Genomic DNA, 72089 nt, shown 5'->3' with positions numbered 1-72089 from the left:
ATTATATCCTTTGGCCGGACTGTTGGACTATGAAGGTACAAGATTGAAGACTTCGTCCCGTGTCCGGATGGGACTCTACTTGGCGTGAAAGGCAAGCTAGGCAATACGGATATGTATATCTCCTCCTTTGTAACCGACCTTGTGTAACCCTAGCCACCTCCGGTGTCTATATAAACCAGAGGGTTTTAGTCCGTAGGACAACATACAATCATACCATAGGCTAGCTTCTAGGGTTTAGCCTCTCCGATCTCGTGGTAGATCAACTCTTGTACTACTCATATTATCAAGAATAATCAAGCAGGATGTAGGGTTTTACCTCCATCAAGAGGGCCCAAACCTGGGTAAAACATTGTGTCCCCTGCCTCCTGTTACCATCCGCCTTAGACGCACAGTTCGGGACCCCCTACCCGAGATCTGCCGGTTTTGACACCGACACCCACCGTATAGGAAGTATTAGACCCAGATACGGCGCACAATTATCGTGGCGCTCCAAAGTCAAATTCCGCGTTAATGTATTCACACTTAGAGTGTAAGTCTTCATTAGTTGAAGATATACGTTACTTCGTGTGTTTGCACATCTAAGTCATCAACATGCATAAGTGTTAGGATGTGTGCATGATCACAGGACATTTGAGGATTCCAAGATATTTAGCTCATACCGCAACTTGCAAAACCTTTTCTCATCCAAGGGCTTTTTGAAGATATCTGCCAGCTGCTCTTCATTGTTGATGTGAATGATATCAATATCTTCCTTCATGACATGATCTCTGAGAAAGTGATGACGGATCTGAATGTGTTTTGTCTTCGAGTGCTGGACTGGGTTGTTAGCGATCTTGATGGTGCTTTCATTGTCGCAGTAGAGTGGCACTTGCTTCAGATGAATGCCATAGTCTTTGAGTGTTTGCTTCATCCATAGAAGCTGAGCGCAGCAAGATCCAACAGCAATGTATTCAGATTCAGCAGTGGAGAGAGATACACAGTTCTGCTTCTTTGAAGACCAACATACAAGTGATCGTCCCAGAAAGTGACATGTGCCTGATGTAGACTTGCGATCCACCTTGTCACCAGCATAATCAGCATCCGAGAATCCAACTATATCAACTCTGAGCCCTTTGCATACCATAATCCTAGTGTTGGGGTGTGAGCCAAATATCGAAGAATTCGCTTCACAGCTAAGTGATGTGATTCCTTTGGTGCCGCTTGGAATCAGGCACACATGCAAACACTAAGCATGATATCTGGCCTAGATGCACATAAATAAAGCAAAGAACCAATCATGGAGCGGTATACCTTTTGATCGTACTCTTTACCATTGGCGTCAGAATCTAGATTACTCTTGGTAGGCATTGGCGTCGTGTAACCTTTGCAGTCTTGCATTCCAAACTTCTTCAGGCAATCCTTGAGGTATTTCTCTTGAGATACGAAGATGTCGTTGCGTTGCTATCGTATTTGAAGACCAAGGAAGAACTTCAGCTCACCCATCATGGACATCTGATATTGCTCTTGCATCATGTCTCCAAACTCATCACTGTATTTCTGATTAGTGCAGCCGAAGATAATGTCATCCACATATATTTGGCACACAAACAGTTCACCATCATATGTCTTTGTGAAGAGCGCGGGATCCAGGGAACCAGGTTTGAAGCCTTTGCTCTTCAGGAAGTCCTTGAGTGTGTCATACCAAGCACGAGGGGCTTGTTTGAGGCCATACAGTGCCTTGTTGAGCTTGTAAACCATGTCAGGATGTTTTGGATCTTTAAAGCCAGGTGGTTGTGCAACATACACTTCTTCTTTAATCTTGCCATTGAGAAAAGCACTCTTCACATCCATTTGATACAGAAGAATGTTATGATGATTTGCATAGGCTAGCAGTATGAATATAGCTTCAAGCCTAGCCACAGGAGCAAATGTTTCATCGAAGTCAATTCCTTCAACTTGAGTGTATCCTTGAGCAACGAGACGAGCCTTGTTTCTGACAACTTGACCATGCTCATCTTGCTTGTTGCGATATATCCATTTAGTGCCTATGATATTGTGTTTACGAGGATCAGGACGCTTGACCAGTTCCCATACATTATTTAGCTCAAACTGTTGAAGCTCTTCTTGCATAGCTTGAATCCATTTAGGTTCCATGAAGGCTTCATCAACTTTCTTGGGTTCAGATGTTGAGACGAATGCAAAGTGCCCACAGAAATTTGCTAGTTGTGTTGCCCTTGAACGAGTGAGTGGACCAGGTGCATTGATGCTATCGATTATCTTCTCAATCTGTACTTCGTTTGCAACACGAGGATGAACTGGACGAAGATTTTGCTCTTGCTGATCATTGTCATCGTTTGAAGGATTGTATTCAGGCTGAGCATTGTCTTCAGGTTGATCAGGTGCAGAGATGATAAGTTCCTCTTCAGGTTGTACTTCAGGCGCTATGATTTCTCCAGTTCCCATAAGCTTGATGGATTCACTAGGTGGAATTTCATCTAGCACATTTGGCAGGTGCTCTCTTTGCGAGCCGTTAGTCTCATCAAACCGCACATCCACAGTTTCAACCACTTTATAGTGAAAGAGGTTCAAGACTCTGTAGGAGTGCGAATCCTTTCTGTAACCAAGCATAAAACCTTCATGTGCTTTCGGTGCAAATTTTGAAGTGTGATGAGGATCCTTGATCCATCACCTGGCACCAAATACTCTAAAGTAACTGACATTTGGCTTCTTACCAGTGAGGAGTTCATAGGATGTTTTGTTCAGAAGCTTGTGAAGATAAACACGGTTGATGACATGGCATGCAGTATCAATGGCTTCTGGCCAGAACTTCCTTGGAGTCTTGTATTCATCAAGCATCGTCCGAGCCATCTCAATGAGTGTTCTGTTCTTGCATTCCATGATGCCATTCTGTTGCGGCGTGTACGGGGCTGAGAACTCATGAGTGATGCCCAATGTATCAAGATAAGTGTCGAGGCAGGTGTTCTTTAATTCAGTGTCGTTGTCACTTCGGATGTGCTTGATCTTGACACCATAGTTATTCATGGCTCGATTTGCGAAGCGTCTGAAGACATCCTGCACTTCAGTCTTGTAGAGAATTATATGCACCCATGTATATCTTGAATAATCATCAACAACGACGAAGCCATAGAGACAAGCAGTAGTAGTAAGAGTTGAGTAGTGAGTAGGACCAAAGAGGTCCATGTGTAGCAGTTCGAAAGGTTGAGTCGTTGTCATGATTGTCTTCGAGGGATGCTTGGCCCTCGTCATCTTTCCAGCTTTGCAGGCACTGCATAAGTGATCCTTCTTGAACTTGATGCCCTCGATGCCTATGACGTGCTTCTTTGCAAGAGTATGCAAGTTCCTCATGCCAGCATGCCCTAGCCTCCGATGCCAGAGCCAACATTCTGAAGCTTTTGTAAGAAGACATGCGGCGAGTTGTGGTCCTGCTGAGAAATCTACCATGTACAAATCATCTTTCCGACACCCTTCAAAGACTAGAGACTTGTCATGTTCAAATCACAAAGCATTGAGACAGACATTAAGTTGAAACCAAGGGATTCAACAAGCATCACTTTATCCATGTGCTGATCCTTTGAGATTGCAACTCTACCTAGACTCAATACCTTGCTTTTGCCAGTATCAGCAAATGTGATGTGACTTTTGTCAGATGGACATAAGGTTGAGTCCATGAGAAGACTTCGCTTGCCAGTCATGTGATTAATACATCCACTATCAATAATCCATTCTGAAGCAGCTGGTGTCATACCCTACAGTGCAGTTAGGGGGATAGGCTTCACGAAGAGAATTGTGAAGCATAAACATTTGACGAGCAAGTGGATTATGAAAGCTTAGATCGAGGTTAGGACTGATAGGGAAAGTAGCAAGCGACTCAGGAACAAAATACATAATAAGACCATTTGGGCATTTGATCTTGCGCCCTACAAGATGTTTAAGGTCCCTAGCAATAGCTTCAGACGCATTTGATTTTCGGCTGGAGACCCTTCCCTGCAAAAGAGAGTTAAGCTTTCTTAGCCACCCACATCTTCAAGGGTGGCTTCGAAGCAATGAGTCTAAGTGCAGCATCTGGGAACTTTGGCTTTGGAGCCCTAGCAAATAGTCTTGCAGGTGGACAATAGTACTCATAAGAATAAGCAGAGTAGTTATTGGTCTTATGAACATGGCGGTTTGATGAAACACGCTCATGTTCATAGGCCTGAGTATGGTTTCCCTGCAAAACATTTGCGTTAGTGCGACCCAGGTGAGTCCTCTGTCTGTATGAAGCCTTTGGACCATATGAAGCCTGTGGTCTGGGGTTTGTCTTCTTCACTTGTGGTGTCATGACGGCATTCACATGAAGATTCTCCAGACACTTCTTCGGCACCCAGACTTTCTTCATAGGTGGCCCATTCCTGCAGTTAGTACCAATATACCTGGCAAACACTTCACCATTCTGATTCTTAAACAGTTTATAGTTTGCATCAAAGGATTCATCAATGACAATGGGATTAGTACAAGTGAAGCCAGATAGGGTGGATGGATCCACTGAAGGTTCCTTTGCAGCAACCCATGTGGTTTTGTGGTACTACTGAGGTTTCCAGTAAGAGCCATCAGCATTCATTTTCCTTTCGAACCCAACACCCTCTTTCCTAGGGTTTCGGTTCAGGATCTTCCTTTTGAGGACATCACATAGTGTCTGATGCCCTTTGAGACTTTTGTACATCCCTGTTTCAAGCAATGTCTTCAACCTAGCATTTTCATCAGCAATAGAAGTGGTATCCTCAGCAGAGGGGTTAGTTACCACATCAACAGTTGAAGATATTGCAACAGTAGCAGCAATAGAACATCCAGCAACAAAAGTAGCATTGTCACGCTCAATGCATTTAAGACATGGTGGTTCAAATCCTTCCTGAGCGGAACTGATCTGTTTGGTGCGAAGTGACTCGTTTTCCTTCTGAAGATCTTCATGAGCCGCTCTCAATTTCTCAAGATCTTGCTTCCTTTGAAGATAATCATAGGAAAGCTTTTCATGAGTTGTTGAGAGCGTTTCATGACGACTTTCAAGTTCCTCATACTTAACATGAAGATTTTTAATGTTTTAAATTAAGGACTGAGATCGAGTCATTTCAGCGTCTAACAGGTCATCGCTTTTGTCTAACAATTTTTGAATATGTTCCATAGCTTTCGGTTGTTCAGTTGCAATTTTAGCAAGTGTTTTGTAGCTGGGTTTGGAACCACAATCAGAGTCATCTTCACTGGATGTTTGATAGTGAGTAGTGCGTGAGTTTACCTTGGCACCGCGTGCCATGAAGCAGTAGGTGGGAGCGGAGTTGTCCTTATCATTAGCATCGGCGTCGGTGACGAAGTCATTGTCTTCAGTGTTGAAGATGGACTTGGCAACGTAGGTTGTAGCCAGACTTGCAATGCCAGAATTGGCTCCTCCTCAGACTCCACCTCTGCCTCCTCAAAAGCAGACTCCTCCTCTGAATCTTTTTCCTTGCCAAGAAACGCACCAGCCTTGCCAGATGAGCTCTTCTTGTGTGATGGAGACTTTGAGGAAGACTTGGAAGAAGACTTTGAGTATTTCTTCTTCTTCTTGTCGTCAGAATCATATTCCTTGCTCTTCTTCTTGTTGTTGTTCTCATTGTCCCACTGTGGACACTCAGAGATGTAGTGACCAGGTTTCTTGCACTTGTGGCATGTTCTCTTCTTGTAGTCATGAGCAGAAGCTTCATCATTCCTTGAGCTGGATCGTGAGGACTTTCTGAAGCCTTTCTTCTTGGTGAATTTCTGGAACTTCTTCACAAGCATAACAAGCTCCTTTCCAATGTCTTCAGGATCATCAGAACTGCACTCAGATTCTTCTTCAGATGAGGAAACAGCTTTTGCCTTCAGAGCACGAGTTCGCCCATAGTTGGGACCGTAGATGTCTCTTTTCTCAGAAAGCTGAAACTCATGTGTGTTGAGCCTTTCAAGTATGTCAGACGGATCGAGGCTTTTGAAGTCAGGGCGTTCTTGAATCATCAAGGCTAGGGTGTCAAACGAGCTGTCAAGTGATCTCAGGAGTGTCTTGACAATTTCATGCTTGGTAATCTCAGTAGCGCCGAGAGCTTGAAGCTCATTTGTGATGTCAGTGAGTCGATCAAACGTGAGCTGAACATTCTTATTGTTGTTTCTCTTGAAGTGGTTGAAGAGGTTGCGAAGGACACTGATCCTTTGATCTCTCTAGGTTGAGACGCCCTCGTTGACCTTGGAGAGCCAGTCCCAGACTAGCTTAGATGTTTCCAGAGCACTCACACGGCCATACTGCCCTTTGGTCAGATGACCACAGATGATGTTCTTGGCAGTAGAGTCCAGTTGAACGAACTTCTTGACATCAGCAGCGGTGACACCTTCACCAGCCTTGGGGACGCCATTCTTGACGACATACCAGAGGTCGACATCAATGGCTTCAAGATCCATGCGCATCTTATTCTTCCAGTAGGGATATTCAGTTCCATCGAAGACGGGGAACACATCGAAGACTTTGATTATCCCTACAGTCGACATAGCTAAAACTCTAGGTGGTTAAACCGAATCACACAGAACAAGGGAGTGCCTTGCTCTGATACCAATTGAAAGTGCTAGTGATCAATTAGAGGGGGGTGAATAGGAGATTTTTATGAAAGTCTTCAAAACATGGAAGTTTCAAAGACAAACAATAGAAATAAACCTATTACCATACAGCGGACTACACTAGGCAAGCCATAGTCAAGTATTCAATGAAGTGAAAGCACAAAGACTAATAGAAACTAGGCAGTATGGATCAGGATGGAAGATAGTATGAAGCCAATCAGAACAAGCAGTCGCTCGGTGAAGACAGAAATAATGCAGACAGGGAATGACTTCACAAGGACCAACTGCAAATAAAGAGATGGGAAGGATAGAACCAGTAGCTCGTTGAAGACAATGATTTGTTGGACTAGTTCCAGTTGCTGTGACAACTGTACGTCTGGTTAGGGAGGCTGAGATTTAACTCAGAAGACCATGCCTTCACCTTATTCCCCTTGAGCTAAGGACACCTAGTCCTTGCCCAATCACTCTGGTAAGTCTTCAAGGTAGACTTCCAAACCTTCACAGACTTCGTTCACCGGCGATCCACAATGACTCTTGGATGCTCAGAACGAGACACCTAACCGGCTGGAGGATTCACAGTCCTCAAGTGTAATAAGTCTTCAGATCAGACAGACAAGAAGACTTAAGTGATGCCTAACACTCTTTGGCTCTGGGTGTTTAGGGCTTTGTCCTCACAAGGATTTCTCTCTCAAAGGCTTCGAGGTGGGTTGCTCTCAAACGACAAAAGTCGTGCACTAACTCTGAGCAGCCAACCAATTTATGGTGTAGGGGGTGGGCTATTTATAGCCACTAGGCAACCCGACCTGATTTGTCCGAAATGACCCTGGGTCACTAAGGAACTGACACGTGTTCCAATAGTCAGATTTTAAACACACACGGCAACTTTACTTGAGCTACAAGCAAAGCTGACTTATCCAGCTCTGGATAAGATTTGCTCTCATAGTCTTCGCTCGAAGACATAGGATTTTGGTTAAGCATCACTGCAGTCATTCTAACTGGTTCACTTGGACCCCACTTAACAGTACGGTGGTTCCTATGACTCAACAAATAAGAAAACGAAACAATGAAAAAACTAAGTCTTCGCGCTCCATAGTCTTCACACAATGTCTTCTCTTGTCATAATCTTCAATGTGAATACCTTCACATACCACCTTTGTCTTCAATGTCTTCATACATTTTTAGGGGTCATCTCCGGTAGGTAAATCGAATCAGTACGGGACTACTACCTGTGTTATCCTGCAATTCTCACAAACACATTAGTCCCTCAACCAGGTTTGTCGTCAATACTCCAAAACCAACTAGGGGTGGCACTAGATGCACTTACACCACCCACAGCCATTTTGCACGCAGTATAATGTGGAGCTCAGTAGCATGTGGCTGCACACGCAGACGAGGTCGCTATGGCTGCCATGCGTGCCGACCGCAAGATCTTGGAGGAGCACCTCGTCTTCGAGGCCACCGTCGACACCGCCACGCGGTTGTCTACTTTAAAATACAGTTCATGATGTTTTCTTGAGGCCGCCACCAGTGCCTTCTAGCGATTTGTCCTCCGTAATGTTAATATGCAATCTGATGTTCAGTTAATAGTTTGGTCCTCCAAAATGTAATGTTCAGTTAACACTTTGGTCCAACAATTGCTACATTTCATAGTATTGTTCTCAAGCATTCTTTGTTTTGTTAACTGTCTTATCTTCTAGTACATGTTTCTATTCTCCAATGTCGTGCTCAGTTAACTATTTTGGTTCATTTGGTCTGTTGTCCATTTAACTATTTGGTTTAGTTCTGCAATTTGATTTTCATTTGTTGTAAGTTCAATTTTGTATTGTTATGCATGTGACACCAATCGAATTTGGCTATACTCAATACATATTCTACTGATAGTATGGCAACTCTCAGTTAACCTGATTAAGATCTTCCTTATGTGTGTTGCAAGGAAACAATGGGAGACAATGCGATTTACCATCGAGGTTTGTTCAAGCATGGTCATTTGGCTAATAGCACATTATTGTGCAGTTGTAGGAATCAGCATAATATTTAGGTTTCTTACAATATGGTCTTGCACATGTAGGTCCTGCTGTCAGAGGCTTAGACCCACTGTTCGGCCCATTTTGCATATGGGGAAATGAGATGTCCACGAATATCAGTCAAGTCAAGAAACTCAGAAAGATTGTTAGGATGAAAAAAACTTGCGACAATTAACAGCAAGATCTTTGTTTACACAATGAAGAAGACATCGGTCAACTATAGGATGGTACTAACTCTTTTAGCTTGTTTTTACCCCTTGCGCCATTTCAAAATTTATAACAACGATTTATGCATATCTTTGTTTTTAGTACTTTTCAAAGCAGTTCACCGATGATTACCTCTCAAACCACCTGCATGGTCAAGAGGCGAGGAAGGTATTCATTCAACACCCATGGTACAATATTGAAGTCTTACTGAAGAGGACGAAGGTTGGGCGGGCAATTATCCGTAGCCACTGGCCTAAAGTTGCAAGGACATTCAACATCACTGAAGGCTCAACATTTGCCTTTCGCTTCGACAGTTTCCTAGATGAGATTCATCTGTCTATTTACCATGTATGATGCTACTTTCCAAAGGTTTTTGATGTTGCATGTGAAACTTGGTGCTGTTGTGTAATGGCGTAACTGAGTGCCGAAGCTATCTGGTGTAATTCGATTATGAAATCCTGGTTGCTGTTATACGGATATGAAATATCTGGTGTGTTTTATAAGAAATATCAATTTGATTAGTACATGGATTGTCGATAATAGGCTAATTACCCTGGTTATTGGGGTTTTCTATTGCAGACGGTTACTCAGACAGCACCGTGGGCGATGAATTCAAACAACCCACACGGTTTCTAGAAAGTAGGCATGTTCGATCAACAATAATCACACATGGCTTCCGGTAGCGAACTGTTTGCATTAGGCCACCTTGCACAAACGTTTGCACACAAAGAACTGTGTGTGATATACATACAAATGGAAATGATTTACGGGGATTCACCGTGTGGGATGTACATACCTACGAAAATGATTGGGTTTCGATGCCTCGCCCGATCGCACACGAGCTCATTTGGTGTCCCAGGAGGGCCTATCCCCCATGATTTCTGGGTCGTGTGGGAAGGATCCCCCTATATCCCACACTCACATGGAGACGGTTCCAAACGTCGTCGCGGAAAGGGGTTAAAACCCATTTGTATAGCACGTCACTATACCAGTGTTGATGGTGTTTGAATTCATGATCGCTGCAGTTAGGACTAAGTGAAGCCTAGATGGAGTATAAAAACAAAGGAATGGTAGGAAAAATTAAGACTATGTGTGATGCCCTCGATTCAATTGTACACTAATCATACACGCAAATGTGTATGATCAGGATCAAGGACTCATGGGAAGATATCACAACACAACTCTAGACACAAACTAACATAATACAAGCTTTATATTACAAGCCAGGGGCCTCGAGGGCTCGAATACATAAGATCGAATACACAAGAGTCAGCGGAAGCAACAATATCTGAGTACAGACATAAGTTACACAAGTTTTGCCTTAAGAAGGCTAGCACAAAAGCAACATTAATCGAAAAGGCAAGGCCTCCTGCCTAGGAGCCTCCTAAGTACTCCAAGTCGTCAACGGTCGTCACGTAGTAGTAGGCATCCTCCGGGTAGTAGTAGTCATCACTGGCATTGTCTGGCTCCGGGGATCCGTCATCTGGTCGCAACACTCGGGTATGGGGGAAAAAGAAGTAGCAAAGCAACCATGAGTACTCATCCAAAGTACTCGCAAGACTTACATCAGATCTAAACTAAGTATGCATCTGTATCAAAGAAATCAGTTGTATCTGTGGACTAAACTACAGAATGCCAGAAGAGAAGGGGGAAGCCTAGCCTGTCGAAGACTAGCATCTTCAAACATCTTGCAGCATATAGAAGAGTACATATCACCATAATGTAAAGTAGTAGTGTTATCAACCTCGGCTAGAGATCCTTTCTCGACTCCCAGCGAGAAAGCAATCCCAGAGCCATACTATCCATTTCTCATCACAATCAATTTCTCATCACAATCCATGCATTTCTCATCACAAGTATCTAGTTCTAGTTGTATCGATCGGGATACAACTCCAAGTGTCCGTTATCGTAGGACAGGCTATCGATAGATGTTTTCTTCCCTGCAGGGGTGCACCAACTTACCCACCATGCTCGATTTACTCCGGCCGGACATGCTTTCCTGGGTCACGCCCGGCCTCGGCCAAACAATATGCCGCAACCCGACCTAGGCTTAATAGAGAGGTCAGCACGCTGGACTAAACCTATGCCCCCATGGGTCATGGGCCATCTCCCCGGGAACTCCTACACATTGCGTGGGCGGCCGGTGAGCAGACCTAGCTACCTCCTTCAACAAGGCAGGAGCTTACGCAGTCCAACCCGATGCGCGCCGCTCAGTCGCTGACGTCTATTAAGCTTCGGCTGATGTATACGACGCAGAACGCCCATACAATGCCCACGTGATGGTTAGTGCTATCAGGCCAGAGGACCCTCGAATCAAATATCCAAATCATAGTGGATTAGGAGCACGTGGTAACGAGCAGAGACTCACGATCGATGTGACCCCGTCGCCCCGTCTCGAGTACTTGCGGCAAGGGCTAAGAATGCTAGGCCACGCCTCATAAGTATCTCACGGGCACCTTCCAGGTCAACCCGACTCCACATCACTCGCTATTAAGCTCACGCGGGTACCCCTCAGGACCGACACGTCTTTAGTAACATGGCTCAGTGCAAAGTCATAGTAACCATAGTAACTGTGTGTCTAACACCAAGGGTAAAAACCCGAGGAATCACCCCCGGTGAATTCCACTCTATGTACCCATCAAGGTGAACGTAAGAGGATCCACCCTTGAGGTTCACGCTTGAGGGGTTGCACGACAGAGCCGTATCGGAAGTGGTTAAGGAGGAAATCGCCCTCGATGACCACGACCAGATAGCTACACTGCAGAGGTCTCCTCAGGAGTGATGTAAGAGGTTCCACCCTCAGCACTCGATGGTAACTCTACAGAGTCGTACAACTAAGGGGGGTGATGTGCGGTGTCGGGGCCTGGACGTCGATCACGTTGATCGAGTCATAGAACATAAAGCGGAGCAACTGGGACAAGGTGGGGGTCACTGATGGATCACTAACCAACCTATACTAAGCAGTTTAGGATAAGCAGATAAGGTATGAAAGCAGGTAACAACAACAGACTATGCATCAGAGTAGGATCATACAGAAAGCAGTAGCAGTTCTAATGCAAGCATGAGAGGGAAAGAAATGGGCGATATCGGAATGCTCAAGGGGGGTTTTCTTGCCTGGTTGCTCAGACAAGAAGGAGGGGTCATCGGTGACGTTGTCGATCACAGCGGCATCATCGGTCTCGGGGTCTACCGGAGAGAAGAGGGGGAAGAAACAGTAAATACAGAGAAATCAATGCATCACAAGGCATAACATGACGACGAGCAGAGCTAGGGTTGCCCTAACGTAGTACTACACGTTGCAGACGGAGGGGATAAACATCCGAGGATGAATTCCCGGCGTTAGGCGGATTCTGGACCGAGGAAAAGAGGGGGGAAAGTTCCATGTTCAGCATGCCAGGGGCATGTGACAGATGAACTAACCGCGTATTCGGATTCGTTGGATTTATCTGAGCAACTTTCATGTAGAAAACATTTTCATCGGAGTTACAGATTATTTTCTATGAATTTCTAACGATTTTCTTATTTTCTAGATTTATTTTATTTACAGAAATGATATATGACGTCAGCATGATGTCACAATGACATCAGCAGGTAACAGATGGCTGACTAGGTCAAACCTGACATGTGGGTCCAGTGGGACACACATGTCATTGATAGCGGTTTAATTAGCTGAGTTAGTTTAATCTAATTAATCTAATTAGTGGAAGGGGCCTACTAGTCAGTGGGTATTTGGTGTTTTAATTAATTAATTAAATTAATTAACATATTTAGTTGTTTAAGAAAAAACATTTTAACAGGCGGGACCCACATGTCATTGACAAGGGCCAGCCCAGTCATCATAGTTGACTTAGTCAACTAGTCAACATGGGGGCCCCGGGCCCACTGGTCAGTGACCCAGTGGGGCGGGCCCCAGGTCAGCCACGTCAGCGGTCGGCAGCTGAACACCGGCGAGCACGAAAACGCAGTGGAGGGCACTCGGCCTCGTCGGGATTCGTCTACACGGGGTCGTTTCGCATGCGTGAGGGCGCGTTCGAACGGGAGTGGCGAGCCGCAGCTAACCACGGTGGTGGTCGGCCCCGAGGCGGCCGGAAACGGCATCGGCGGCCTTCGGGCGCTTGACGGCGATGGTGGTGCGGCGCGTTAGCGAGCGAACGGAGAGGCGGGGCAGAGCTTACGCGTTGCGGCGAGGCCAACGGTCGCGAGCCCTTGACCATTTGGTCACCAGAAGCATGCCGGCGGCGAGCGGAGGCGGCGACGTGTTCAGACGTTCATGGAAACGGTGCTAGGAGGAACGGGGAGGCGCGCTAGTGGTGGCATTGGACTCGCACGAGCTCCCGGAGCTCGATGCGAGGCTCAGCTGCGCGTTATAGTGGCGAAGGCCACGACGGCGAGCTCGTCGGCGGCGATGCGTGCGGGTGCTAGCGCAGCAGCGGCTATGGTGGAGGAAAAGCTCGGGCGAGAGAGGGGAAAGAAGTGCAGGCTTACAGTGAGCCTGTAGTTGTGCTTAAGCACGCTCGGGGGAGACCTCGCCGGAGCGAATCGCCAATGGAGTCCGCCGGGCCAAGGAGGAAGAAGACGGCGATGTGGGCACTCCGTTGCCACCCGGCTCCAGGCGCTTGACGTAGGCGGCGTAGACGACACCGACGGAACATATGGACAGGGAGGCATAGTGCGGGGAAGAGGATGGCCGTGGCTATGGCGCGGCCATGGCGTCGACGGCGCTCGGGTGAGGTGAGCGGCCGAGACAGAGAGGGGGAGAGAGGGGTGGACCTGGGAGGCGAGACAGGGGAGTGGAGGTAGGTGGGGAGGAGGTCGAGGCATCGAGGGGAGGCGTCGACCTTATCCTCCTTGTCGATGGCGAGGTGGTTCGGCGGCGACGCGCGGGCGCGCGCCCACGGTCGGTTGAACAGGGGGATGGGAGAGCGATAGGGGAGTGGGAGTGGGCCGGCCTAGGTCGGCCTAGTGGGCTGAGGCCCAAGGGGGGCGCGGTGGCCAGCTGGGCCAATTGGCCCAGTTGATGGGGGAGGGGCCTTTTCCTTTTTCTTTAACTTTAAAACAATTTCTTTTTAAGCTTTTCTGTTTTAGCTATTTTAGGCCACTTAGACATTTTGCAAAAAAAATGTTGGTTCACCACCAATATTGCCAAAGGATTATTTGCCACATGATGAACATTTTAGTTTTCATGTTCAAGCAATTTAGAATTTCACTTAGCATTTGAATTTGCATTCAAAGGGAAAATTGAAAGAAACATGAGACAATAATGATCAGAAACTTGTTTAGCAAAATTATGAACTTAACCCCAAGGGTTACTGTAGCATCATTACACCGGGGTGTTACAACTCTCCTCCTCTAAAAGAAATTCTCGTCGCGAGAATTAAGAGGTAGAAGGGAACAGGTCGGGGTATTCAGCACGGAGGTTATCCTCGCGTTCCCAAGTGGCTTCATCTTTAGAATGATTTGACCATTGCACCTTGAGGAACTTGGTAACCTTCTGGCGTGTTCGACGTTCAGCTTCTTCAAGAATGCAGATCGGATGCTCTTTGTATGTGAGATCATCTTGCACTTTAATCAGTTCCGGATCCACTTCACGTTCCGGATCCTTGAAGCATCGACGAAGTTGCAACACATGGAAGACGTCATGAACATGAGAGAACTGAGGTGGCAACTCCAGTTGATAAGCCACCAGTCCACGATGGGCGAGAATACGGAAGGGACCAATGTAGCGAGGGGCTAGCTTGCCCTTGACTCCAAATCGATGAGTGCCTCTCAAAGGAGTGACATGCAAATAAGCTTGTTCACCAGGTTGATAAGTTGAACCCCAGTGTTTCCTGTCATAGTTGCTCTTCTGGCGGGACTAGGCCGCCTTAAGATTATCCTGGACAATGCGAACCTGCTCTTCAGCTTGTTGAATAATGTCTGGACCAATGAGCGTTCGTTCCCCAGTTTCTGACCAATTCAGAGGGGTTCGGCACTTACGTCCATAAAGCACTTCAAAGGGTGCCATTTTCAAGCTGGCTTGATAACTGTTGTTATAAGAGAACTCCGCATAAGGGAGAGATTCTTCCCACTTCTTACCGAAAGAAATAACACAAGCTCGAAGCATGTCTTCAAGAATTTGATTGACTCGCTCGACTTGGCCTTGGGATTGGGGATGATAAGCAGTGCTCCAGGTAATATGAGTTCCCATTGCCTCCTGGAAACTATCCCAGAACTTTGAAGTGAATATACTTACGCGGTCTGAACTAATCTCCTTCAGAATGCCGTGGACTGACACAATTCTGGAGATATACAAGTTTGCTAATTGACTAGCAGTGATAGTCTCCTTGACTGGCAGAAAGTGAGCAACCTTCAAGAATTGGTCGATGACGACAAAGATAGCATCGTTACCTTTTTGAGAGTTGGGAAGGCCAGTGACGAAGTCCATTTGGATCTTATCCCACTTCCATTCAGGAATCGGTAGCGGTTGTAGAAGTCCAGCCGGTTTCTAATGTTCTGCTTTGACGCGACGACAAACGTCACATTCTTCAATATATCGAGCAATGTCTTGCTTCATATTAGACCACCAGTACTTCTGACGGATGTCTAGATACATCTTGGTACTTCCCGGATGAATAGAGAGAGGGGTGTCATGCGCTTCTTTCATCACCTTCTCTGTCATAAGCTCGAATCGGGGTACCACAATGCAATCTCTGAAGTATAAGGTTCCATCTTCACCAAGTGAAAAATCTCTGGATTTCTCTAAGGCAAGATCCTTTTTCATCAGATCAACATGAGCATCTTTTTCTTGAGCAGACTTAATTGCTTTGAGAAGAGTTGGTTCCAGGACAAGGTTGTTCAGAGAACCCTGTGGAACTAGTTGAAGGTTCAGCTTGCAAAGCTCTTCATAAAGGTGGGGTTGAGCTTTGTAGACCATGTGATTATTGCAATAAGACTTACGACTCAGGGCATCGGCCATTACATTAGCCTTACCAAGGGTATAGGATATACCGCAGTTGTAGTCAGCAATAGCTTCCATCCATCACTGCTGACGGAGGTTCAGATCTGGCTGAGTAAACAAATACTTCAGACTCTAATGATCAGTGAAGATATCGCAATGATTACCGAGAAGGTACTGTCGCCATACCTTCAGTGCATAGATAACCGCAGCAAACTCAAGGTCATGAACTGGGTAGTTCTCTTCATGAGGACGCACTTGACAAGCGGCATAAGCAATCACTCTGCGCTCTTGCATTAGGACACAACCTAATCCTTGACGTGAAGCACCGCAATAGATGACAAAGTCCTTGCGAGAATCAGGGGGAGCAAGCACTGGGGCAGATGTCAGCTTGTCTTTGAGTGCCTGGAAACTTTCCTAACATTTGTCTATCCAATCAAACTTAACGCCTTTGTGAAACAGATTGGTCAGTGGCTTGGCGATCTTGGAGAAGTTCTCGACAAAGCGGCGACAATAGCTGGCTAGACCGAGAAAGCTTCTGACTTGCTTGACAGTCTTCGGAGGGATCCAGTCAAGAATAGCCTGAACTCGCTCTAGGTTGACGGCAATACCATCCTTGGAGATGACATGACCAAGGTAGGTGACTTCGGGTAACCAAAATTCGCACTTGGAATACTTGGCATAAAGTTGATGTTCTCGAAGCTTCTCTAGAACAAGTCGAAGATGTTCAGCATGTTCTTCGAATATACCAGAATATCATCCAGATAGAATACGATGAACTTGTCGAGGTAATCCATGAATATGTAGTTCATCAGACGAGAGAATGTGGCTGGAGCATTGGTCAAGCCAAAAGACATGACGGTGTACTCGTAAGAACCATAACGAGTGATGAATGTGGTCTTTGGAATATCCTCTTCACGAACACGGATCTGGTGGTAACCCAACCTCAAGTCGAGTTTAGAGAATATTGATGAACTAGCCAGTTGATCATATAGATCATTGATCCGAGGAAGCGGATATTTGTTCTGAATTGTAGCTTGGTTGATAGGACGATAGTCTTGTACCAAACGATTCGTTCCATCCTTCTTCTTCACAAATAAAGAAGGTGCTCCCCAAGCTGAGGAACTTGGACGAATGAAACCACTGCGAAGAGATTTTTCGATTTCCTCCTTAAGTTCAAGGAGTTCGTGAGGTGGCATCTTGTAGGGTCGTTTGGCAATAGGAACGGTGCCTGGTTTCAAGTCGATGACGAACTCGACAGCCCGGGCAGGAGGTATTCCTGGAAGTTCTTCTGGAAAGACATCTAGGAAGTCGCGAACAACTGGAATCTTTTCAATTCCCTCAAGAGGTGTTGCGTTCAACGCATTCAAGACATAAAGTCATGCTTCAGCGTTTTGAAGAAGTTGAGCATGCTAGCTTACTATCTCCTCGGAAGGATGTAGGAGATGAACGACTTTGGTGGCACAAACGATAGAAGCAGTATGTGCTTTCAACCATTCCATTCCCAGAATGAGGTCAATGTTGGAAGACTCCAGAATAATGGGAGAAACATGAAATTCCAACCCTTCAATTTCCATGGGGACGTCGCGACCAATCATGGTAGTTCGACACTGACCCGCAGGGGTGCGTACCACTATCAGAGTGTTCATGGGCTCGCATCGAATGTCATGTGCATATGAAAATTTTCTGACATGAATGAATGCGATGCTCCCGAATCAAATAAAACAGATGCTAGTATTGAATTAACAAGGAGAGTACCCATCACAGTAGCAGGCTGGTCTTGAGCTTCATTCAAATCAACATGATTAGCCTGACCACGACCATATGGTCTGGCATTGTGGTTGCAGGGTTGATTGATACCACGAGCATTAGAAGGCAAAGCCAACTGATTCTGATTCTGAGGGTAGTTCCTGGAACGATGGCCCGGAAGGCCACACTTGAAGCACAGACCATCATTGGGATTGGGAGCAGAAGCTTGGGGTGGTACAACCCAAAGGGGCTGCCTCTGCGGAGGAGGAGGCAGACGAGGTGCGTCATAGGTCTGTCTTGGTGCAGGTGCAGCTGGACGATACATGTTGTGGGGAATCCATATCCGACGCTTCTGCACTGACGGGCCTGAAGATGAGCCAACGTCACGGCTGCGCCTAAGGGATCACTGGTGTTCCTGAAGACCAGTCTCAACCTGAATAGCCTTGTTCACCAAGGTGGCGAAGTCGGCAAAGTCATGAGCGAGCAGTGCTAGCTTAATATTAGGGTGAAGTCCATCACGGAACTTTTCTTGCCTACGAGCATCAGTTGCAATGTCTTCTTCAGCATAACGAGACAAGTCCAGAAATTCCCACTGATACGCATCTACAGTATTGTTGCCTTGGGTGAGGTTGCGGAAATCTCACTTCTTCCTGTCCATGATTCCCTGAGGAATGAAGTGGGCATGGAAGTCAGCTTGGAAATCCGGCCAAGTGATGACTGTTCCAGCAGGTAGGGTACGCGTGTGGTTGTCCCACCATTGAGCAGTGGGACCCTTCAGAAAGAAAGATGCAAAGGTGACATAGCTAGCAGGCGCCACACTAGCAGACTCCATTTCATATGTGATGTCGCGGAGCCAGTCATCAGCATCAAGGGGTTGAGTTGAGCTGCGGTAAATAGTTGGGTTGAGACGCATGAAGTCCTGCAGAGTTCCTGGGGTTGGCTGTTGATTCATGTTCGGACGAGGAAACTGAGCCATCATTCCTTCCATGAATTGACGATTCAGCTCAAACTGTTGCATCATTCCAGCAAAGAATTCGGGCGGTGGTGGATCGTTGGCACCACGGCCACGACCAGCGGGTCTAACCATCCTGCTAACAAGTAACAGGGGGTAGTTCAGCATTGAGCATTTGTAAAAACAAGGATCATTCATGATGAAACATGCATAATGAACTAGGTACGATGGATACCACTTCGTTGTCATCACGACAGTGCGTGTACTATCCAGAATACTATTCTAAGGAAAAACTATGGCTTATCCAGCTTTGGGGTGAATGTGGTCACGGGATCCTAATGTTAGAGTTAGTAAAACCATTTTAACCCGAATAGAAGAGAGATCAGAGTCCCAGAGTATAGACGAGGAATAAAAGATCCTAATACCACCCATATGGCGACGTGGGCCCGTAAGACACACAACCATGTTAGTAAAAGTTTTTGTAGTGACTAGACTCGACTTCGGCCAAGGAGTTGGAAAGGGGGCTACCTACAGGCAGTCGGCTCTGATACCAACTTGTGACGCCCTCGATTCAATCGTACACTAATCATACACGCAAATGTGTACGATCAAGATCAAGGACTCATGGGAAGATATCACAACACAACTCTAGACACAAACTAACATAATACAAGCTTTATATTACAAGCCAGGGGCCTCGAGGGCTCGAATACATAAGCTCGAATACACAAGAGTCAGCGGAAGCAACAATATCTGAGTACAGACATAAGTTACACAAGTTTTGCCTTAAGAAGGCTAGCACAAAGCAACATTGATCGAAAAGGCAAGGCCTCCTACCTGGGAGCCTCCTAAGTACTCCAAGTCGTTAGCGGTCATCACGTAGTAGTAGGCATCCTCCGGGTAGTAGTAGTCATCAGTGGCGTCGTCTGGCTCCGGGGATCCATCATCTGGTCGCAACAATCGGGTATGGGGGAAAAAGAAGTAGCAAAGCAACCGTGAGTACTCATCCAAAGTACTCGCAAGACTTACATCAGATCTAAACTAAGTATACATCTGTATCAAAGGAATGGGTTGTATCTGTGGACTAAACTGCAGAATGCCAGAAGAGAAGGGGGAAGCCTAGCCTATCGAAGACTAGCATCTTCAAACATCTTGCAGCATGTAGAAGAGTACAGATCACCATAATGTAAAGTAGTAGTGTTATCAACCTCAGCCAGAGATCCTTTCTCGACTCCCAGCGAGAAAGCAATCCCAGAGCCATACTATCCATTTCTCATCACAATCAATTTCTCATCACAATCCATTCATTTCTCATCACAAGTATCCAGTTCTAGTTGTATCGATCGGGATACAACTCCATGTGTCCATTACCATAGGACAGGCTATCGATAGATGTTTTCTTCCCTGCAGGGGTGCACCAACTTACCCTCCATGCTCGATTAACTCCGGCCGGACACACTTTCCTGGGTCATGTCCGGCCTCGGCCAAACAATACGCCGCAACCCGACCTAGGCTTAATAGAGAGGCCAGCACGCCGAACTAAACCTATGCCCCCAGGGATCATGGGCCATCTCCCTGAGAACTCTACATGTTGCGTGGGCGGCCGGTGAGCAGACCAAGCTACCTCCTTCAACAAGGCAGGAGCTTACGCAGTCCAACCCGGCGCGCGTCGCTCAGTCGCTAACGTCTATTAAGCTTCGGCTGATGTATACGACGCAGAACGCCCATACAATGCCCACGTGATGGTTAGTGCTATCAGGCCAGAGGCCCCTCGGATCAAATATCCAAATCGTAGTGGATTAGGAGCATGCGTTAACGAGCAGAGACTCACGATCGATGTGACCCCGTCACCCCGTCTCGAGTACTTGTGGCAAGGGCTAAGAATGCCCGGCCACGCCTCGTAAGTATCTCGCGGGCACCTTCCAGGTCAACCCGACTCCACATCACTCGCTATTAAGCTCGCGCGGGTACCCCTCAGGGCCGACCCGTCTTTAGTAACATGGCTCAGTGCAAAGTCATAGTAACCATAGTAATTGTGTGTCTAACACCAAGGGGAAAACCCGAGGAATCACCCCCGGTGAATTCCACTCGATGTTATCATCAAGGTGAACGTAAGAGGATCCACCCTCGAGGTTCACGCTTGAGGGGTTGCACGACAGAGCCGTAATCGGAAGTGGTTAAGGAGGAAATCACCCTCGATGACCATCGACCGATAGCTACACTACAGAGATCTCATCAGGAGTGATGTAAGAGGTTCCACCCTCGGCACTCGATGGTAACTCTACAGAGTCGTACAACTAGGGGGGTGATGTGCGGTGTCGGGGCCTGGACATCGATCACATTGATCGAGTCATCGAACATAAAGCAGGGCAACTGGGACAAGGTGGGGGTCACTGATGGATCACTAACCAACCTATACTAAGCAGTTTAGGATAAGCAGGTAAGGTATAAAAGCAGGTAACAACAACAGGCTATGCTTCAGAGTAGGATCATACAGAAAGCAGTAGCAGTTCTAATGCAAGCATGAGAGGTAAAGAAATGGGCGATATCGGAATGCTCAAGGGGGGGGGGTTGCTTGCCTGGTTGCTCAGACAAGAAGGAGGGGTCGTCGGTGACGTAGTCGATCACAGCGGCATCATCAGTCTCTGGGTCTACCAGAGAGAAGAGGGGGAAGAAACAGTAAATACAGAGCAATCAATGCATCACAAGGCATAACATGACGACGGGCAGAGCTAGGGTTGCCCTAACGTAGTACTACACATTGCAGACGGAGGGGATAAACATCCGACGATGAATTCCCGGCGTTAGGCGGATTCTGGACCAAGGAAAAGAGGGGGAAAGTTCCATGTTCAGCATGCCAGGGGCATGTGACAGATGAACTGACCGCGTATTCGGATTTGTTGGATTTTTCTGACCAACTTTCATGTAGAAAACATTTTCATCGGAGTTATGGATTATTTTCTATGAATTTCTAAAGATTTTCTTATTTTTTGGATTTATTTTATTTACAGAAAATGATATATGACGTCAGCATGATGTCACGGTGACATCAGCAGGTCAACAGACGGCTGACCAGGTCAAACCTGACCTGTGGGTCCAGTGGGACACACATGTCATTGACAGCGGTTTAATTAGCTGAGTTAGTTTAATCTAATTAGTGGAAGGGGCCTACTGGTCAGTGGGTAGTTAGTGTTTTAATTAATTAATTTAATTAATTAACAGATTTAGTTGTTTAAGAAAAACATTTTAACAGGCGGGACCCACATGTCATTGACAGGGGCCAGCCCAGTCATCATAGTTGACTTAGTCAACTAGTCAACATGGGGGCCCCGGGCCCACTGGTCAGTGACCCAGCGGGGCGGGCCCTAGGTCAGCCATGTCGGTGGCCGGCGGCTGAACGCCGGCGAGCACAAAAACGCGACGGAGGGCACTCGGCCTCGTCGGGATTCATCTATAGGGGGTCGTTTCGCGCGCGCGAGGGCGCATTCGAACGGGAGCGGTGAGCCGCAGCTAACCACGGTGGTGGCCGGCCACGAGGCGGCCGGAAACGGCATCGGCGTGGAGCACGGGCGGCGGTGGCCATCGGGCACTCGACGGTGATGGTGATGCGGCGCGTTAGCGAGCGAACGGAGAGACGGGGCAGAGCTTACACGTTGCGGCGAGGCCAACGATCGCGAGCCCTTGACCATTTGGTCACCAGAAGCGCGCCGGCGGCGAGTGGAGGCGGCGACGTGTTCAGGCGTTTGTGGAAACGGCGCTAGGGGGAACGGGAAGGCGCACTAGTGGTGGCGTTGGACTCGCACGAGCTCCCGGAGCTCGATGCGAGGCTCATCTGCGTGTTACAGTGGCGAAGGCCACGATGGCGAGCTCGTCGGCGGCGATGCGTGCGGGTGCTAGCGGAGCAGCGGCTATGGCAAAGGAAAAGCTCGGCAGAGAGAGGGTAAAGAAGTGCAGGCTTACAGTAAGCCTGTAGTTGTGCTTAAGCGCGCTCGGGGGAGAGCTCGCCGGAGCGAATCGCCGACGGAGTCCGCCGGGCCAAGGAGGAAGAAGACGGCGATGTGGGCGCTCTGTTGCTCCCCGGCTCCAGGCGCTTGGTGTAGGCGGCGTAGACGACGCCGACGGAACGTATGGACAGGGAGGCGCGGTGCGGGGAAGAGGGTGGTCGTGGCTATGGCGCGGCCATGGCATCGACGGCGCTGGGGTGAGGTGAGCGGCCAAGACAGAGAGGGGGAAGAGAGGGGTGGACCTGGGAGGCGAGACAAGGGAGTGGAGGTAGGTGGGGAGGAGTCGACCTTATCCTCCTCGTCGACGTCGAGGTGGTTCGGTGGCGACGCGCGGGCGCGCGCTCACGGTCGGTTGAACAGGGGGAGGGGAGAGCGACACGGGAGGGGGAGTGGGCCGGCCTAGGTTGGCCAGGTGGGCTGAGGCCCAAGGGGGGGCGCGGTGGCCAGCTGGGCCAATCGGCCAGGTTGAGGGGGGAGGGGCCTTTTCCTTTTTCTTTTACTTTAAAACAGTTTCTTTTTAAGCTTTTCTGTTTTAGCTATTTTAGGCCACTTAGACATTTTGCAAAAAAATGTTGGTTCACCACCAATATTGCCAAAGGATTATTTGCCACATGATGAACATTTTAGTTTTCATGTTCAAGAAATTTAGAATTTCACTTAGCATTTGAATTTGCATTCAAAGGGAAAATTGAAAGAAACATGAGACAATAATGATCAGAAACTTGTTTAGCAAAATTATGAACTTAACCCCAAGGGTTACTGTAGCATCATTACACCGGGGTGTTACACTATGTTCAAGTTATAACTCGAACATCCTACTCTCAAACCTTATCAATTGCGGCCCCCATCATGTCCTGGTTGTTTGCCCGGAATGATTTTCTATGCACGGACATGCCTTGGTCGTCTGTTGGAGAAAATGCGTGCTCGGGAGCAAGCACATAGAGGAAGTTTTCTTGGCCTATGTAACACCCACAATGCGGCTATATCTCCCACGTGTCGGGGCACGACTTAGAGGCATAGCCACATGGTAGGCTTGTCGCAAGAGGGGTAATGTTTGCACATCCCATGTACTGAATAATAAAGGGATAAATAGTTGGCTTACAATCGCCACTTCACACAATACATAAATAATCCATACATCATCCAAAGTACAATCAAAGGTCCGACTACGGAACCAAAATAAAGAAAGACAACCCCAAATGCTAGATCCTCGATCGTCCCAACTGGGCTCCTCTACTGATCATTCGGAAAAGAAACATAGTAACGGCCCAAATCCTCGTCGAACTCCCACCTGAGTTCGGTATCGTCACCTGCACTGGTATCCTCGGCACCTGCAACTATTTTGGAAGTATCCGTGAGTCACGAGGACTCAGCAATCTCACACCCGCAAGATCAAGACTATTTAAGCTTATGGGTAGCTAGGAAAGGGTAGTGAGGTGGAGCTGCAGCAAGCACTAGCATATATGGTGGCTAACATACGCAAAAGAGAGCGAGAAGAGAAGCAATGCATGGTCGAGAAGCTATAAGTGATCAAGAAGTGATCCTGAAGCTACTTACATTCAAGCATAACACAAGACCGTGTTCTCTTCCCGGACTCCGCTGAAAAGAGACCATCACGGCTACACACGCGGTTGATTCATTTTAATTAAGTTAAGTGTCAAGTTCTCTACAACCGGATATTAACAAATTCCCATCTGCCACATAACCGTGGGCACGGCTCTCGAAAGTTTATACCCTGCAGGGGTGTCCCAACTTAGCCCATCACAAGCTCTCATGGTCAACGAAGGATATTCCTTCTCCCGGAAAGACCCGATCAGTCTCGGAATCCCAGTTGCAAGACATTTCGACAATGGTAAAACAAGACTAGCAAGACCACCCGACTGTGCCGACAAATCCCGATAGGAGCTTCACATATCTCGTTCTCAGGGCACACCGGATAAGCTAAGCGTACATGTACCAACATAACCCAAGTTGCCAAGGGACGGTCCCGCACGGTGCTCTAGTTTGGACCAACACTCAGAGGAGCACTGGCCTGGGGGTTTAAAATAAAGATGACCCTCGGGCTCACGAAAACCCAAGGGAAAAGGCTTAGGTGGCAAATGTTAAAACCAAGGTTGGGCCTTGCTGGAGGAGTTTTATTTAATGCGAACTGTCAAGGGGTTCCCATAACACCCAACCAAGTATGGAACGCAAAATCAAGGAACATAACACCGGTATGACGGAAACTAGGGCGGCAAGAGTGGAACAAAACACCAGGCATAAGGCCGAGCCTTCCACCCTTTACCAAGTATATAGATGCATTAAAGTAAATAAGAGATAATAATGATATCCCCACAATATCCATGTTCCAACATGGAACAAACTTCATCTTCACCTGCAACTAGCAACGCTATAAGAGGGGCTGAGCAAAAGTGGTAACATAGCCAAACAACGGTTTACTAGGAAGGTGGGTTAGAGGCTTGACATGGCAATATGGGAGGCATGATAAGCAAGTGGTAGGTAGCGCGACATAGCAATAGAGCGAACAATTAGCAAGTAAAGATAGAAGTGATTTCGAGGGTATGGTCATCTTGCCTGCAAAGTTCTCAAAGTTGTCGAAAGCTTGATCCTCGTTAGCGTACTCAACAGGTTCCTCGGTCACGTACTCGTCTCCCGGCTATACCCAAGGCAAGAACACAAGCAAAGGACCAACAATCAATCACGGTGCAATGCACAATCAACATGATGCAATACATGGCATGACATGCAAGACATGATATGCAATGCATATGCGTGCTCCGGAAGGGAAAGAATGAACAAGGCATCAACTTGACAAACCTAGTATGCCACTAGAAAGATGAGATGATTTCGGTTGAAATCGATATAAAGATCACTGGAAACGGATGCACGGTTTGCAAATGGCAAGCATCACAAGAATGACGCAAAACTGCGATTAACAGCATGATGCCACTTAGAACGCAACAAGAAACTAAGCTACTACACTCCAACATAGCAACAAAGCATATGGCAGTGATGTACAAGATATGCTTGACAAAACATGAACACTGAGCTACGGCTAAATCACACAAGAGCAGGTTCAAACAAGCATGGCAAAAGTGCAAAAGATATCAGCATCACAGACTTAGAGAAATTACCAACATGTCAAAAACAACATCAGGAAGCAATGTTTAGAGCAAGCAAACAATATGCTACAGGAACATATCATAGCAAACAAATACATGGCGTGCATCTACTAAAAGCATAGATCAAATGTCCCTTACTGAACATGAGCCAAAAAGGCACAGAAGATATGATGGCACCCATATCAACATAGCAAGTTTTATTAACAGTTTCAGACTTAGCAGAAAACAGAGCATGGCATGATCAGATTTGTGATAGCAACTTTGCGAGCTCATTCCACTCACCACAAAGCATTGCATGACAAAACAAGCATAGCAACAGCAAGATGACATGTTCATGAAGCTAACCATGGCAAGAGCGAGTTCATAGGATGCATGGATCACTAGCAACAACCATGGCAAAATTGATTAACATGTTGACATTCTACCAGGAACATTTTATAGCAAAGGTACATCAATAACAAGACATGCTAGACAACTCCATAATTGCAAACAGGGGCATGGATGGATAGAGCATAACCATATGTTCAAAACATCCTTACTGAAGTAACTCAAAATAAGCATGGATCTCACTGTAGCATCATGTTTACACGGCATCAAAATAACAACAGGAAAAAGACTTAGCAAAATCCAAAGTCCCTGAAAACAGCAACATCATGGAGCCTAGTTTGAATGCTTGTGCTAGTCACCACATAGATCACAAAAATACAAGGATTGCACCTCTATAAAGATGGCATGTTGTAGTTCAAAACTCATGTAGACCTCAAACTCATACGAAGCACACATCAAATGTGACAAAAATGACAAATCACCAAGATATGATAAGTAACAACAGTTAACATTTTATAGCACTCTTGCATCAATGAAAATGGCATCATAACATACAGTAACATGCATGGAAATCCTTCTAACGTGAAGACCTCATCGAGACGAACAAATTTGACATATCATATGCATGAAATGGAGCTACGGTCACCGAGATGTGATGCAATGAACATGGCATAAAAATGTTAGGGGAAAGGACTTAGACGAAATTATACCCTCCGGATTTCTAGATCTAGGGTTGCACGAGGTTCGAGGTTCGCCGGAATCCATGCCGGAGTTGGTCGGAGTGGAGGAAGGATATTGGAGAGGCGTCGGGGAGGTCGGGTCCGACCAGATCCGGCCGGATCCGGCACCGGTGGAGGCGGAGCAGGTCGGACGAAGAGGGCGGTGGCGGTCGGCGCTCGGCGGCAGAGGAGCTCTCGTCCAGCCGGCGCAGGCGCGGCGGTGGCCGGAGCGGGCGTTAGGCGGCGGCATAGGTGGGCGCGGGCGGTGGGGAGGCGATGCACGAAAGCCGAGGTGGCGGGGTGGCGGAGGAGCAACGACCTGGCGAGGTGGCGCGTGTCGCCGGCGAGAGGAGCGAGGCGGCCCCCGGCGAAGCGCCGACGAGGTGCGGGCGGAGGAGGAGTGCCCGGGCGGCGCGGGCCCGGCGAGGCCCGGTTCGGCCCGGGCGGGCCAGATCTGGGCCACGGGTAGAGGCGGCGATGTGGGCGCGGGTGCGCCACATGGCGGCAGCTCAGACGTGTCCGGCGCGGTCCGGACGCGTCCGGCGGCGGGGAGGAGCGGGGCTAGGGTTTTTGGACCCGAAATTGTGAAGGGGATCACATATTTATAGGTAGAGGGAGTTTGGAGTGTTCAAATGAGGTGTAGTTTTCGCCCACACGATCGTGATCCGACGACGGAAGACATGGAGATGGTTTAGATGGGTTATTGGGCCATTTTGGAGGGGTGTTGGGCTGCAACACACAAGAGGCTTTTGCGTTACCCGGTTAACCGTTGGAGTATCAAACGGACTCCAAATGGAACGAAATTTGACAGGCGGTCTACCGGTAGTGTACCAAGGCCACTAGACAAATCTCGGCCCATTCCGAGAACATTTAACACCCGCTCATGAAAAGAGACAAAAGGGGTGCGCCGGTGCATGTGGGAGTGTCGGATTGTGAAACGGATAACGGGGAAAATGCTCGGATGCATGAGACGAACACGAATGCAAATGTGATGCACATGATGACATGATATGAAATGTATGACATGAACAAAATGCAAAACGAAGACAAAAACCCAATCACGAAGGGAAATCTCATAACTTAAAGCCGGAAATGGCAAGAGTCAGAATTACAAATATGGCAAGTTACATCTGGGGTGTTACAGCCTATCTTCGCATCGGCTCCAAAGGCCGAGTAAGCATTCTAAATAAGCTAGCCGACCAAGCTCAATGGCGACAATAAACTGGTAGGCAAGACCACTTCTGATATAGGATGAAATCCTAGAGGGGATCTTTTCACACTTGGAGGGGGAAAAGGCAAACTCTCAAGAACACAAAGAGGAAATCACTCATACAATTCCCCAATTACACATCCACTAGAATAGCAATATAAGATCCACAAGTCACAAACACAGTCAAAGGAAAGATACAATGGCAAAGTTCTTCCCACTCCTAGGAGATGAGGTCTTGAAGATAGTCTTCTCCTAGAGGAGATCTTGAAATCCACTAGGATTCTTCCCAAAGGGGCCTTGATTCCACAAGTGGGAAGGTAGAAGGAGCAAAGATCACAAATATCTCATCTTTTTTTTGAACAAGCAAAGGCACCAAGAGGTGCCTAATTTCATCTAATACTTTGTTAACCCTAACATATGGTCTAGGTACGGTTTATATAGGCTTGGGGTCGAATGAGATGAAGAGAGCTCGGTTTGGGGATCTCGGCCATCCATCCTGGGAGGCCCGTGCGCACGGGGGAAGTTGGGCCCGTGCGCACGGGGGTCCCGTGGGCACGGGGTGCTCCAGCGTCAACTCCCTGCGTAGTCCGTGGGCACGGGGTCTCGGGGGCCCGTGCGCACGGGGTCACCTGGGACTTCCAGTTTTGCTGCTGTTGCACTCTGTCTTGGTCCGCGTGGCCTTGGGGTGGTTCCTCTTCTCCTTGGGGTGCTCCTGAGCCTCTTGGTGGTGTTCCTCTTTGTACCTAATGAGACATAGCGTATCTTGGTGAAGTAGCAACAATGTTCCATTCCATATGCAAGCTAAGTAGGAAGGAGTTCACCTCGGTTTCCAAAGCACATGCTCTAGCTCTTGTCATAGGTCCACATGGGGCTTGATGTGTCGGTGTAGAGTCCATGGGGATGATGGAAGGATGCTCCGCATCATATCCCCCCCTTGGGAGAGATCCGTCCATGGATCGTGATCTTCCTCACCATGGTACTTGGCCAAGTCTTTGACGTTGAATGTGTCGCTCACATTGTACTTGTATCGTGGGATGTCGACCTTGTAGGCGTTGTCGTTGTAGCGTGCGAGTACCTTGAATGGGCCATCGGCTCTTGGAAGTAGCTTGGACTTGCGCTCCTTGGGAAAACAATCCTTGCGGAGATGTACCCAAACTAGGTCACCCGGTTGGAACACCATTGGAGACTTGTTGGTGTTGCGCTTGGTCGCGAGTCGTTGTACTTGGCGCTCTATGGTGTGCCTTGTATCTTCATGCATCTTATTGAGGTGGTTCACTCGGTTGCTCGCGTCCATCTTGATGCGCTCTTGTAGTGGTAGAGGAAGAATGTCCAATGGGGACAATGGGTTGAATCCATAGATGACCTCGAAAGGGGACTTGCCGGTAGTCGAATGTCTTGCACGGTTGTAGGCGAACTCGGCGATTGGGAGACACTCCTCCCACTCCTTGATATTCTTCTTGATCAAGACTCGTAGTAGAGTGGAGAGTGTATGATTCGTCACCTCCGTTGGGCCGTCGGTTTGAGGGTGGTACGCCATGGAGAAGAGTAACTTGATTCCGAGCTTGGCGCATAAGGTCTTCCAAAAGTAACTCATGAACTTGACGTCGCGGTCCGAGACAATTGTCCTTGGCATTCCATGAAGACGTAATATTTCCCTACAAAACAAATTCGCAACATGTGAAGCATCGTCTATCTTGTTGCAAGGAATGAAATGAGCCATTTTGGAGAAACGATCCACAACAACAAACACGGAGTCCTTGCCATTTTGAGTTCGGGGCAAACCAAGCACAAAGTCCATGCTAATATCTTCCCATGGTTGTTATGGAATTGGAAGTGGCATATAGAGGCCATGAGATCGAGCTTTGGACTTAGCTTTGCGACATGTAGAACATCGGTTGGTGAAACGGTTGACATCGCGAACCATCTTTGGCCAAAAATAGTTCTTGGAGAGCGTAGCGAGTGTCTTGTCGCGTCCAAAATGTCCCATTAGTCCTCCTCCATGAGATTCCTGCAAAAGCAACAAGCGAAAAGAGGACTCGGGGATGCAAAGTTTGTTAGCTCTCATAAGATATCCATTTTTGATGTAATATCGTTCCCAAGATGTATGCGTCAAACATTTAGCGTAAGGAATGGCAAATGTAGGATCATGTTCATACAACGCTTTTATGTGCTCAAAACCAATGACATTCAATTCAAGTTGGGTGACAAGCATGCATATACGGGAAAGCTCATCCGCCACAACATTTCCCTTACCTTTAATGTACTTGATGACATAAGGAAATGACTCAATAAACTCACTCCACTTAGCATGACACTTTTTCAACTTAGTTTGACCCTTAAGATGCTTAAGTGTTTCATGATCAGTGTGAATAATGAATTCATGAGGACGGAGGTAATGTTCCCATTCACGCAAGACACGCACTAAAGAATATAGTTCTTTGTCATAGATGGGATAATTGAGTTGCGCTCTGGAAAGTTTCTCACTAAAGCATGCTATGGGGCGCTTCTCTTGCATTAGCACACCTCCTATGCAGTTACCACTAGCATCACAATGAATTTCAAAAGGTTTGTCAAAGTTTGGTAATGCAAGCACAAGAGCATGAGTAAGCAAATGTTTAAGCTCATTGAAAGCGATATCTTGGTATGGTCCCCAAACAAACGGTGCATGTTTCTTACTCAAAGCATGCAAAGGTGAAGCAATGGTGCTAAAATCCTTCACAAATCTACGGTAGAAACCGGCTAAACCAAGAAAACTATGCACTTGTTGCAAATTGGTTGGTTGGGGCCAAGTTTTAATAGCATTGATCTTAGATTCATCAACATGAACACCCTTAGAAGATACTACGAAACCCAAGAAAACAAGCTTATCAACACCAAATAGGCATTTTCCATATTAGCATAAAGTTGCTCTTTTCGAAGAGTTTGTAGCACGGTGCGAAGGTGGGTGACATGTTCTTTGAGAGATTTGCTAAACACGAGGATATCATCAAAGTAGACAACAACAAATTCACCAATATAAGGTCGGAATACATAATGCATAAGACGCATGAAAGTGCCGGGTGCTTCCGATAAACCCATAGGCATGACCAACCATTCATACAAGCCAAATTTGGTTTTGAAAGCGGTTTTCCATTCATCACCCTCTTGTATGCGAATTTCATAGTAACCACTTTTAAGATCAATTTTGGAAAAGATAGTGGCACCGCTAAGTTCATCAAGCATATCATCAAGGCACGGAATGGGGTATCGATATCGAACGGTGATAGCATTAATGGGTCTACAATCGGAACACATGCGAAAGCTACCGTCACGTTTAGGCACAAGGATGACCGGTACGACACAAGGACTCAAACTTTCACGCACATGACCATGGTCTATGAGATGCCGTACTTGCCTTTGTATTTCTTTGGTTTCTTCGGGGTTGACACGGTAGGGATCTTTGTTTGGAAGTGGCGCTCCAGGAATGAGATCGATGCGGTGCTCAATGCCTCGTAGTGGAGGTAGACCCGGAGGTAGCTCGTCGGGGAAAACATCTTGAAATTCCTGCAATAGAGAAGATAACACCAAAGGTAGATTGTGAGAGGTGTTAGTTTTTGGTGCCTCGTCCTTGCACAATAGGACATAGTGTAGGACACTTGATGGGTTCTCACACACTTCTCTCATCTCACGTTTGGTGGCAAAAAGGACTAAGTTTTTCTTGTCGCTCATCGTGGAGGCACTCAATTTGGGCTTGTGGCGCTCACTCTCTTTTTGGTGGTTCGCTCTCTCACTATTCTCTCCACGATGGGTGTTTTGCTTGTCGGCGAGCACTTGGCTTGGAGACATAGGATGTAGTACAAACTCTTTCCCTTTCATTTTGAAGCTATAGTGATTGGTACGCCCATTGTGAATGACACCTCGGTCAAATTACCATGGCGCCCAAGAAGGAGGTGGCAAACGGTCATCGGAAGGACATCACACTCCAAAGTGTCTTCATAGGCGCCGATCTTGAAAGAGACTTGTACTCGATGCTCGACTTGTATGGTGCCGGTGTCACTTAGCCATTGAACCTTGTAGGGGTGAGGGTGCTTTATCTTAACCAATTGGAGTTTGGAGCATAGTTCTTCACTTGCTAAGTTGTGGCAACTACCTCCATGGTTGATGACCTTGACGGACCGTCCGTTGATGTCGGCCTTTGTGTGGAAGATATGGCATCTTTGATCTTCGTCTTCTTGATGTTGAAGAGTCAAGACCTTGGAGACAACAAGAGAGGGACTTGAATCTTCATCACAAAAGACTTGATCATCTTCGTCTTCATTGTTCACTTGTCGGTGCATGGCCACTTGCTCAAGGGCTTCCATTTCTCCTTCACTCATGGAGTCGTAGGTTCCGTCGTCGTTGAGGATCATGGTGCGCTTGTTTGTGCACTCGAAGGACTTGTGGCCTCGGCCTCCGCATGTGAAACATTTGATGGAACTTGTCTTGATGGTCTCATCGATTGGAGTAGATGATGATGAAGCTTTCGGCTTGAAGTTGCTTGTAGTAGTAGGACGACTTGCGCTTGTCGAAGTCTTCTTGTAACTTGACTTGTCGCCAGTACTTGGTGATGCTCTAGTTGAGGTAGGAGTTGCCGAAGTCGCGGGAGCTTGATAAGAGGAGTCGTAGGTCTTGGACGAGTACTTGACATATTTCAAATCATCTTGCACTTGGCGCTCTGCTTTGGTGGCTTGGTGCACTAGCTCGATGAGATTTGAGTATGGTTGGAAGTCGGCGATCTTCTTGATGGGATGGTTGAGGCCATTCAAGAAGCGTGCCATTGTTTGCTCATCATCTTCCGAGACATTGGCTCTTATCATTGCAATCTCCATCTCCTTGTAGTATTCTTCAATGCTCTTGGTTCCTTGCTTGAGTTGTTGGAGTTTCTTGAAGAGATCGCGGTTGTAGTAGGTAGGTACGAAGCGTGCTCTCATGACATCCTTCATCTGCGCCCAAGTAGTGATGGGTGGATCACCTCTTGCCTCTCGGCGCTCAATGACTTGTTTCCCACCAAATAAGGACATAGTCTTGGAACTCAAGGGATGCCATCGCGATCTTCTTCTCTTCTTCATATTTGTGCAAATGTAAGATCTTGTCAACTTTCAATGCCCATGAAAGGTACTCTTCGGGATCGTTGCTTCCGTTGAACTTGGGCATGGTGAACTTGAGCTTGCCGTAGCGTTGCTCTTCATTGTGTTGGGGGCGGGGATGATGACGCCATGTTGTAGATGATTGTTCAACTCGTGGTGCTCTTGACGCTGAGGGTTGTCAACCTCATGTTGCTCTTGTCGTGGAGGATTTCCATTGTCTTCATGCTCTTGATGAACTTGATGGTGTTGGCGAGCTTGTGGGGGAGCTTCACAAGCTCAAGGAGGAACTTGACGATGCACACGAGCTTGAAATCTTTGTTCTTGAATTTCTTCGCGAAGTGCTTCCTCTTGTTCACGGGCTTGACGGCCTCGGTCGGCAACGGCTCGACTCGAATCGCGTAGAGCTTGTTGTGCCGCAAGTGCTTGAGCGTCACGGAGTTGTTGTTCTTGACGTTGTGCCTCGGCATCTTGTGCATTTTGGTGTAGACGCGCGCGTTCTTCCTCTTCATGTTGGCGTTGTCACTGTCGTTCTCATGCTAGCGCAAAGGCTTCTTGGGTTTGACGTCGTCGATGCTCTTGTGAGTCGGTGTCGCATAGAGGATTGAGGTTTGCGTGATGCTCGTTGCGCGCGGCACGTCGAAAAGTGTTCAAAGATGGTGTACTTGAACCGGAGATGGTGTCGTCAGAGTGTCGACTTGAGCGGCTCCGTCTTGAAGAGGACGAAGTTGTAGAAGAGCAATTGACCATCATGGTTTGGATATCATCTTTGAGGGAACTCAATGATGTGTCGAAGTAGTCCCTTGTACATTGCTCGAATTGTCGTAGGTCGGTGGCGAGATTGTCTATGCGGTCGCCCAAAGCAAGTTGTTCTTGATGCAAAGCTCGATGTGCGCCAAAGAGTTGCGACTTGGTGACGAAGTTTGTCATGTCGCCATCTTGTTCTAGGAAGAGTGGATTGGTAGAAGAACTCGGCCTATCCATCATGAGAAAGTGGTGGTGAGTAGGAAAAATGAGAGAACAAAACCAAAGTTACCTTTTCCGAAGATTGTGGATGTAACAAGTACGATCTCACGTGATGCTATAATAGGGGAATTGGTACCGGGAATTGTTTCTCACACCTACAAGTAAAAGGCTTATGGAGGAGCTCGGTTAGGATGGTGGCAAAAGTTTCAAGCAAATGTTAGTCAAGATATCGATAAGGTTGAGAAGATTCACAAAATGCAAGTAAAAACAAATAGATCAAACCCAATGATATCACTAGGAACACACACACGGAAGATAGATGGGATCCGCATAACCAAGGGGTGAGCTCAAAATGTGCAACCACGGAAAATGCTCTTGTTGTGCGAATACTAGAGAGACGCTAGATCGATTGCTCAAATGGGCTAGGTACGCATGTGCACCAACCCATAAGAGAAATGTGCCATCTTCAATCCCAACTATGCTACGTATGAGGTGTCGAAGATGATATGCAAAATGGCTCGATGCTATTGTTTATGAGCTCTTTGTTGCTCCTCTTTTGCTTAAAAGCTTTTCTTGTTTTTTTAAGCTAGAGCCAAGTATGATATGAGACAAGTATGTAAGATATGCACGGGAGATACTTATGGCACTAAGATGGTAACAAGATCACTATGGTGCACAATAGCGTGGCCCGGAAATTCTCAACTTGCTAGTCTCGATGGGTAAGCTACGCGAAATGGCTCGAGTTATCAATGCAAAAGCAAGGGTGAGATGTCGTCGAGGTTACCATCCAATCTTACGGTAAGAATGAAGTTGTTGAAGCCGGTGTGGTGTCTGAGTTGATGATCGAGTGGCGGCGATGATGATGTCCAAATGCGCCTAAGTAGCCGAAACACCTTAGGACACAAGAGAAACCGCGGTCCGAAACTCAAACAACCACGAGAAATAGTGCGGAAGAACACGAGTGTTGGTATGGAAGCAAAATGGTGCAAAACAAAAGATGGACGAAAGTTACTGGTGGTCCGTGCGCACGGAGTAAGTGAGGCCCATGTGCACGAGGTCCCGTGTGCACGGGGTCTCAAGGGCCCGTGCGCATGGGGTGTGCTGGGAGCGGCTGAAAAGCTCCGGATCCGTGGGGATTTTCCAAGGTAAGGCAATTTCGAGGGTTTAGAAGGTGGGGAAGCAGGAAGATGGGTAGATCCACTTGGCAAACTCCAAATTCGTGGATCAAAACAACCAAATCTCACAAGATCCAACAAATTGCAAGAAAAAAATTCTGGGCTATTTTTGTGGGGATTTTCGAATTTGGACGAAAAACAACAAAATCAAGCTAGCAAATGGGGGGATGGGACTCCAAGATGTGAATCAACCTTGCTCATGATACCAAATGATATAAGATGAAATCCTAGAGGGGATCTTTTCACACTTGGAGGGGGAAAAGGGAAAACTCTCAAGAACACAAAGAAGAAATCACTCATACAATTCCCCAATTACACATCCACTAGAATAGCAATATAAGATCCACAAGTCACAAACACAATCAAAGGAAAGATACAATGGCAAAGTTCTTCCCACTCCTAGGAGATGAGGTCTTGAAGATAGTCTTATCCTAGAGGAGATCTTCAAATCCACTAGGATTCTTCCCAAAGGGGCCTTGATTCCACAAGTGGGAAGGTAGAAGGAGCAAAGCTCACAAATATCTCATCTAATACTTTGCTAACCCTAACATATGGTCTAGGTACGGTTTATATAGGCTTGGGGTCAAATGAAATGAAGAGAGCTCGGTTTGGGGATATCAGCCGTCCATCCTGAGAGGCCCGTGCACACGGGGTAAGTTGGGCCCATGCGCACGGGGTCCCGTGGGCACGGTACAGGCCCGTGCGCACGGGGTGCTCCAGCATCAACTCCCTGGGTAGTCCGTGGGCACGGGGTCTCGGGGGGCCGTGCGCACGGGGTCACCTGGGACTTCCAGTTTTGCTGCCGTTGCACTCCGTCTTGGTCCACGTGGCCTTGGGGTGGTTCCTCTTCTCCTTGGGGTGCTCCTGAGCCTCTTGGTGGTGTTCCTCTTCGTACCTAATGAGACATAGCGTATCTTGGTGAGGTAGCAACAATGTTCCATTCGTATCCATATGCAAGCTAAGTAGGAAGGAGTTGACCTCGGTTTCCAAAGCACGTGCTCTAGCTCTTGTCATAGGTTCACGTGGGGCTTGATGTGTTGGTGTAGAGTCCATCGGGATGATGGAAGGATGCTCCGCATCAACTTCTCTGTCTAATTGAGGCCAATGGTTGATCATACTCACGAGCATGTGAAGCATACATGTTGGTCGACTAGGCAATAGGGGTAAAAGGCCGAGAGAGATGGTAGAACACGTTGTCCAACCAACCACAATGGTCCTGCGCCAGGCAACACAACATGTGATCTGTCCGGCCGCAAGGGTCTCAAGGTCTTGGCAGCGCTCCAAAACCGCACTCAGATCCCAAAATACGTGTTTGGTCAAGAGAATGCACCAGCGAGAAGTCACGACAGAGTTTGACAACCCACCTAACAGAATACAAGCAAAAGAACACCAACATTCACATAGCGTTCTATCAATGACTCTAGGGAAAATAGAAACACAGTATTTACACAATTATTTGAAAACAGTTCTGAAAATATCCTTTAAATAACTTCCTTAACTTTCGTGTTGCAGTTAGTTTCTGTGCCAATTAGTGCAACGGGTCATCTAGTAGTTAAAAGAGATCAAGCTGGACAGGCAGTCCGAATGAAAAAGCCGAGAACCGAGGCCTTGCTCATTTTTTAAGGTATACCAGTCTTTAATAAAAACAAAAAAAAATATTAAAAAAGTCGCATCATCAAGGAATCAAAGATCTAACCTGACAGGGCATGCTAAATGCCCAATTACCAAATAGTTTAATAACTCTTTTTAATTTATTAATGGTTTACATATAATATTATGTGCATTTATTTGATGTGAGGTTAAAATTTTGGAAAATCTAATTAAATATTTCGGTTTTTTGTCGCAAATGAACCGATTAACCGGTGGCCCGACCGACAAAAACCTGAACCAACAGCCTCATTTGCCGGTTTAGTTTTTTAAATTATGATGTTAAGTCAATCTTTTAGATGGTTAGAGGGACTGTGGTATTCCCAGCCCACCAGGGTTCAAATCCTGGTGCTCACATTTATTCCTGGATTTATTTCAGGATTTTCGGCGATGCGCATTCAGTGGGAGGAGACGTTCCCATCGACGACGAGTTGCCTACGGTGACTTCGTAAATTTCAAGATGATATGCCGGCTCAGTCTTTCGGAGTTGCTCATAGGGGTAGGGTGTGCGTGTGTGCGTTCATAGAGGTGAGTGTATGCGCGTGTATATGAGCGCTTGTGTCTGTACTGATGTTAAAAAATGTACAAACTAAAAAAATACATAAGTAAAAAAAACTAAAAAAATACAAAATTAACCGTGAAGTAAAAAAGAAATGGAGAGAGTTAAAAAAACTAAGAGGCAAAAAAAAAAGAACGAGTGGAGCCGGTTCGACGCAATTTTCTGGGCCGGGCTGAGCGTGGGGCTGGAATATATAGGCATCCGACCCTCGTTTGTTATAGAAACCCTAGCTTAAGCGGCGGCGGCGGCGGCGGCCAGTATACCACACGCGAGCCTGGTTAGCAATCTGAATCTGAATAGAGAAAAGGAGAGAGATTGATGGCGGGCGTCGGCGGCGGAGTCGAGTTTCGGCCGCCTCCTGAGATGGCGATGGAAGAGATGGATCGGCAGCCTGTCGTTGTTTCCGAAGCAAGAATCCTGAGGATGGAGATTGCGTCCCTGGTGAACTTGCTCATCGAGAAACAATCTGACGTTCTTTCCTACGATCCCGAGATCGTGAGGAAGATCACGTCCCTGAGGAGCGAGATCGCGTGCCAGAAGCTGGCGAGGGAGCGCAAAGCCTTGGTTACGGAGGTCAAACGCACAGTGCCGCGGAGGCGCAAAAAGTTTTATGCAGTGCGGAGGGTCGCTGAGAAGGAGATCATGGCCGATCAGGAGAGCGTGGATCTGCCTCACTCCGATACGCATAGTGTGACCTCCCAAGTCAGTTGCATTTCCGAGCAGTTGCCCGAGCCCTACGACCAGAAGGAGATCGACTCGGAGAATAACAAATCAGCTTCCAGATTCAAATCCAACTTCGAGCATGTATATTCACCCTACGGTATTGAGGACGAGGGAGTGCGCCTAAACCGCCAATTCAGTCATATATTGCAGCAGGCGGATGCTTTGTGTGACGAGATGGCATCTATAGCATCTATTCTGAGGAAAATCAGTGTCCCCATCATCTCCTATTACGATGTCTCCGATCTGTGTAACACAGCGCAGAGTTTATCGAGGATCTCCAAGAGTATATTGTATAATAGCATGAATGCTGATAAACAGATGGCGGTCCAAAAACGCTGAGGACCAGAGGACCAAGGAGGAGATGACTGATCAGATGGGCAAAGGCAAATCCAGCACCCACTGTCTTGAGAAGCAGAGGACAGAGGAAGAGGTGAATGTATCTATAACAGATTTGACTGACCATATCGCTGATGATGGCCAGTTGACAGATGATGAGGGTGACCATTTTGTGGGAGCAGATCTGATAAGTTGCCTTTCCAACCAGATGACTGCGTACATGGATGATGGCCAATCAAGCGCCGAGATGCATGTGTCGAGGATGATGGACAAAGGCAAATCAATTAGTGAAGGCATGTCAAGCATGGAGAAAAGCAAACCGGATTCAGATGCGTCGAGGATGTTGGATATGATGATGCTGGATTCTGATGATAAGAGTGAGTCGGATGGTATGACCAACTTGTGCAAATATTACAAGATGCTCGAATTTGAGGGTGAGAAGGTGTTGGGCAAGATGACTGCGGAGAATTTAAGGATGTATTACAGATTTCATACGGAGCTATTAAAGATGGAAGCCAGCTCTCGCGAGTTCCGGGAGCAGAATGAAAAGGATGACCTGAGGTGGGAGCAGGATAAGAAGGACGCATTGAGCTGTTGCAGAACAGACCCGACCCCCTTCTCACTTCAGGACGCGGTTGAGGAGGAGGGGGAGGAGGAGGAGGTGACAGAATTCACAAAATCAGACAAAGAGGAGATGGAGACGGAGGACATGTTGTTTTCTGGAAAACGTAAAGGCTGGGAATCCGCATGGGGATGCTGTGGTGAATTTGAAGACAGTAGTAAGTAAACATGAACATCCATCGAATCATTCTCCTCTTATTTGGCAACCAGATTCTTCCCTTCCTTTTTTCCTTGTATAAGTTATTCATGTTAGAACATGTCTTAACACTTGGGATTAATTTGGTGTCACAGCCGCAGTGAGTCCTATGCACTTTACACATTGCACGCCGGGACTGATCCCGTACGCCGCTCGCTCTGTGAGCACCTTGCAGATCTACTCCTTAAAGATTGTTGGAACAGATGGAAAGTTGAAGTTACCACTCCATGTGTATGGTCTTGTTGCTGCCCGGGACACCGTGGACTACAACCGCAACATTCTCTTCTTTAGGCGAAGGGAAGACTGTCAAAAACTCACTCCAGAGGTATGTACCGTATTCCAAATTTCTCTCGGTTTTCCATTTTTGTTGCATGTGTCCTTGTTCATTGGATTCAGCGACAATGATGACTATGATCCTTGCAGGATCCATTTTTGCACTTGACTGGCCCGTCCCGTGCCATCGTGGCTGTGGACCATGTTGACTTCGAAGTCCAACTGAAAGTAAAGGGTGCAACAAGGTCCAGCGACAGAGCATTGATCAGTCGTTGCTGCACTTATGCTGGTGGTTATCATGAAGGTTTAGATACCGCTCTCTTCAGCAACTGCTTTTGCACGGTAGAGTTAAGCTTGGAGCGACTCGCAAAGACAGTCCAGGCTACCATCTTAAGTATCCGTGTTGTTGAAGGCGGACCTTGGCCTTTTGAATATGGTGGTCGGATTGTGTGCTCCTCACCACCACAGGAAGTTATGGACTCCCTGGCCAGGCAAGTTGTGTTGGTTGATTCTCGTTCTTCTGATGGTGGAGAAATGCCAATGGGCACAGGTGGCTACCTTGATCTGTCAAGGCATGTTGTTTCTGTAGAACTGGAAGAAAGCCTGCAATTTGTTATACAAGCCTACTCGCAGTCTGGTGATGCTATTGCTAGACAAGGTCGTGTCAAGTTCAGGGCCGAATATTGCAACGTAAGTCGAGGTATATGTGAGATTGGTGACTCTAAGGTGGAGATTACTGTTGCTTGGTCCAAACTTGTTACCAAAAGGATGGATATCCTCTTAGAAGGACATGTTTGATGGTTCTTGTGCGTTGGAGGTTATGGACTACAGAACCCGTTACCCAAATTTATCTGTTTGTCCCTTGCATGTGGTTTGCGAAACTGCAGAACTATTTGTGTATTGATATGTCCAACTATCTGTGTATCTGACTATCTGTGTCCACTTCAACTTCCTATTATGCTATGTGAAGTACTAATTCTGTTTCGATAATCAGCATTAGTCCTTTGCAGAAAGCTAGATTTTGTGAGCCAGCCGCAAGTAAAATGGTCTGCATCGTCAAATCTCTGGTTAGAGCAACTCCAACAAATCCCGTATCTGTAAAATAACAGAAAAACATCTCCAACAAGTCATGTATCTGTAAAATAACAAAAAAAACATCTCCAACAGATCCCGTAAACATGGAATAAATTTGCAGGGTCCTCTAAACTTTTGGTGACAATGTAACCGTGTCGATGCGCCGTGCCGCCACTGCCTGCCCCGCCGACGCGTCATGGCGCCACCGCTGCCTATGCTGTGCCGCACCGCCATGTCATGCCACCGCCGTCCCGCATGACCACGACGTGTCTCGCCAGCGGCCACCGACTACCTCGCACCTCCCTTGCTGGAGGTTGTCGTGTGTGTCACTGACTGGTGAGCCCTAGGCCATTTTCTAGTTCTGTTTTATGAAAATTAAAAATGAAAACCTATTTCAGGGGAAGAAGTTTATGGGATCTGACAAAGTAGCTCTCATGAAACTCCCCTTAAAATTTATGAACATCCTGTAAAACTAGTTCGGAAAGTTTCTTAGAGGAACCGAGCTGCTCTAAGAGCAACTTCAATAGATCCCCTGTTCATAAAAAAGCTAAATTTAGGGGAAGTTTGGACAAAAACAAACATCCACAATAAAACCTGTAAACCTGAAATATATTTAGAGATCCTATAAACTCGACCGGCCCCAAGTCCCCTCTTGTTTAGGAAGATGACCTTCCTCTAAAACGTTGGTGGGATAGAAAAAACCCTGACACTTCACCATGCATTCCCCCACGCCGTCACAGCTACGCCTCAACACCTGCCTGCCACCATTGCTGCCTTGCCGCCCTCGCGATGTTGCTGCCACCTCGCGTCACTACCACCGCGCCACCACCGACTTTCGGGCCCTAGGCCATCAGATGCGTCAAAGTTCCGGCCTGTTGGTCCCAATCGATTCATTGTTCAGGCGTTTTGCCTTGGAGACTAGGAACCCATAGGGATGGAGCCCTTGGCTATTCCACAACTAGGTAGTCTTGTTGTGCCCATATGACGCGGATAAAAAATGCTCCACTTATGGACCGCACTTATGGAAACTCTCCTACAGACAGACTTGGCAGAGTCTAATTCATCAGTAACCCCTGGATTTTAGGTATGGGGCCCTCCTGTCCCTAATCTAATAATGTCACCTCCATCTGTAAGCTCCCATCCGTAGAAAAATGACTGTAAGTCTAGCATTGCTCATGACGGATTTAGCAGAGATGAGGACGTTGATTTTGTTCATATGCCTATATGGCTACAAATCCATAAGTTGCCAGATTTTTAATGCAAGAACATTGTGGAGAAACTTTTTTTCGAAGCGGAGGCAAAAGCTTTGGCTCATGTCATTAATAAAGAAGAAGAGAATTGTCGTGTTAATTAATGCAAAACTGAACAAAAACGGCACAAACACCCTCTCCGGCAGTAACATGACAACCTCGAGGCAATACGAGCCAACCTGGCTACCAACACAAGGCGCGCGCACACCACCAAAGAGAGAGCCGCAATCAAGGTTGTCCACCAGTGTCATCGTCATCACTCCTCCTCGAGCCAGCAACTCCGACTTCACCGAAGAAAGCCTGGTCGCAGTGGCTTCGCGAAGCCCACGCCGGCACATGCCAAACAGTTGACTCTTCACGTAGAGGACTGTCAGCTCCGATTCTGATGACGAGATCTGAAGAAGATATATGCAAAGCTCGTGCCGATGAAGATCTTCATGATAGGACTGCCCAACGCAGGTCATCCTTGCCACACAATACACGGCAGCTCCGACTTCCAGCAACGGAAGACCAACACAAAGACCCGTCGGACATGTTGGAACAAGCGCCGACTACCAAGTTCTTGTCGTGACCAAACCATCACTCTTCATCGCCATCGTTGTCGCGCAATACATCACATGGGATCCACGCATCTCCGGTTGACCACCTACCAGCCGCGACACCGTGTGCGTCCAACCCACCAAGAAACGTGGATGGGAGCAAGATTTTCAAGGCGATGCCCCAAAGGAGGAAGACAACGTGAGAATGTCGCATGTCGCTTGACCGGACTGGTCTAGGATTTCCCTCAAAAAGCTTACCCTAAGGATGGGAGAGGTCGAAGAAGAATCCATGGCGACCCCTCCAAGGAGAAGAGCGACACCACAGGTGTCGCCGCTACTGTCCGGCAAGAGTCGGGCAAGCTTTCACTTGGAGCCTCTGGACCACCATCCCCATTCCACTGACGCGAGCCGGCCCACACTTCCACTGGCCTGCACACTCCCGATGCGGCGACCGCACCATCACCACGCCGAGGCCACCGCCTACCTCGTTGTTGACCAACACCGATGAGCTAGATCTGGCGACCACATCTAACCATGACGTAGAGCTTCAAGACGCCACCGTCTGGAGGATCAACCGCCACCAAAACTTGGAGGGGAGGCCGCCACCCACCCCATCACACCGGAGGAAAGACCGCCAACTAAAGCCTGCATTGCTTTCCGCCGCTGTCGCCCCAACGCGCACGGGACAAAAAGCTTCGCGTCGTGTGGAGAAACTTCTGAAAGGTGCAGGTGAGATCATGGATATGCATTTGAATGGAAATACCAGGGGAGACTATATTCGCGTAAGGGTGAAACATGATATACGTATGCCCTTGACAAAATATGTAAGCATTGTCAGAGGCAAAGAACGACAGCTATATCTTGTCCGCTATGAGAAGCTCGCGAGGTACTGTAAGATTTGCGGCCTAGTAGGTCATGAGTTCAAGGAGTGTGGGCTCAGAATCCATGTGGAGAAAATATAATGTTCGGTGATTGGATTTATGCAGATGCTCCTAACAAACCTAGGGCATACAATGATGGTAGGCCAAAGGATATGCACGTTGGTACATAGGCTAAGGTTTATATCAGTAATCGATGAAGGAGGGGCCGCACCTTGAAATAATGGATACAACTTCGAGCCTAGTGAAAATTCCAGTTAGTAGTATGGCAACGGAAAAGGACTCTATAAAGCATTTGAATATGGATGCGGTGGAGGCGAACACGAGAGCCTTTTGTGCACCAAAAGTCATGCTATAACTGATGGGAGTGGGAAGGATTTGAAAGAGAACAATTCTCCAACTAGCAGTACAAGCAGTAAAAGGGTGAAAGTTACCAAGGAAAGTGGAAATGATGAGATATAGGTGGCCTCCCTTGGAGAGAACCGCCGGATGCAATGAATATCCTATCCTGGAACTTGAAGGAAATATGCCCTAGAGACAATAATAAATATGTTATTTATATTTCCTTATATCATGATAAATGTTTATTATTCATGCTAGAATTGTATTAACCGGAAACTTGATACATGTGTGAATACATAGACAAACAAAGTGTCCCTAGTATGCCTCTACTTGACGGATCACATCATTAGAGAATGATGTGATGGACAAGACCCATCCGTTAGCTTAGTATAATGATCGTTTAGTTTTATTGCTATTGCTTTCTTCATGACTTATACATGTTCCTCTAACTATGAGATTATGCAACTCCCGAATACCGAAGGAACACCTTGTGTGCTATCAAACATCACAACATAACTGGGTAATTATAAAGAACACCTTGTCTCAAGATTAGGATTTTTCACTCGGAGTATCGGAGAGGTATCTCTGGGCCCTCTCGGTAATGCACATCACTATAAGCCTTGCAAGCAATGTGACTAATGAGTTAGTTACGAGATGATGCATTACAGAACGAGTAAAGAGACTTGCTGGTAACGAGATTGAACTAGGTATGATGATACCCACGATCGAATCTCGGGCAAGTAACATACCGATGACAAAGGGAACAACGTATGTTGTTATGTGGTTTGACTGATAAAGATCTTCGTAGAATATGTAGGAGCCAATACGAGCATCCAGGTTCCGCTATTGGTTATTGACCAGAGATGTGTCTCGGTCATGTCTACATAGTTCTCGAACCCGTAGGGTCCGCATGCTTAATGTTTGATGACGATTTGTATTATGAGTTATGTGATTTGATGACCAAAGATTGTTCGTAGTCCCGGATGAGATCACGGACATGACGAGGAGTCTCGAAATGGTCGAGAGGTAAAGATTCATATATTGGAAGGTTGCATTCGGACATCGGAATGGTTCCGAGTGATTCGGGCATTTTTTTTGGAGTACAGGGAGGTTACCGAAACCACCCAGGGGAAGATTGGGCCTACATGGGCCATAGGGAAGAGGGGAGGTAGCCCACAAGGGGCAGTCGTGCCCCCTCCCTATAGGGAGTCCGAATTGGACTAGGGAGGGGGCGTGCCCCCCTTTCCTTCTCCTCTTCCTCTCCCTTCACTCTTTCCCCTTCTCCGGAAAAAGAAAGGGAGTCCAACTAGGATTGGGAGTCGTAGTTGGACTCCCATCTATGGCGTGCCTCCTAGGATGACCTCCTCCTCCTCCCCTCCTTTATATACGGGGGAGGGTGGCACCCCATAGACACACAAGTTGATCTTTTAGCCGTGTGCCGTGCCCCCCTCCATAGTTTTACACCTAAGTCATATCGTCGTAGTGCTTAAGAGAAGCCCTACGTCGGTAACTTCATCATCACCATCACCACGCCGTCGTGCTATCGAAACTCTCCCTCGGCCTCAACTGGATCAAGAGTTCGAGGGACGTCACACCGAGCTGAACATGTGCAGATCGTGGAGGTGCCGTGCGTTCAATACTTGGATCGGTTGGATCGCGAAGACGTTCGACTACATCAACCGCGTTACTAAATGCTTCCACTTTCTGTCTACAAGGGTACGTGGACACACTCTCCCAGCTCGTTGCTATGCTTCTCCTAGATAGATCTTGCGTGATCGTAGGAATTTTTTTGAAATACTACGTTCCCCAATAGTGGTATCTGGGCCAGATCTATGCGTAGATGTTATATGCATGAGTAGAACACAAAGAGTTGTGGGCGATAATAGTCATACTGCTTACCAACATGTCATACTTTGATTCAGCGGTACTGTTGGATGAATCGGCCCAGACCGACATTACATGACCACGTTCATGAGACTGGTTCTACCGCCGTGCTTCGCACACACAGGTGGCTAGTGGGTGTCTGTTTCTCCAACTCTAATTGAATCAAGTTTGACTACGCTCGGTCCTTGTTGAAGGTTAAAACAACATACTTGACAAAAAATCATTGTGGTTTTGATGCGTAGGTAAGGACGGTTCTTGCTAGAAGCTCGTAGCAGCCACATAAAACTTGCAACAATAAAGTAGAGGGCGTCTAACTTGTTTTTGTAGGGATTGCTGTGATGTGATATGGTCAAGACGTGATGATATATAAACTGTTGTACGAGATGATCATGTTTTGTAACAGTTATCGGCAACTGGTAGGAGCCATATGGTTGTCGCTTTATTGTATGAAATGCAATCACCATGTAATTGCTTTACTTTATCACTAAGTGGTAGCGATAGTCGTAGAAGCAATAGTTGGCGAGACGACAATGATGCTTCGATGGAGATCAAGGTGTCAAGCTGATGACGATGGTGATCATGACGATGCTTTGAAGATGGAGATCAAAGGCACAAGATGATGATGGCCATATCATATCACTTATTTGATTGCATGTGATGTTTATCCTTTATTCATCTTAGTTTGCTTAGTACGGCGGTAGCATTATAAGATGATCCCTCACTAAATTTCAAGGTATAAGTGTTCTCCCTGAGTATGCACCGTTGCGACAGTTCTTCGTGCTGAGACACCACATGATGATAGGGTGTGATAAGCTCTACATTCACATACAACGGGTGCAAGCCAGTTTTGCACACGCAAAATACTCGGGTTAAACTTGACGAGCCTAGCATATGCAGATATGGCCTCGGAACACTGGGACCGAAAGGTCGAACGTGAATAATATAGTAGATATGATCAACATAGAGATGTTCACCATTGAGAACTACTCCATCTCACGTGATGATTGGACATGGTTTAGTTGATATGGATCACGTGATCATTTAGATGACTAGAGGGATGTCTATCTAAGTGGGAGTTCTTAATATGATCAATTGAACTTTAATTTATCATGAATTTAGCCCTGATAGTATTTGCAAATTATGTTGTAGATCAATAGCTCGCGTTATAGCTTCCCGTTTATTTTTTATGTTCCTAGAGAAAACTAAGTTGAAAGATCATAGTAGCAATGATGCGGACTGGATCTGTGATCTGAGGATTATCCTCATTGCTGCATAGAAGAATTATGTACTTGATGCACCGCTAGGTGACAGACCTATTGCAGAAGTAGATGCAGACGTTATGAACGTTTGGCAAGCTCGATATGATGACTACTTGATAGTTTAGTGCACCATGTTTTACGGCTTAAACCGGGACTTCAGAAACTTTTTGAACGCCATGGAGCATATGAGATGTTCCAAGAGTTGAAATTAGTATTTCAGACTCATGCCCGTGTCGAGAGGTATGTGACCCCTGACAGTACTTTGCCTACAAGATGGAGGAGAATAGCTCAACCAATGAGCATGTGCTCAGATTGTCTAGGTACTACAATTGCTTGAATCAAGTGGGAGTTAATCTTCCATATAAGATAGTGATTGACAGAGTTCTCTAGTCACTATCACCAAGTTACTAGAACTTCGTGATGAACTATAATATGCAAGGGATGACGAAAACAATTCCCGAGCTCTTCGCGATGCTAAAATCGGTGAAGGTAGAAATCAAGAAAGAACATCAAGTGTTGATGGTTAATAAGACCACTAGTTTCAAGAAAAGGGGCAAAGGAAAAGAAAGGGAACTTCAAATAATGGCAAGCAAGTTGCCACTCCTGTGAAGAAACCCAAAGCTAGACCTAAGCCTGAAACTGAGTGCTTATACCGCAAAGGGAAAGGTCACTAGAAGTAGAACTATCCTAAATACTTGACGGAGAAGAAAGGATGTCAAAATGAAAGGTATATTTGATATACATGTTATTGATGTGTACTTTAATAGTGTTCGTAGTAACCCCAGGGTATTTGATACCAGTTCAGTTGCTAAGATTAGTAACTCGAAACATGAGTTACAAAATGAATAGAGACTAGTTGAGGGCGAGGCAACGATGAGTGTTGGAAGTGATTCCAAGGTTGATAAGATCACCATCGCATACTCCCTCTACCTTCGGGATTAGTGTTGAACCTAAAATAAATGTTATTTGGTGTTTGCATTGAGCATAATATGATTGGATCATGTTTATTGCAATATGATTATTCATTTAAGTCAAAGAATAATTGTTATTTTGTTTACATGAATAAAACCTTCTGTGGTCATACACCCAAGGTGAATGGTTTATTGAATCTCGATCGTAGTGATACACATATTCATAATATTGATGCCAAAAGATGCAAAGTTGATAATGATGGTGCGGCATATTTGTGGCACTGCCATTTAGGTCATATTGGTGTAAAGCGCATGAAAAAACTCCATGCTGATGGGCTTTTGAAATCACTTGATGCTTGCGAACCATGCCTCGTGGGCAAGATGCCTAAGACTCTGTTCTCCGGAACAATGGAGCGAGCCACTGACTTATTAGAAATAATACATACCGATGTATGTGGTCCGATGAGTGTTGAGGCTCGCGACGGGTATCATTATTTTCTGATCTTCACAGATGATTTGAGCAGATATGTGTATATCTACTTAATGAAACATAAGTTTGAAAAGTTCAAAGAATTTCAGAGTGAAGTAGAAAATCATAGTGACAAGAAAATAAAGTTTCTACGATTTGATCGCAGAGGCGAATATTTGAGTTACGAGTTTGGTCTTTATTTGAAATAATGTGGGATAGTTTCGCAACTCACGCCACCTGGAACACCACAGCGTAATGGTGTGTCCGAACGTCGTAATCACACTTTATTAGATATGGTGCGATCTATGATGTCTCTTACCAATTTACCACTATCATTTTGGGGTTATGCATTAGAGACAGCTGCATTCATGTTAAATAGGGCACCATCTAAATCCTTTGAGATGACACCGTATGAACTATGGTTTGGCAAGAAACCTAAGCTGTCGTTTCTTAAAAGTTTGGGGTTGCGATGCTTATGTGAAAAAGTTTCAAATTGATAAGCTCGAACCTAAATCAAAGAAGTGCGTCTTCATAGGATACCCAAAAGATACTGTTGGGTACACCTTCTGTCACAGATCCGAAGGCAAGATATTTTGTTGCTAAGAATGGATCCGTTCTAGAGAAGGAGTTTCTCTCAAAAGAAGTGAGTGGGAGGAAAGTAGAACTTGATGAGGTAATTGTACCTTCTCCCGAATTGGAAAGTAGTTCATCACAAAAATCAGTTCGAGTGATTCCTACGCCAATTAGTGAGGAAGCTAGTGATGAAGATCATGAAACTTCAGATCAAGTTACTACAGAACCTCATAGGTCAACCAGAGTACGATCCACACCAAAGTGATACGGTAATCATGTTCTGGAAGTCATGCTGCTAGACCATGATGAACTTATGAACTATGAGGAAGCGATGATGAGCCCAGATTCTGACAGATGGCTTGAGGCCATGAAATCTGAGATAGAATCCATGTATGAGAACAAAGTGTGGACTTTGGTGGACTTTCCCGATGATTGGAAAGCCATTGAGAATGAATGGATCTTCAAGAGGAAGACGGACGCTGATAGTAGTGTTACTATCTACAAAGCTCAACTTGTCGAAAAGGGTTTTTGACAAATTCAAGATGTTGACTACGATGATATTTTCTCACTCGTATCAATGCTTAAAGTTTGTCCGAATCAAGTTAGCAATTGCCACATTTTATGAAATCTGACAAATGGATATCAAAACTGCATTCCTTAATGGATTTACTAAAAGTTGTATATGATACAACCAGAAGGTTTTGTCAATCCTAAAGGTGCTAACAAAATGTGCATATAGTTTTATACAGACTTGCGGTGAAGCCTGTATTTACAAGAAAGTGAGTGGGAGCACTACAACTTTTCTGATAAGTATATGTGAATGACATATTATTGATCGAAAATGATGTAGAATTTTCTGGAAAGCATAAAGGAGTATTTGAAATGAGTTTTTTTAAAGGAAGACCTCGATGAAGCTGCTTACATATTGAGCATGAAGATCTATAGAGATAGATCAAGACGCTTGATAAGTTTTTTCAATGAGTACATACCTTGATAGTTTTTGAAGTAGTTCAAAATGGAACAGTCAAAGAAGGAGTTCTTGCATGTGATGCACGGTGTGATGTTTGAGTAAAGACTCAAAACCCGACCACGACAGAAAATAGAAAGAGAATGAAAAGTCATTCTCTATGCCTCAGTCATAGGTTCTATAAAGTATGATATGCTCTTACTAGACCTATTGTGTACCTTGCCATGAGTTTGGCAAGGGGGTATGATAGTGATCCAGGTGTGGATTACTGGACAACGGTCAAAGTTATCCTTAGTTGCCTAAGAGGACTAAGGAAACATTTCTCGGTTATGGAGGTGATAAAGAGTTCGTCGTAAATAGTTACGTCGATGCAAGCTTTGACACCGATCTGGATGACTCTGAGTCTCGATCTAGATACATATTGAAAGTGGAAGCAATTGGCTAGAGTAGCTTCGTGCGGAGCATTGTAGACATAGAAATTTGCAAAATACATATGGATCTGAATGTGGCAGACCCGTTGACTAAACTTCTCCCACAAGAAAAACATGATCACACCTTAGTACTCTTTGGGTGTTGATCATATGGCGATGTGAACTAGATTATTGACTCTAGTAAACCCTTTGGGTATTGGTCACATGGAGATGTGAACTATAGAATGTTAAATTACATGATGATGTGAACTATTGGTGTTGAATCACATGGCGATGTGAACTAGATTATTGGCTCTAGTGCAAGTGGGAGACTGAAGGGAATATTCCCAAGAGGCAATAATAAATATGTTATTTATTCTTATATCATGATAAATGTTTATTATTCATGCTAGAATTGTATTAACCAAAAACTTGATACATGTGTGAATACATAGACAAACAGAGTGTCCCTAGTATGCCTCTACTTGACTAGCTTGTTAATCAAAGATGGTTAAGTTTCCTAACCATAGATATGTGTTGTCATTTGATGAACGAGATCACATCATTAGAGAATGATGTGATGGACAAGACCCATCCGTTAGCTTTGCATAATGATCGTTTAGTTTTATTGCTATTGCTTTCTTCATGACTTATACATGTTCCTCTGAGTATGAGATTATGCAACTCTCGAATACCGAAGGAACACCTTGTGTGCTATCAAACGTCACAACATAACTGGGTAATTATAAAGATACTCTACATGTGTCTCTGATGGTGTTTATTGAGTTGGCATAGAACAAGATTAGGATTTGTCACTCCGAGTATCGGAGAGGTATCTTTGGGCCCTCTCGGTAATGCACATCACTATAAGCCTTGCAAGCAATGTGACTAATGAGTTAGTTACGGGATGATGTGTTGGGTTATGCAGTAATTTCAAAATTTTCCTACGCACACGCAAGATCATGGTGATGCATAGCAACGAGAGGGGAGAGTGTCGTCCACGTACCCTCATAGACCGTAAGCGGAAGCGTTAGGAGAACGCGGTTGATGTAGTCGTATGTCTTCACGATCCGACCGATCCAAGTACCAAACATACGACACCTCCGAGTTCAGCACACGTTTAGCTTGGTGACGTCCCACGAACTCTGATCTAGCAGAGCTTCAAGGGAGAGTTCCGTCAAGACGACGGCGTGATGATGGTGATGATGATGCTACCGACGCAGGGCTTCGCCTAAGCACCGCTACGATATGACCGAGGTGGATTATGGTGGAGGGGGCACCGCACACGGCTAAAAGATCAACTGGTCAACTTGTGTGTCCATGGGGTGCCCCTCCCCCGTATATAAAGGAGTGCAGGAGGGGGAGGGCCGGCCCTCTACTATGGCGCGCCCTGGGGAGTCCTACTCCCACCGGGAGTAGGATTCCCCCCTTCCAAGTATTAGGAGTAGGAGAAAAGGAAGGGGAAGAGAGAAGAGAAGGAAGGAGGGGGCGCCGCCCCTCCCCTAGTCCAATTCGGACTAGGTATTGGGGGGGGCTGCCCTAAGCAGCCCCTCCCTCTCTCCCCTAAAGCCCAATAAGGCCCATATACTCCTCGGAGAATTCCGGTAACTCTCCGGTACTCCGATAAATACCCGAACCACTCGGAACCTTTCTGATGTCCGAATATAGCCTTCAAATATATCGCTCTTTACGTCTCGAACACTTCGAGACTCCTCGTCATGTCCCCGATCTCATCCGGGACTCCGAAAAACCTTCGGTACATCAAAACACATAAACTCATAATACCGATCGTCACCGAACGTTAAGCGTGCGGACCCTACGGGTTTGAGAACTATGTAGACATGACCGAGACTCATTTCCTATCAATAACCAATAGCGGAACCCGGATGCTCATATTGGCTCCTACATATTCTACGAAGATCTTTATCGGTCAAACCGCATAACAACATACGTTGTTCCCTTTGTCATCGGTATGTTACTTGCCCGAGATCCAATCGTCGGTATCTCAATAACTAGTTCAATCTCGTTACCGGCAAGTCTCTTTACTCGTTCCGTAATGCATCATCCCGAAACTAACTCATTAGTCACATTGCTTGCAAGGCTTATAGTGATGTGTGTTACCGAGAGGGCCTAGAGATAACTCTCCGACAATCTGAGTGACAAATCCTAATCTCGATCTATGCCAACTCAACAAGTACCATCGGAGACACCTGTAGAGCACCTTTATAATCACCCAGTTATGTTGTGACGTTTGGTAGCACACAAAGTGTTCCTCGGGTATTCGGGAGTTGCATAATCTCATAGTCAGAGGAACATGTATAAGTCATGAAGAAAGCTGTAGAAACAAACTAAACGATCATCATGCTAAGCTAACGGAATGGGTCAAGTCAATCACATCATTCTCTAATGATGTGATCGTGTTAATCAAATGACAACTCATGTCTATGGCTAGGAAACTTAACCATCTTTGATTCAACGAGCTAGTCAAGTAGAGGCATACTAGTGACACTCTGTTTGTCTATGTATTCACACATGTACTAAGTTTCCGGTTAATACGATTCTAGCATGAATAATAAACATTTATCATGATATAATGAAATAAATAATAATTTTATTATTGCCTCTAGGGCATATTTCCTTCAGTCTCCCACTTGCACTAGTGTCAATAATCTAGTTCACATCTTTATGTGATTAGTTCACATCTCCATGTGAATAATACCCAAAGGGTTTACTAGAGTCAATAATATAGTTCACATCGCTATGTGATTAACACCCAAAGAGTGATCATGTTTTGCTTGTGAGAGAAGTTTAGTCTACGGGTCTGCAACATTCAGATCCGTATGTATTTTGCAAATTTCTATGTCAACAATGCTCTACACGGAACTACTCTAGCTAATTGCTCCCACTTTCAATATGTATCCAGATTGAGACTTAGAGTCATCTGGATCAGTGTCAAAACTTGCATCGACATAACCCTTTATGATGAACCTTTTGTCACCTCCATAACCGAGAAACATGTCCTTATTCCACTAAGGATAATTTTGACCGCTGTCCAGTGATCCACTCCCGGATCACTATTGTACCCTCTTGCCATACTCATGGTAAGGTACACAATAGGTCTGGTACACAACATAGCATATTTTATAGAACCTATGACTGAGGCATATGGAATGACTTTTCATTCTCTTTCTATTTTCTGCCGTGGTCGGGTTTTGAGTCTTTACTCAACTTCACACCTTGCAACACATGCAAGAACTCCTTCTTCGACTGTTCCATTTTGAACTACTTCAAAATCTTGTCAAGGTATGTACTCATTGAAAATATATCAAGCGTCTTGATCTATCTCTATAGATCTTGATGCTCAATATGTAAGCAGCTTCATCGAGGTCTTTATTTGAAAAACTCTTTTAAAACACTCCTTTATGCTTTTCAGAAAATTCTACATTATTTCTGATCAACAATATGTCATTCACATATACTTATCAGAAATGTTGTAGTGCTCCCACTCACTTTCTTGTAAATACAGGCTTCACCGCAAGTCTATATAAAACCATATGCTTTGATAAAGCTCCGAGATGCTTGCACCAGTCCATAGATGGATCGCTGGAGCTTGCTCACTTTGTTAGCACCTTTAGGATCGACAAAACCTTATGGTTGCATCATATACAACTCTTCTTTAAGAAATACATTAAGGAATGCAGTTTTGACATCCATTTGCCAGGATTTTTAAAATGCGGCAACTGCTAACATGATTCGGACAGACTTTTAAGCATCGATACGAGTGAGAAAATCTCATCATAGTCAGCACCTTGAACTTGTCGAAAACATTTTGCGACAATTCGAGCTTTGTAGATAGTAACACTACTATCAGCGTTCGTCTTCCTCTTGAAGATCCATTTATTCTTAATGACTCACCGATCATAGGGCAAGTCAATCAAAGTCCATACTTTGTTCTCATACATGGATTCCATCTTAGATTTCATGGCCTCAAGCCATTTTGCGGAATCTGGCCTCATCATCACTTCCTCATAGTTCGTAGGTTCGTCATGGTCCAGTAACATGACTTCCAGAAAGGATTACCATACCACTCTGGTGCGGACCATACTCTGGTTGTCCTACGAGGTTCGGTAGTAACTTGATCTGAAGTTTCATGATCATCATCATTAGCTTCCTCACTAATTGGTGTAGAGATCACTAGAACTGATTTCTATGATGAACTACTTTCCAATTCGGGAGAAGGTACAATTACCTCATCAAGTTCTACATTCCTCCCACTCACTTCTTTCAAGAGAAACTTCTTCTCTAGAAAGGATCCACTCTTAGCAACAAAGATATTGCCTTTTGGATCTGTGATAAAAGGTGTACCCAACAGTTTCTTTTGGGTATCCTATGAATACACACTTTTTCGATTTAGGTTTGTGCTTATTAGGCTGAAACTTTTTCACATAAGCATCACAACCCCAAACTTTAAGAAATGACAGCTTAGGTTTCTAGCCAAACCATAGTTCATACGGTGTCATCTCAACGGATTAGACAGTGCCCTATTTAATGTGAATGTAGCTGTCTCTAATGCATAACCCCAAAACGATAGTGGCAAATTGGTAAGAGACATCATAGATTGCACTATATCCAATAAAGTACGGTTATGACATTCAAACACACCATTATGCTGTGGTGTTCCATGTGGCATGAATTTGTGAAACTATTCCACATTGTTTTAGTTGAAGACCAAACTCGTAACCAAATATTCTCCTCCACAATCAGATCGCAGAAACTTTTTATTTTCTTATTACAATGATTTTCTACTTCTTTGAACTTTTCAAATGTTTCAGACTTATGTTTCATCAATTGATATACCCATATCTGCTCAAATCATCTGTGAAGGTCAGAAAATAATGATACCCGCCGCGAGCCTCAACACTCATCGGATTGCATACATCAGTATGTATTATTTCCAATAAGTCAGTTTCTTGCTCCATTGTTCCAGAGATCGGAGTTTTAGTCATCTTGCCCATGAGGCATGGTTCGCAAGCCTCAAGTGATTCATAATCAAGTGATTCCAAAAGTCCATTAGCATGGAGTTTCTTCATGCGCTTTACACCAATATGACCTAAATGGCAGTGCCACAAATAGGTTGCACTATCATTATCAACTTTGCATCTTTTGGCTTCAATATTATGAATATGTGGATCACTACGATCGAGATTCAATAAACCATTCACCTTGGGTGTATGGCCACAGAAGGTTTTATTCATGTAAACAGAATAACAATTATTCTTTGTTTTAAATGAATAACCGTATTGCAATAAACATGTGTAACGCCCCGAGACCGATGCTCGAGAAGACTTCCATATGTTCCGGGTTTCGTTGTGTGTTTTGTTTCGTCTGTTGCATTCATCTTTGTATCGTGTGCATTGCATCATGTCATCATGCCATCATGTCATTTCTTTTTCTTAACTCAACTAAATAAACCGTATGGATCTTCGATCCATTTAAACCGAGGGAATTCACGTGGTGATTCTCTTTATAACATATCCTCCCGATATTAGGGAGCTATATTAAATATTCCAATAATTTGGATTCACCCATAAACACACTTTCAAAATATCCCAATGTCGTTGTTATCTTAATTCTTGGTCTCCAACATTGCCATATATTTTTTTCATCATATTCCAGAGCTCCACCAAACACCCGAACATTTTTGGCCTCACCGAACCTAGTCCCAATTCAAAACCATTTGAATTATATTCAAATGAATTTGAATTTAATTCCTGCAATCTTGCCACTTCTATTTTTCTGTGGTCATGTTATTTTTTATGAGTCTAGGAAAATTGTCCTCCGGCTCAAACTCTTTTTCCCTAACCCCCTTATTTTTCCTCTCTCTCTATTTTCTTTTCAATTAAAGAAGAAAGAGAGGAGAGGGAGAGCCCAATCCAGCAAGCCCAGCTGACCCCTCCTCTCTACTAGGCCGGCCCCAAGCCCACCTACCGGACCTAACCCTAGTAGCCACTAGGCCCGACCGAGACCACCATCTCCTTCGATCCCTCGCGCACCTCTCCCTCTCGCACCCCTTCGACCCAGCGCCGCCAAGGAGAGCGTGCCCGATCTCAACTCCCCCTCAATCCCTCTGCTCGTTTCGTCGGTCTTCCGCACGCAGGCGCGCCCATCTCCCTCGACCCCGCCTCCTACTTCTCCTCACCCTCGCCGCGAGCCTGCAGCGCCGCTGCTCCTCCTCTGCTCCGACCGTCGCCGACATCCGCCGCCGCTTGGAGCTGCTCGAGCCCGCCGGGTTCCCAGCGCCGCCGCGCCCTCAAGTGCCCTGCCAGCCTGTGACGCTCCCCCGCCCCCTTGCCTCATCCGCGCCGGCGACCAGCAGCAGGCTGCTGCTCTGTGCCGCGCCTCCTGCCATGGCCTCCTCCTCGCCTCGAAGCCCTGTGCCCTGGGCTTCTTCCTCGCGCTCCTTGCCGTGGTCATGTGCCCCTCGATCCAGCAGAACGATGCCCTGCCTTGCCGCCGTTCGCCTCCCGCGAGCATCCGCAGAAGCTCATCCGCCTCGCCATGCTCCTGTTTCCTCTCCAGCACTACCCCTGTTACCTCTTGTTTTGACCACAGAGATCCTTCGACGACCCGTGTACCTCGCCGTGACTGCTTCTTGTCGTTGGACTGCCAAGATGCAGCCCCGAGGCTCTTCATGATCGCTGCAAAATTCCACGTCAGCACCACTTGCACCCCATGTTTCGGTGATCCTTCGTCTGCACGCCAAGACCGGACCCGTCAAGTACAACCACACCGTGTTGATACGGGAACCACTACCGTCGACCTCCGAAGAACAGGGTTTTGCCGAGTACCCCTTCGTTTTGTCAAGACCATCAAGTCCCTCGACCACAAATGCACGACTACGCGGATTGTACCAAGTACCCCTTCATTTCGACGAGACCAGCAAGTCCGAAGAATGCCAAGTTCAACAACGCTCTCCGCCCGAACGACTACCCGATGCGTACCTCTCCATCGCCGTGGGTTTCGTCAAGTTCAACGGTGAACCCCGAAGCCCTCGGATTCGTCAAGTCCGAAGATGCAAGTACCACTCCGAACCATGTACGACGACCGTCGCCGAAGACCCGTGTAACGCGAACGTCAAGTTCGACTACCGTTGCATGAACCACTACTTCCACTACGAACGTGAATGACTACCATCGCAGAACAACTACTTCCTCTACTTCCCTCGACAAACTCAAACCGTCCCGTTTGCACGCTTTGAAGGTATAATCGCCGAGAACGAAAGTCCGAGAATGAATGCTTGTGTCGTACGGGGTGCACCCTTTGTCTGCACCATGTCCGTATTGTCACTCTTTTTCCATGCCACTAACCCATGGGAACCCGGTAGTCGGGATCACCCCACCATCTTTTTGCATGCTCCCATAACTTTTCCTTTTGCACCGGTATTTCCATGAACTACCGGAACCATTATCGTTGCCGCGGCACTCCCTTTCTTTCCACCACGGTGACAAATGCTTCATAATGCTCTTATCAACTTTTAATAAATATTGCATAACTTGCACATGTCATTCGCATCATGATAATAACATTTAAATGTTTAAAAATTATTGTTGCACCAAATTGATAAATGCATATGGGGATTTACCGGAATTATTGTTTGTTGTCCCGGCCTCATTTAAACTTGCCTAGTTAGTTTGTTTTCATATGCTTCACCTCTTGCCATGTTAACCAACATTTAAATTTGTTGAGTATCTAACCGAGAGAGAACTAAATATTTGATGTGGTGTGTCGTTAATATGCAACTCGTTGCATATTGAGCTCCACTTAACTTGTAGAGTTGTTTGTGCTTCTTGCCATGCCATGCATATTTAAACCGGACATGCATCATTCTTGGTTGTGCATCATGCCATGTTTATGTGATGGTTGTTTACCATGTTGTTTGCTTCTTTTCGGTGTTGCTTCTTTGGGTTAGTTCCGATAATGTTGCGTTTGTGAGGATCCGTTCATCTAAGTCCGTTTGTCTTCTTCATGGACTCGTTCTTCTTCCTTGCGGGATTTCAGGCAAGATGACCATACCCTCGAAACCACTTCTATCTTTGCTTGCTAGTTGCTCGCTCTTTTGCTATGCCTATGCTGCGATACCTACCACTTGCTTATCATGCCTCCCATATTGTTAAGCCAAGCCTCTAACCCACCTTGTCCTAGCAAACCGTTGTTTGGCTATGTTACCACTTTGCTCAGCCCCTCTTATAGCGTTGTTAGTTGCAGGTGAAGATTGGAGTTTTGTTCCTTGTTGGAACATGGATATTTTGTTGGGATATCACAATATCTCTTATTTAATTAATGCACCTATACACTTGGTAAAGGGTGGAAGGCTCGGCCTTATGCCTGGTGTTTTGTTCCACTCTTGCCGCCCTAGTTTCCGTCATACCGGTGTTATGTTCCCGGATTTTGCGTTCCTTACGCGGTTGGGTTATAATGGGAACCCCTTGACAGTTCGCCTTGAATAAAACTCCTCCAGCAATGCCCAACATTGGTTTTACTATTCGCCACCTAGCCTCTTTTTCCCTTGGGTTCTGCAGACTCAAGGGTCATCTTTATTTTAACCCCCCCGGGCCAGTGCTCCTCTGAGTGTTGGTCCGAACTGGGCAGCCTGCGGGGCCACCTCAGGGCAACTTGAGGGTTGGTTTTACTCGTAGCTTGACCTATCTGAGTGTGCCCTGATAATGAGATATGTGCAGCTCCTATCGGGATTTGTCGGCACATTCGGGCGGTGTTGCTGGACTTGTTTTACCATTGTTGAAATGTCTTGTAACCGAGATTCCGAGTCTGATCGGGTCTTTCCGCTAGAAGGAATATTCTTCGTTGACCATGAGAGCTTGTGATGGGCTAAGTTGGGACACCCCTCCAGGGATTTGAACTTCCGAATGCCGTGCCCGCGGTTATGGGAAGATAGGAATTTGTTAACGTCCGGTTGTAGAAAACCTGAAGTTGATATTAATTAAAATACATCAACCGCATGTGTAACCGTGATGGTCTCTTTCTGGCGGAGTCCGGGAAGTGAACACGGTGTTGGAGTTATGCTTGATCGTAGGTTGTTCTAGGATCACTTCTTGATCATAGTTTCTCGACCGTGCATTGCCTTCTCTTCTCGCTCTCATTTGTGTATGTTAGCCACCATATATGCTAGTCGCTTGCTACAGCTCCACCTCATACCTTTTACCCTTCCTATAAGCTTAAATAGTCTTGATCGCGAGGGTGTGAGATTGCTGAGTCCTCGTGACTCACAGATACTTCCAAAACCAGCTTGCAGGTGCCGTTGAACCGAGCAGGTGACGCAACCAAGCTCAAGGAGGAGCTCGATGAAGATCTTGTCCTTTGTGTTGTTTCATTCTAGTTGATCAGTAGTGGAGCCCAGTCGGGACGATCGGGGATCTGTGTAGCATTTGGGGTAGTCTTCTTTTATTTTGGTTCCGTAGTCGGACCTTGATTGTATCTGGATGATGTAATGCTTTATTCATGTAATTGTGTGAAGTGGCGAGTGTAAGCCAACTATGTATCTCTTTCCCTTATGTATTACATGGGTTGTTTGCGAAGATTACCTCACTTGCGACATTGCTTTCAATGCGGTTATCCCTCTAAGTCATGCTTCGACACGTGGGAGATATAGCCGCATCGAGGGCGTTACAAGTTGGTAATCAGAGCCTTCCCCGACCTTAGGAGCCCCCTGCTTGATCGAATCGCATGCGTTATTGAGTCTAGAAATGTTTTGAGTCATTTAGGAATTATATATATCGGAGAGTTAGGACTTCTTTTTACTCCTCAGTCCCTTCGTCGCTCTGGTGAGGCATCCTGACGTTGAGTTTTGACTCTTCTCTTCTCAAATTTCACTAAAAAAATTTAGGATCACGCGGGTATCTTGGAATCGTTCCAATGGTTTTGTGATGAGAACATTGTTCTTGGTGCCTCCTAACATTTAGTGGTTGTGGCAGTGTCCCTGGGAGTTGAGCTCCGAGGTGTTGTCGTCACAATTTTATCGTTGCAGTTCTGGAATACCTGAGCTAGTTTCGCCGACATCGAAAATCTCTTTTATGTAGTTGTTGGTGAGATAACCTCGACGCCACCCAGTACTGGGGCGGGAGTTCGGGAGTATCACCATAACTTGTATAACGGATGCTTTTCGAAGGTTGAGGTAGACGATTTCCGAAGGTTTCTTAGTTATGTGTTGAAGGATGGATACAGTTGGATGTAGGATTTGCTAGATTTGGGTGAGATATTATGCTTCCCCTGTATCCCCAACACCTGATTGCATAACCAGAAAGTTTCGGGAGTTTATAAGTGGGAATTCAAGTAGCTCCTAGGATATCTTTCCGTGAGATGTATGATATGAAATTGGGGTTTGATGTCTAGTGGTCCGCCTATCCACGGTTGGTTTTACAGTGGTCTCGTTGTGTCTTAAAGAGTCCTTGGCTATGCCGACTCGGGGACGCTTTGTATGTCATGTGCACTGCCTTGTACATGATGGTGTTGTACGATCGAGCCCGTGTAGGCCCCACCACAAAAACTTCGGACGAAACCTCTATCATATGTTTGTTCTGGCTTATTTTGCAAGCCAATCCTTTGTTTTTGTTTTGAGTTGTGGTATTCGAGTTGCTTCAATGTCAAGTGTTGATTCCATACCTTTCCGAACCAGTGTTCTCATACTCCTATGTGAATACTAATCCTTCATGATAATCGAGATTGTCATGTCAATTCTTTTCAACCGGCGTGTTTCTCTTCAAGTGGATCCGATCATTTCAACATCCGCAAGATCAATTATCAGTTCTTCCCAACGATGTTTGTTTCATCCGTCTCCAAGTTGCTTTTGTTTTCCCGCCCACCCACCCTTATTCTTCAAGGACTCAGTTTTCTTAATCAAATATCCATTTTATTTATGTGAAGTCTCTTCGTTCTTTTCAGTCAATGTTCGTATCCGGTGATTCTCATGAAGATTCTAATGGAGCTTCTAGTTTTATTCTTTGTTCTCTTTTCTTCTCCGGTGGATCCAATTCAAGCTTTCAGAGTTGATCATATTCCTTTCCTAGTTTTAAATGTATCCTCAAGCCGGTGCACCTCCGAATCATCCACTTCTCGCTATTCAATTATTCCGGAGTGCTGAAGATATCTCAGAAGACTCAAGTTTCCATTCTCAATTCGCTCATGTCCTTTTTAAATCGTTCAACAATGTTTTCTTTTGAGTGGGCCCTAACCCACAGGTCTTTTCCCAGGATCTTACCTGACTCTTCAAATTTTCACCAGAGTTATTTTTCAAATTCATCTCAAAGTTTGACGTAAGAATGAATTGTCATCAGTCATATGTATTTCTTCAAGATCGGTCAAATTCTTTTCATCTTTGGCATAACCTCTCATCTTTTAATCATTCCAGAGTATCTCAACAATTCATGGTAGTGTTTCTCGTCGAAATTCTCAGATTTTGAAGACCGAAGAAGAGTTTTCCTCAAAATCTTAACCATTCTCTCAGAGATGCGTAGTTCAAGCTTGATACCATCCTCTCATAATTGTTTTTGATTGTGAGAATTCTTTTCACCTATCCGGAGAAATTCAAGATTCTTTTCAGTTTGATTCTCCGAAGGCCAACATTTCGGGATCATTCATATTCAGCTTTCAGCTCTCGTTCTCCAAATATTACCGGTGCTTCATTCAAGTTTTATCTAAGCAGTTCTTGATCTCTTCGTCCACTTGTATCTAAATACCCTCAAGTATCTTCATTCATTCTTCACATTCTTCCCAGTGAATTGTGCCTTTGCTACGTTCATTTTCAATTCTACCGGTGGTTCGTCGAAGACCTTCTCAAGTTTGAGCTATATCTCTCTTAATCCTTTCTATGGGAATAAGTTGTATGCAATCCGTTTGCTCGTCATCAATTTAATTGGTGAAGGTTATGCATAATGTAATTCCTATTCTTGTTTCATCCAAGTGATCAATTCCTTCCTTCGGAGTTTTCTCATGACGAATAAATTCTTGATCTCTTTGGTTAATCTTTCTTTTACGGAGCTCCAAGTTATTTCAATTATATCATTTCAAAGCTCCATCTAATCATTGCAGGGTTTCAATCTTATTCCTTTCATCCTTCACTTCCTTTTGATCATCCTTTTATTACCAGAGTTCTCATGAAGGCTCTACATGATGGTTCAACAAGGATTTAATTCCTTCTCCAAGTGTTCATTGAGATTCTTTTCAGAGGAGCTCAAGCATTCTTAATCTTGCATTCCGAAGTGCAATTCATTCTATCTTATCTTCTGAGGTGGTGTTATGTCACTCTTGACAATTTCGCTTCATGTTTCACGATTCACAAGTTGTCCGGAATGACATATGTTAAACCCATCCTTTTCATTTCGTTCATGAGATCCTTTGCAATCCATCAATCTCTTCATTGGAGTTATCTTGGGTCATATTTCACCTAAATCCTTCCATTGGGAATGTTGCTCTTTGTGGTGATTACCTATGATCCAAGTTTTATTCTTATCACCTCGGTGGAAGAAGCTTTCTATTCTTTTCTAGCTCTCAATCAAATCTATTATGTCCGTTAGTGGCGGAATTTCACTTCATAGTTTTGAGATGTTCTCCATAAGCCCACTACAAGCTTACTCTTTTCGTTGTTGGTTTTCTAACAACTACGTTCGACCCTTATCCTAAAGATGCTTTCAAGCTCATTTGAGGTAGAAGATGTTGTTTTCTTCTCCGTTCCTTTCATTCCATTCTCTCATTTCTTCCGGAGGCATTGTGATGTTGCTTTCTTCAACCCTTCTTCTTGTTCTTGTCAGGACCTTGTTCTTTTCATGCTTATTCATTTAACTGGAGTGTCGTGTTTTCATTCGAGCTCTCTCATCTTATCAAGTTTTACCTCCCTTCTCAACCGGAGTGCTGTCTAAAATCTTTCTTACCCCTTATGCCATTCTTTCAATAGTTCTGGAGGTAATGTGTTGTTGATTTCATCAAGTATCACCCAATCTTCCCAACATCATGTTCGATTCCTTCCATTTATAGTCACAGTGCTGTCCAAATTTACATCAGTCTTATTCCTTCTCTATCTTGTTTTAACCGGAGTGTTATCGTAATCGATCCTTGTCGTTCTTTGTACATCTTGTTTCTACCGGAGTGCTTGCATATACTTCTTGTCCATTGTAACCCTTTTCTTATGTCTTTCAACCTCAAGGTTTTTCGCAATGTTCCTTGTTCCTCTTTTCTAACAGAGTGTTTCCAACTTTGTTCATCTCTGTTGTATTCTTTCTTTCAAGTTGTTCAATCTTTCAAGGTTCTTTGGTTTCACTCGTTTGTCAAAGAAGCAACTTAGTTTTACCTTTTCTCTTCCTCTTTCGTTTTCCCTCCGGTGCCATTCTAGATCTCGGGACGAGATCCTCTCGTAGTGGTGGAGTGTTGTAACGCCCCGAGACCGATACTCGAGAAGACTTCCATATGTTTCGGGTTGCGTTGTGTGTTTTGTTTCGTCTGTTGCATTCATCTTTGTATCGTGTGCATTGCATCATGTCATCATGCCATCATGTCATTTCTTTTTCTTAACTCAACTAAATAAACCGCATGGATCTTCGATCCATTTAAACCGAGGGAATTCACGTGGTGATTCTCTTTATAACATATCCTCCCGATATTAGGGAGTTATATTAAATATTCCAATAATTTGGATTCACCCATAAACACACTTGCAAAATATCCCAATGTCGTTGTTATCTTAATTCTTGGTCTCCAACATTACCATATATTTTTTCATCATATTCCGGAGCTCCACCAAAAACCCGAACATTTTTGGCCTCACCGAACCTAGTCCCAATTCAAAACCATTTGAATTATATTCAAATAAATTTGAATTTAATTCCTGCAATCTTGCCACTTCTATTTTTCTGTGGTCATGTTATTTTTTTATGAGTCTAGGAAAATTGTCCTCCGGCTCAAACTCTTTTTCCCTAACCCCCTTATTTTTCCTCTCTCTCTATTTTCTTTTCAATTAAAAAATAAAGAGAGGAGAGGGAGAGCCCAATCCAGCAAGCCCAGCTGACCCCTCCTCTCTACTGGGCCGGCCCCAAGCCCACCTACCGGACCTAACCCTAGTAGCCACTAGGCCCGACCGAGACCACCATCTCCTTTGAACCCTCACGCACCTCTCCCTCTCGTACCCCTTCCACCCAGCGCCGCCAGGGAGAGCGCGCCTGATCTCAACTCCCCCTCGATTCCTCTGCTCGTTTCGTCGGTCTTCCGCACGCAGGCGCGCCCATCTCCCTCGACCCCGCCTCCTACTTCTCCTCACCCTCGCCGCAAGCCTACAGCGCCGCCGCTCCTCCTCTGCTCTGGCCGTCGCCGACATCCGCCGCCGCTTGGAGCTGCTCGAGCCCGCCGGGTTCCCAGCGCCGCCGCGCCCTCAAGTGCCCCGCCGGCCTGTGACGCTCCGCCGCCCCCTTGCCTCGTCTGTGCCGGCGACCAGCAGCAGGCTGCTGCTCTGCGCCGCGCCTCCTGCCATGGCCTCCTCCTTGCCTCGAAGCCCCGCGCCCTGGGCTTCTTCCTCGCGCTCCTTGCCGTGGTCACGTGCCCCTCGATCCAGCAGAACGATGCCCTGCCTTGCCACCATTCGCCTCCGGCGAGCATCCGCAGAAGCTCATCCACCTCGCCATGCTCCTGTTTCCTCTCCAGCACTGCCCCTGTTGCCTCTTGTTTTGACCGCAGAGATCCTTCGACGACCCGTGTACCTCGCCGTGACTGCTTCTTGTCGTTGGACTGCCGAGATGCAGCCCCGAGGCTCTTCATGATCGCTGCAAAATTCCACCTCGGCACCACTTGCACCCCCATGTTTCGGTGATCCTTCGTCCGCATGCCAAGACCGGACCCGTCAAGTACAACCACACCGTGTTGATACGAGAACCACTACCGTCGACCTTCGAAGAACAGGGTTTTGCCGAGTACCCCTTCGTTTTGTCAAGACCATCAAGTCCCTCGACCACAGCTGCATGACTACGCGGATTGTACCAAGAATGAATGCTTGTGTCGTACGGGGTGCACCCTTTGTCTGCACCGTGTCCGAATTGTCACTCGTTTTCCATGCCACTAACCCATGGGAACCCGGTAGTCGGGATCACCCACCATCTTTTTGCATGCTCCCGTCACTTTTCCTTTTGCACCGGTATTTCCATGAACTACCGGAACCATTATCGTTGCCGCGGCACTCCCTTTCTTTCCACCACGGTGACAAATGCTTCATAATGCTCTTATCAACTTTTAATAAATATTGCATAACTTGCACATGTCATTTGCATCATGATAAAAACATTTAAATGTTTAAAAATTGTTGTTGCACCAAATTGATAAATGCATATGGGGATTTACCGGAATTATTGTTTGTTGTCCCGGCCTCATTTAAACTTGCCTAGTTAGTTTGTTTTCATATGCTTCACCTCTTGCCATGTTAACCAACATTTAAATTTGTTGAGTATCTAACCAAGAGAGAACTAAATATTTGATGTGGTGTGTCGTCAATATGCAACTCGTTGCATATTGAGCTCCACTTAACTTGTAGAGTTGTTTGTGCTTCTTGCCATGCCATGCATATTTAAACCGGACATGCATCATTCTTGGTTGTGCATCATGCCATGTTTATGTGATGGTTGTTTACCATGTTGTTTGCTTCTTTCCGGTGTTGCTTCTTCGGGTTAGTTCCGATAACGTTGCGTTTGTGAGCATCCATTCATCTACGTCCGTTTGTCTTCTTCGTGGACTCGTTCTTCTTCCTTGCGGGATTTCAGGCAAGATGACAATACCCTCGAAATCACTTCTATCTTTGCTTGCTAGTTGCTTGCTCTTTTGCTATGCCTATGCTGCGATACCTACCACTTGCTTATCATGCCTCCCATATTGTTAAGCCAAACCTCTAACCCACCTTGTCCTAGCAAACCGTTGTTTGGCTATGTTACCGCTTTGCTCAGCCCCTCTTATAGCGTTGTTAGTTGCAGGTGAAGATTAGAGTTTTGTTCCTTGTTGGAACATGGATATTTTGATGGGATATCACAATATCTCTTATTTAATTAATGCACCTATACACTTAGTAAAGGGTGGAAGGCTCGGCCTTATGCCTGGTGTTTTGTTCCATTCTTGTCGCCCTAGTTTCCGTCATACCGGTGTTATGTTCCCGTTTTTTGCGTTCCTTACGCGGTTGGGTTATAATGGGAACCCCTTGATAGTTCGCCTTGAATAAAACTCCTCCAGCAATGCCCAACATTGGTTTTACCATTCGCCACCTAGCCTATTTTTCTCTTGGGTTCTGCAGACTCAAGGGTCATCTTTATTTTAACCCCCCCGGGCCAGTGCTCCTCTGAGTGTTGGTCCGAACTGGGCAGCCTGCGGGGCCACCTCAGGGCAACTTGAGGGTTGGTTTTACTCGTAGCTTGACCTATCTGAGTGTGCCCTGAGAACGAGATATGTGCAGCTCCTATCGGGATTTGTCGGCACATTCGGGCGGTGTTGCTGGACTTGTTTTACCATTGTCGAAATGTCTTGTAACTGAGATTCCGAGTCTGATCGGGTCTTCCCGCTAGAAGGAACATCCTTCGTTGACCGTGAGAGCTTGTGACGGGCTAAGTTGGGACACCCCTGCAGGGATTTGAACTTTTGAAAGCCGTGCCCGCGGTTATGGGCAGATGGGAATTTGTTAACGTCCGGTTGTAGAAAACCTGAAGTTGATATTAATTAAAATACATCAACCGCGTGTGTAACCGTGATGGTCTCTTTCCGGTGGAGTTCGGGAAGTGAACACGGTGTTGGAGTTATGCTTGATCGTAGGTTGTTCTAGGATCACTTCTTGATCATAGTTTCTCGACCGTGCATTGCCTTCTCTTCTCGCTCTCATTTGCGTATGTTAGCCACCATATATGCTAGTCGCTTGCTGCAGCTCCACCTCATACCTTTTACCCTTCCTATAAGCTTAAATAGTCTTGATCGCGAGGGTGTGAGATTGCTGAGTCCCCGTGACTCACAGATACTTCCAAAACCAGCTTGCAGGTGCTGTTGAACGGAGCAGGTGACGCAACCAAGCTCAAGGAGGAGCTCGATGAAGATCTTGTCCTTTGTGTTGTTTTGTTCTAGTTGATCAGTAGTGGAGCCCAGTCGGGACGATCGGGGATCTGTGTAGCATTTGGGGTAGTCTTCTTTTATTTTGGTTCCGTAGTCGGACCTTGATTGTATCTGGATGATGTAATGCTTTATTCATGTAATTGTGTGAAGTGGCGAGTGTAAGCCAACTATGTATCTCTTTCCCTTATGTATTACATGGGTTGTTTGCGAAGATTACCTCACTTGCGACATTGCTTTCAATGCGGTTATGCCTCTAAGTCATGCTTCGACACGTGGGAGATATAGCCGCATCGAGGGCGTTACAACATGATCCAATCATATTATACTCAACGCAAATACCAAATAACATCTATTTTAGGTTCAACACTAATCCCGCAGATAAAGGGAGTGCACGATGGTGATCTTATCAACCTTGGAATCACTTCCAACTCACATCATCACTTCGCCCTTAACGAGTCTCTGTTTATTTTGCAACTCCCGTTTCGAGTTACTACTCTTAGCAACTAAACTAGTATCAAATACTGAGGGGTTGCTATAAATACTAGTAAAGTACACATCAATAACATGTATATCAAATATACCTTTGTTCACTTTGCCATCCTTCTTATCCGCCAAGTATCTAGGGCAGTTCCACTTCCAGTGACCATTTCCTTTGAAGTAGAAGCACTCAGTTTCAAGCTTGGGTCTAGCTTTGGGCTTCTTCATGGGAGTGGCAACTTGCTTGCCATTCTTCTTGAAGTTCCATTTCTTTCCCTTTCCATTTTACTTGAAACTAGTGGTCTTGCCAACCATCAACACTTGATGCTTTTCTTGATTTTTACCCTCGCTGATTTCAGCATCGCGAAGAGCTCGGGAATCATTTTCATCATCCCTTACATATTGTAGTTCATCACGAAGTTCCGGTAACTTGGAGATAGTGACTAGAGAACTCTTTCAATCACTATCTTATCTAGAAGATTAACTCCCACTTGATTCAAGGATTGTAGTACTCAGACATTCTGAGCACATGCTCACTGGTTGAGCTATTCTCCTCCATCTTGTCGGCAAAGTACTTGTCAGAGGTCTCATACCTCTCGACTCGGGCATGAGTTTGAAATACCAATTTTAGCTCTTGGAACATCTTATATGCTCTGTGGCGTTCAAAACATTTTTGAAGTTCTGGTTCTAAGCCGTAAAGCATGGTGCACTAAACTATCAAGTAGTCATCATACCGAGCTTTGCCAAACGTTCATAACGTCTACATCTACTCATGCAATAGGTCCATCACCTAGCGGTGCATCAAGGACATAATTCTTCTGTGTAGCAATGAGGATAATCCTCGGATCACGGACCCAATCCGCATCATTGCTACTATCATCTTTCAACTTATTTTTCTCTAGGAACATATCAAAATTAAACGGGAAGCTACATCGCGAGCTATTGATTTACAACATAGTTATGCAAATACTATCAGGACTAAGTTCATGATAAATTAAAGTTCAGTTAATCATATTACTTAAGAACTCCCACTTAGATAGACATCCCTCTAGTCATCTAAATGATCACGTGATCCAAATCAACTAAACCATGTCCGATCATCACGTGAGATGGAGTAGTTTTCAATGGTGAACATCACTATGTTGATCATATCTACTATATGATTCACGCTCGACCTTTCGGTCTCCAGTGTTCCGAGGCCATATCTGCATATGCTAGGCTCGTCAAGTTTAACCCGAGTATTCTGCGTGCGCAAAACTGGCTTGCACCCATTGTATGTGAACATAGAGCTTATCACACCCGATCATCACGTGGTGTCTCGGCACGACGAACTTTCACAACGGTGCATACTCAGGGAGAACACTTATACCTTGAAATTTAGTGAGAGATCATCTTATAATGCTACCGTCGATCTAAGCAAAATAAGATGCATAAAAGATAAACATCACATGCAATCAATATAAGTGATATGATATGGCCATCATCATCTTGTGCCTGTGATCTCCATCTCCAAAGCACCATCATGATCACCATCTCCACCAGCTTGACACCTTGATCTGCATCGAAGCATCGTTGTCGTCACGCCAACTATTGCCTCCACGGCTACACTACCGCTTAGTGATAAATTTAAGCAATTTACATGGTGATTGCATTTCATAAGATAAAGCGACAACCACATGGCTCCTGCCAGTTGCCGATAACTGTGTTACAAAACATGATCATCTCATACAATAAAATTTAGCATCATGTCTTGACCATATCACATCACAACATGCCCTGCAAAAACAAGTTAGACGTCCTCTACTTTGTTGTTGCAAGTTTTACGTGGCTGCTATGGGCTGAGCAAGAACCGTTCTTACCTATGCATCAAAAACCACAACACGGTATAGTGATTGCTTTTTGATCTTCAGAAAGAACCCTATTCATTGAATCCGATTCAACTAAAGCTAGAGAAATAGACACCCACTAGCCACCTGTGTGTGAAGCACGTCGGTAGAACCAGTCTCGCATAAGCGTACGCGTAATGTCGGTCTGGGCCGCTTCATCCAACAATGCCGCTGAATCAAGAATCAACTAGTGACAGCAAGCAATATGTATATACCCACGCCCACAACTCCTTTGTGTTCTACTCATGCATATAACATCTACGCATAAACCTGGCTCAGATTCCACTGTTGGGTTACGTAGTAATTTCAAAATTTTCCTACGCACACACAAGATCATGGTGATGCATAGCAACGAGAGGGGAGAGTGTCGTCCATGTACCCTCGTAGACCGTAAGAGGAAGCGTTATGAGAACACGGTTGATGTAGTCGTACGTCTTCGCGATCCGACCGATCCAAGTACCGAATGTATAGCACCTCCGAGTTCAGCACACGTTCAGCTCGGTGACGTCCTACAAACTCTGATCCAGCAGAGCTTCGAGGGAGAGTTTCGTCAGCACGACGACGTGATCACGGTGATGATGATTCTACCAACGCAAGGCTTCACCTAAGCACCGCTACGATATGACCGAGGTGGATTATGGTGGAAGGGGGCACCGCACACGGCTAAAAGATCAACTGATCAACTTGTGTGTCCATGGGGTGCCCCCTCCACCGTATATAAAGGAGTGGAGGATGGGGAGGGCCGGCCCTCTACTATGGCGTGCCCTGGGGAGTCCTACTCCCACCGGGAGTAGGATTCCCCCTTCCAAGTATTAGGAGTAGGAGAAAAGGAAGGCGGGGAAGAGAGAAGAGAACGAAGGAGGGGGCGCCGCCCCTCCCCCTAGTCCAATTCGGACTAGGCCTTGGGGGGCGCGCGGCCTGACCAAAGCAGCCCCCCCTCTCTCTCCCCTAAAGCCCAATAAGGCCCATATACTCCCCGGCGAATTCCCGTAACTCTCCGGTACTCCGATAAATACCTGAACCACTCAGAACCTTTCCGATGTCCGAATATAGCCTTCCAATATATCGATCTTTACATCTCAAACATTTCGAGACTCCTCGTCATGTCCCTGATCTCATCCGAAACTCCGAACAACCTTCGGTACATCAAAACACATAAACTCATAATACCGATCGTCACCGAACGTCAAGCGTGCGGACCCTATGGGTTCAAGAACTATGTAGACATGACCGAGACTCGTTTTCGGTCAATAACCAATAGCGGAACCCGGATGCTCATATTGGCTCCTACATATTCTACAAAGATCTTTATCGGTCAAACTGCATAACAACATACGTTGTTCCCTTTGTCATCGGTATATTACTTGCCCAAGATTCGATCGTCGGTATCTCAATACCTATTTCAATCTCGTTACCGGCAAGTCTCTTTACTCGTTCTGTAATGCATCATCCTGCAACTAACTCATTAGTCACATTGCTTGCAAGGCTTACAGTGATGTGCATTACCGAGAGGGCCCAGAGATACCTATCCAACAATCTGAGTGACTGTAACGCCCCGAGACCGTTGCGCCAGGTGTCTTCCAGTTATTCGCTGTTGTTGCCTTGTCATTTGTTTGCGTGTCATGCATTTCATATCATGTCATCATGTGCATCGCATTTGCATACGTGTTCGTCTCATGCATCCGAGCATTTTCCCCGTTGTCCGTTTTGCAATCTGGCGCTCCTATGTCCTCCGGCGCTCCCTTTTGTCTCTTTTCGTGTGCGGGTGTTAAACTTTCTCGGAATGGATTGAGATTTGCCAAGCGGCCTTGGTTCACCACTGGTAGACCGCCTGTCAAGTTTCGTGCCATTTGGACTTCGTTTGATACTCCAACGGTTAACCTGGGAACAGTAAAGGCCTCGTGTGTGTTGCAGCCCAACACCCCTCCAAGTGGCCCAATAACCCATCCAAACCCCCTCCATCCTCTCGGCCGTTCGATCACGATCGCGTGGGCGAAAACCGCACCTCATTTGGACACTCCTACCTCCTCCTAGCTATATATATGTGCACCCCGTCAAAATTCGCGGACGAAACCCTAGTCATCTTCCTCCTCGCGCCGCCGGACATGTCCATCCGCGTCGGACTTGTCCGCCGGACACGTCGTCCGGGCCAATCACTGCACAACACGTCACAGCCACAGCTCTCCTCCAACCGGAGCGTGCCAAGTGGCGCTCCACCGCCAGTCGCCCCGCTCCACCCCGCCGAGGCCCGCCGAGCCCATCGCGAGCCCGCTCGGGCCTGAATCGCCGCCGCCCGGGCTCCCGCGCCCCGCTCGCCTCCCAGCCCCCGCATCTCTGCTCGATAGGATCGAGAGAGATCCCGAGCGCCGCCGCATCTCGCCCTCGCCGGCGACAAGCGTCGTCCCCGCCGCCGACGGAGACCTCCAGCAGGCCAGGCGCCGCCTCCCCTGCCCTCGTGCCTCTCCTTCTCCCATCTGCTCTCTCTCTCTCGTTCTCTCTCTCCCATACGCATCTCTCTCTCTCTCTCTCTCTCTCTCTCTCTCTCTCTATACCAGGAGCTTCCATGGCCGCCTCGATCTCCGCACTCGCGCCGCCCCAAGCCG

General features: G+C 46.0%; 1 protein-coding gene across 1 annotated transcript; it reads left to right on the top strand.

The window, feature by feature from the left end:
• The first annotated feature begins 38301 nt into the window (after nucleotides 1-38301).
• Nucleotides 38302-40413, top strand: LOC123044684 (uncharacterized). The gene is made up of 3 exons (XM_044467513.1): nucleotides 38302-39126; nucleotides 39260-39489; nucleotides 39588-40413. Exons 1-3 carry the CDS (start codon nucleotides 38316-38318, stop codon nucleotides 40233-40235), a joined length of 1689 nt encoding a protein of 562 aa, XP_044323448.1. The 5' UTR covers nucleotides 38302-38315; the 3' UTR covers nucleotides 40236-40413.
• The last annotated feature ends 31676 nt before the right edge of the window (nucleotides 40414-72089 follow it).

This window comes from Triticum aestivum, chromosome 1A (assembly GCF_018294505.1).
Source record: "Triticum aestivum cultivar Chinese Spring chromosome 1A, IWGSC CS RefSeq v2.1, whole genome shotgun sequence".
NCBI lineage: Eukaryota > Viridiplantae > Streptophyta > Magnoliopsida > Poales > Poaceae > Triticum > Triticum aestivum.
This window is presented reverse-complemented; position numbering and strand designations above follow the sequence as displayed.

What these genes read in the sequence shown, in the direction of transcription:
- LOC123044684 (XM_044467513.1), top strand. Translation starts at nt 38,316, where the DNA reads ATGCTGATAAACAGATGGCGGTCCAAAAACGCTGAGGACCAGAGGACC. An exon ending in TGGTGAATTTGAAGACAGTA is followed by an intron (nt 39,127 to 39,259) that starts GTAAGTAAACAT and finishes TTGGTGTCACAG; the next exon opens with CCGCAGTGAGTCCTATGCAC. An exon ending in GTCAAAAACTCACTCCAGAG is followed by an intron (nt 39,490 to 39,587) that starts GTATGTACCGTA and finishes TGATCCTTGCAG; the next exon opens with GATCCATTTTTGCACTTGAC.